Source organism: Mastigoproctus giganteus, chromosome 1 (genome assembly GCF_048544385.1).
Source record: "Mastigoproctus giganteus isolate SK-2022 chromosome 1, ASM4854438v1, whole genome shotgun sequence".
Lineage (NCBI taxonomy): Eukaryota > Metazoa > Arthropoda > Arachnida > Uropygi > Thelyphonidae > Mastigoproctus > Mastigoproctus giganteus.
In genome coordinates, this window is record NC_143575.1 from 112,250,133 (window position 1) to 112,322,221 (window position 72,089).

Sequence of the window (72,089 nt, forward strand, 5' to 3'; positions counted from 1 at the left end):
AATCCTAAATCATTTGGTTACAATAATATAAACTGACTTTATGGAAGTATTTAAGAGTTCTTAGCATTTATTGATGTTTTGGAAATTAATGGGTTCTTCACATAGGTGTTCTTCGTGTGGATACTTCATCTCAGGCAAGGACTAGCATATGACATAGTGGTTGTACAAACATGATGGGGTCAATACTAAAAATTCTGCATAAGATGTGTTTTAACTTATTGTACACTATTTTATCTATCGTTAATTGCGATAGACGACAATATAAATGGTGCGCTATTTAAGATAGCAGCATTAGGATATTCTATACTTAACAATACCATCATAATAAATCATACTGGTTACATTCAGTGTCAAAAGAAGTAATGGGAGTTATTACTAAAATGTCGCGCTATTTAGGATAGCACACATAAAATAGGTTTTACCCTGTGACACATCATGTTACCAATAGTAAATTATGATAGACTGAAATACTATGTAGTAAGCTATTTAAGATAGCAGCAATTAGGGTATTCTACAATTTATCAATGCTAACATAATTAATTATATTATTGAGGAGTAAGGTTTATGTATAGCTGTGGGATGACTTACCTAAATACGGATGACTCATTCTACGGGGGCGGAACTCGGTGAGGGGATTCCGTGCTTTCGCAGCCTTCCTTCGGGTTCTGCTATCTTCGCTCGCTCATTCTATATCTTCTTGCGCTGTTCTTCAAGCTTCTCTCTGTACAGTCATTCTGTAACGTAATTCCCGTTTCCAAAAACTTACTGTATTTTTCACTCTCTCTCATACAGACTAACTAACCGACTGCTTCTACCAAAAGCCACCACAAAACAACAACCTTTCGCTCATCGTCCACCAGGGTATATGCTCCTTATCGCATGAACTTTCGCCTCACACCGAGCTTGAACTAGGGTGGGACACTTTTCTCACGCGGTCAACATCAGACACACTGACCAGTATTTGTCAGGGAGAGCGAAGCTCGTATTTTCGTGGACTTGTGAACTTACTTCTACGTAGCGACTGTTATCTTCAGTTAGGAAAATAATGGCAAAGGGAATTTATAACTGAGAAAGCAACTAAGTCGAATTTAACCATTCTATATTTGACAAGAAACTGATAGCGGTTACTCATGTACGATTGGCATTTATATTTTCTGCTGAAACGGTCAAAACAACTCTTTAGCAAGAAGGGGCACAGCAAAGGGGGGGGGGGAAATGCATGGGAAATATCTGTAAATTAATATGAAAAATGTGGGCATTTTACACTCCTCGCCACTACCGCTGAGGATTTCAGTCGGGGTACACAACTAAGACTGAAATTCTCAACGTCCCTACTGGGGCTTTGACTTTTGTCAGGGGGGGACAACATAAACATTTCTCCTCTTACAGTATGTAAAAGAAACTTAATTACTAACATATTATATGGATATAATCAAATAAAATACAAGACAAACAAAACAAAGCGTATAGCACTTAGTTCACTGTGTGGACTTAATGTATTCACACTTCTCAATGCTGTTCGCTCTCCACATGGAGGCCATTGTCTGCACTTATCTGTTGGGAAATCGTTTTTTTTTTTTTTTTTTTTTTTTTTTTTTCACCACTAAAGTCCGTGCTTCAGTTAACGGTTTCCCTGGTTTAAATAAGTGAGCATTTTGAAGCACAACAGAAAAACAGATCTGGACTTCCAAGCTGAGGTTGTCAGGTGGTCAAGGAAAAGTTCTTCCGTAGTCCATGATTCGGTGAGGTTATTCTTCAGCAGGCTGGAGACACACAAAAGGAGCTTATCCCTCCAAGGAATGTTCTGGGCACTGCTTTTGTTCATAGTCCTTACTTGGCTCACAGGAACGACATAAAACATAAACAATCACACAATTAGTAACTGTCCTTAGGTCATGGACACAAAGCATCTGAAGTTAATTAAGCAAGTACATTATAATTGTATACATGTAACTAAACATCACAATAACATAGACATGAACTAATAACTAAAATGGAACACTGCAACATACATAAAAGAAATATCATATATGTAAAGCTGATAAAAATATTAAAGTTAGGTCTATAAAATATATATATGTATATATATGATTTTTCTTTTGAATATTGTAGACCTTAGCAATCTCCTTACACAGAAATGAATGGAATTACAATCTCTTCTGTCTCCACGTTTGGCCTTGTCTTTCTTGGCTGTTAACACATGGCCTTGTGGTAAACCACTTTCACTATTCAGTTCTCAGGAAGAGCTTTTCTTGCCTTCACTAGACCGATGAATTCCAGCCACTGGGTGCAAAGGTTCACTGTGCGGACTGCACAGTGGTCCGCCGGGTGGTTCCAGGGAAAATGAAAGGGATTGTTTCTTGCATCAGGCAAGAATTCTGGATCGGGACAGGAGAAGACTTTAACATCCACCACAGTCCGGGAGGGAAGGGTCTTTTCCCGGCTTCGTGCCTTTCTTTCTTCTATAGCTATCACTGTTTAGTATGGCTTTGTAAGGATGCTTAACCATGATCTGAAATGCCGAGACGCAAATGCTCCTGCCTTTGGGGTTGATGCAATATACTGATGGTCCCAACTTACTAGGGCAATCTCCTCTACTTTGAGTGCACTTTCTTGGTTACTGGCAAATAGAAAATCAATGACGATCCACTTCGAGAAAGGAGGAAGTGATCCAAGGGGGTGTGTCGTTGGTGACCGGGGAAGGGCAGGTGTGCACCAGATTGGGCGGACAAAGCGATTCACCATCCCAAGTCTATGTTTTGAAACCTGCACCTCACCTTTCCAATTTAGGAAACTTCTCGTGCCATGGTTCTCATAGTGGCAGGGAAAACGCATTTCCAGGGCTGCCTTAAGTTTCCTCCTCATGGGTTGAGACCGCCTTACTTCCTTTTGTTTCCGCTCTTGCTGGGAAAGCTGCTGCGGGGTTAGAATCAGCTCAGCTCCAGAAGACTCCTGACAAGGACTTATGGATTGATTAGGCGCTGGGATTTCCCTTTCTGTGGTGGTCACCCTCTGTATCCAACGTAAAGGTGCTAGGAGGAAGGTCAGCATTCTAGCGATGAGGCATCGTACAGACCTGTGAAACTCCACCATCGCGACTAAACAAGGACGGATAAACACGACTAGTTAGTGAAGAAAATACTTCTGTTTATGCATTCCATCCATCCTCTCTTCCATACTAAAGATTTGCCCCACTTACACATCTTTTCCTCCTTATACTTTCGAATCCCGGGTGAGGGAGTATTTGGTACCATACATACTCCACATTTACCTTTCATTCATTCTTCCTGCTCTCACTCACAACCTCAAATGTCACTTTCTTGATTTCCTTGCATACCTCTCCGAAGACGAATTACTCAATTCATTTGCGAAATCAAACATGCCATGCATGGAAAAAAAAATAATATCCCCATCAGAAAACAAAAACTTTAGAAATCATTCTCTTATTTTAAAATAGCCCTTGATTCTCCTAATTAGCACAATGTTTTGTTTATCAGCAGTCTGGATTTTTGAAGGCACGAACATGAGTACACTACTTCAGCAATCTTGTTTCTGTTTTTTTTCCTTTTTTTTTTTTTTTTTTATAGTCAATATTACCTATATGTTTTGTTCTATATTGATCTTCTTACATTAATGCACTATCACTTACTCCCTACTGTCATACATGATGAAGTTCTCATTAGTAGGTAAACTTTATTCAAAAAGAAATTATTGACGGAATTAGAATTCTGATTAATATTGTTTTGAGGATTTCTTTCCACAGTAAAGTTTTTTTTTTTTTTTTTTTAATATATATTATTTATATATATGTAGTACAAGAAGATGGATCCCAAGTCTAGATCTTGAAGTTCAGAAGTTACCTCCTATTCACTTAAATTTTTTTTCTCTGGAAAGTGATAAAAACAACTAGTGACTGGGAGGAACCAGCCGTCCCCAGGCCAATTGCCCTATCCTCTCTCCAAAAGAAACCAAATATTATCTCCCTCTTGTTCTCCCTTTTTTTTTTTTTTTTAGGATCCTCTCTCTTGACTTTTGGATTTCGATGTGCAATGAGAGAGAGGGAAAACAAAAAGTGACTAGGGGATTTCCGGACATTCCCTCAGCCACCTGTATCCTTCCTCTCTCCATTTTTATACCGCATAATTTCATAAAGTCTAGATATATTTGGTGGAGAAAGGTGTTTGCTTTAATAGTATTAGCTCAATGGTCATATTTGAATAGAATTCGGATACAAAATCTCTGGTTTTTTTTTTCAAGGTTCATTGGAGTGGTTCGTGCTTCTGCGTGAGATTTATAAAGATAAATTAATTCTATTTTCCTACTTGTGCCATGTCATTCAATTTGCCATCCATTTATCTGGCTGCTGATAAAACACACTGCCAGAATCCAACAAAACTGATCAATTTCTTCACCTCTGTGGTCAGTTATGTACTTTGATCCTTTTCTTATCATAACTTCGCTTATCCCCTCTCTCTTTCTCTTGAAATAACACAAGTGTTTTTTTTTTTTCACATTAGTACAGGAAGATGATCTACTTATCTAAAATCTTGATCTCCTGATGTCATAAATTTTTTTTTGTACTGGTAAAGTGATATGTAAATTAAAAAGAAACCTTTTCTCAATGGTCCTACCACAGTTTAAGCAGAAATGCAAATTAAATTCCCAATCATTCCTCATTCTCTCCTCAAAAAAAAAGACTTGTGCTTGCTCTTCACATCTGCTCCTATAGTTCTCAGTATTCTCTGTCCCTTTCATCTCATGCATTATTATGCAGGGGATGTGTATACAGGTGTATATCCCTTCCCCCTTTCTTTTTGTATCTTCTCTCTTCTGTGTTTTCACCTGTGCCATTTATACTTCTCAATCCTTTTTCCCGCTTCCACTTTCTGTCACCAATCTTATTATTATTATTATTTTTTAAATTTTACTGGTGCTGGTTCTGAAACTGGTCGTTCGGTGTACACAACTGTCTTGCCAAAGCATTCACTTTGCTAGTAACTGTAATTATGGCTTGTTTCTCCTTGAAATCGATACACATCACTATCCTCACTTTAGTCTCTCCAGGCATCTCTCAGAATACCTGCCAGATCAGAACTACTGCCATCGCTTGGTCGAAGGTATCTCTCAGCAAGATGTGGACCCAATATCCACTGAACTGCTCTTTCTATCCTATCTGGTGGCTCGCTTTGGCTTGTGTTTGCTTGAGTGTTGTTACTCTGATCTGGGGTGACACCTCTTTCTGCTTCAGCGACATTGCTGGGAGTGTCAACCACTGTATCTGCTCTTTCCACTGAAGCTGTCTCTGGTACTAATTCCTCAGTTTGTGACTGGGACACCACAATTTCCTTTGGTGGGGCATGAGTTACTCGGTCGCGACTACGTAAATTATATCCGTGGGTCTGAGTAGGTGCTTGCACAGCTCCTTCTGGTCTTACTAACTGATCTGTCCTTGGTTGGCCCTCCTGATTTCTTGGTGGGAGGGATGACAACGGGATTGATACGGGTAAGCTGGTCGGCCTGGACATAGTTGGACGGGGAATTATAGGTGGGATAAGATCACAATCCTCCACTAAAGGTTCATCAAAGATCCATGTCTCTTTGGGCACTGATGTAGTGCTTGTTTGGTCTGGTGAATTGCTATCCTCTGATTCCTCTGATTCCTCTACTCTCAATTCGGGAAACACTTTCCTGTCAATAACCTTTGTCAATCTGTCCACGTGCACAGTTTGTTTATCTTTAAGGTTATACAGGTGCTGTATTTCATAATTCACTAATGATGGCTGACTGATCACACGGTAGGGACCTGTGCTCAATCGAGCCAATTTCTTTGTAGTGCCCACTTTTATTTTAGGGGTAAAAAGATAAACAAGGCTTCCTACACGGATGTTTTTGTCTACTGCAACAGATGCTCTACGATCCTCTTGCCTCTGCACTGCCTCTTCCAGGTGCTGAGAGACGATTTCATAGGATCTGCGAAGGCGTGCACACAATAGTTCTGCATAGTTTTCCAAAGACGCATATGAATGTCTCTCTTTGGAATGCCATAAGTCGGAAGGCAACACCAAATCTCTGCCATACATTAAAAAGTTTGGCGATTCCTGTGTGGAACTATGAGTTGCCGCGTGGTACGCAGCGATTGCTAGTGGGGCCATGACATCCCAGTCCGTTTGAGACTCGTTCACTACATGAGACAGGATGTTTGCCAAGGTGCGGTTTAGACGTTCGACCTTTGCATTGGCTTGGGGGTGGAAGGAACTCGTATGAAGCTGATGAATGTCTAGCTTTTTACACACCTGTCGTAACAGTGATGACATGAAGTTAGTGCCCTGATCTGTTAGGATGTATTTAGGAATCCCATGTCTCGAGATCACATTGTTTATGAAAGCTGTGGCCACTTCCTCAGCCTTCTGGGTATAAAGCGGGCTTACTTCTGCGTAACGGGTAAAATTGTCTATTGCCATCAGTAAATATTTGTGCCCTTTCAAAGTCATTGGAAGGGGTCCCAAAATGTCCAAGGACACTCGGACCCAAGGTGAGTTCTCATTAGGAACTCTCATCAGGGCTGCTTTTGCCTTAGGGTTATACCCTCTACGCTCCAAACACGATGGACAAGTCTCCACATAATTCTTGACGTCGCCAAAAAGGCCTAGCCAGAAAAAGTGTTTTCTAACCTTCTCTAACGTCTTGTGTAGGGCCAGGTGGCCCCCGCTGAGAAAACCGTCGTGACAGGACTTCAACACTTCTGCTTTCAAGCTGGTTGGAACTACTAACTGTTCACAGGGCTCTGAGCGAGTAGCTCCATGGTCAGGTAAAGTGTAGTGATACAGTATCCTGTCCTCACTCAGATAGAAGGAATCTGGGACTTTGCTTGTTGCCTGTAGTGTTCCTTCTAATTGCTCAATTAACTCCTGCAAATTAGGGTCCTCTCTTTGGAGATTCCTAATCAAAGTTCTGGTTTGTTGTTGCGGCATGATCAGTGACTCTATGGTGGGATTTGCTGCTATAGGAGCAACTAATTCAGCAGTTTTGGATTTCTTAAGCCCCTTTTGTCTTTCCTCTTCCTCTAACACTGGCCTTGAAAGGAAATCGGCATTTGAGTGAAGTCGACCCGGCCTGTATATGATTTTGAAATTGTATTCTTGTAGAAGCATACTCCAGCGAGCTAATCTGGGGGATGGATTCTTTAAGTGAAGAAGATAGCTTAATGGTTGGTGGTCTGTTATTAGTGTGAAACTGGAGGCTATTAAGAATGGTCTGAACTGTGATACCGCAAAGACTATTGCCAAAGCTTCCTTTTCTGTGGTACTATACATAGTCTCTGCTTTCTTTAGTAGTCTGGAGGCATAAGCGATTGGCTGTCTTTGATTTTCGTCAACTGGTTGCTCTAGCACAGCCGAGATTGCATAATTAGATGCGTCAGAGGACACAAAAAATGGTTTAGAAAAGTCAGGGTAAATCAATAGGGGTGGTGTGGTCAAAGCGACCTTCAGCTTGTCGAATGCCTCTTGGGCGGCACTGTTCCATAAAAAGGGGGTGTTCTTTTTTGTAAGTTGGGTTAGCGGCCTGACTATCTCTGCGTACTCTGGGACAAACTTTCTGTAAAATCCTGTCATCCCAAGAAACGATCGCACTTGCTTCATTGTTCTTGGCTCTCGACACTCTCGAACGGCCTTCACGTTCGCTGGATCGGGACGGACACCGTCCTTATCAATGAGATGACCTAAGTATTTTATTTGCTCTTTTAGGAACTCACACTTCTTTGGTTTCAGCTTCAGATCGTACTTTCTCAGGCGCTGGAAAACTTTCTCAAGCTTCGAAAGGTGTGAGGACCAAGATTTCGACACTATGATTATGTCATCTAAGTAAGCGAAAATGGAATCTTGTTGTAAATTATCCAAGACAAGCCCCATTGCTCTCACAAAACTAGATGGCGCGTTTTTTAACCCAAAAGGCATGCGCCGGTATTGTAGCAGCGATTCCCCTGTAGTAAAAGCTGTCTTGTGGCGGTCCGCGGGGTGCACTTCAATCTGGTGGAATCCGGCTTCGAGGTCCAAAGAGCTGAAGTAGCGCGCGCCTCCCAGAAGTTCAAGTATCTCACTCATGGAAGGGATCGGGTATGCATCGGAGATCGTCTTGGCGTTAAGTTTCCTAAAATCAATACATAACCTGTATCCCCCACCTCGCTTCTTCACCAGAACAATGGGCGCGGCATACGGAGAACAGCTGGGTTCAATGATGTTTGAATCTAGGAGTTCTTGGACCTGGTTGCGAATCTCATCCTTTAGTAAAAAGGGGGTTCTGTAAGCATTCTGTCTAACAGGAATGTTGTCTGTCAATTTAATTCTGTGTTGGATAACTTTTGAGTTGCCTAGTTGGGCTGGTGATTTGGCAAACACATCCCAGTATTTGCGTAACAGGTCTGATAATTGGTGTCTTTGATCGGCAGTCAGGTGATCAAGCTTAAAGTCCTCTATGGTTACTGGAGAAACTTCCCTTTTGCCTCTTTCCTGGCTCTTAGGGTTAATTGATTGAGGATTCAGGTTCTCCAGACACGCAATACCCATGCCTTTTGGAAGATGCAGCGGTTCCGCTGTTAAATTGGCGACGAGCACAGATATTTTCCCACTTTCGTCCACCTGGTCTACCGAATATTTCACTGCTAAATCATCCCGGCTTAAGTTTGAATTTGGCCCTGCTAATACTAGTTGTTTGGGAGGAGCAGCAAGCTGGTCACAAGATACTGTTACCACCTGTTCTGTGCTTGCTGGGAGCACATGTTTACATGTAAGCTTAGCAACTGTGGGTGTGGAATCCACCAATTGTTGCCGAATATCCTCTTCCCTCAGGCAAATCCCTAATGGAACTGATCGTATGATCCCTTTACCTAAGTCTAGGCTGAATGAAAACTTCCTTAATATGTTCAAGCCGAGGATGATATCATATTTGCCACTAAAATTTTTTGAAGTAACCAGAATTTTCTCCCTAAAAGTTGCCTTATCTAATTTAATATTAGCAGTTACTGTAGTGTGTATTGGCACAATATTTCCCGAAACTCCGGTTACAGTTAATTCTGGAGGTCTGAAATCTAACGATGTATCATTTTTAATTTTATTAAATAAATCTGCACTCATTAAAGAAACGCCAGCACCTGTGTCTAAAAGAAATCTAGTTTTAATGTTTTGTACAGAACCCAATACCACAGGTAGTTTAGTATTATCCTCCAGAATGTAAATGCCATGTTGTGTTCTGATGTCTCTGACTTCTGGCTTACTAACTTTACTAAAGTTAGGGGTTGGCAAAAGGGTTTTATTACATCGCGAATCCTTCCTATTAAGTTTAGAACCCCTTTTTAGTCATAAATTTCTATCTCTATCTCGCCTGTAGCTTCCAGTATTTGTATAATTATTTTGTCTGCCCTGAAATGTTTTTGGCCGAATTTGCCCCTGAATATGCTCATTCCTATATGTTCCTCTCCTTATCCTAGAATAAGAGTCTATATTACTCCTATTATGATCAGCATAATACATTCTATTGGCAGCTTGATCTCGATTTTCATTAAAATTACAATATCGATTGTTAGCATAGGACGTCCTAACTTTTGGGGATGCAGTGTACACATCCGTTTCGTAATTCGTGCACGGGCGGCTGCGGAACAGTTGGGTGGGTTGATGGAAGCTGGGACGGCCGTCAAAAATGCGTCTTTCCCTTCGTTCGCGATTGTTTACCATATTTCTGGCTGCCTGCTGCCGGCCGTGGTATGGCAAGATTATGCGTCTTTCCGGGCGGTCAACGACCTCTGATCTGAAGGTCACGTTAGCGTCGGTTAGCGGATCTACTGCGCTGTCCGAGTGGAGGTAGGTAGCGCCTACTGCTGCCTGACCGTGGGGAGGGGAAAATTTGCCCACCTTCATGGTTTGCATCTGCTGACTCAGGGCGGCTATCTGTGTCTCTAAATTGTTGATTGTTGCGTGATTTACTGATAATGAACTTAACGATTGTTGTAAGTCGCGTATTTGATCTTGAATGGGTTCAAGAATGTGTTTGGGATTATTTTCCTGTCGCTCCCGTTCACTCTCGGCCCTTACAGGACTATTAATAACATGTACAGGGACAGTTTTTGTGTGAGTAAGTTGGTCATTAATTTCCTCTCTTTTCGAAATCTCAATTGCCTGTGAAAAAGTTAAAGGATTGTGTGTGAGCACCATTTTTCTAATTTTTCCTGATATGCCCCTAAGGAATTGGGCCAGCATTGCCTGGTCTAAAATGTTTAATACTTCAGGTGTCTCTCCCTGAATTTTGAAAGCTGCCCTTGCCAAATTCCTCACGCGCACGCTATAACTCGCAATGGTTTCCGAAGGTTCTTGCACAGCACTGGCGAACTGCTGAAGGGAAGTGATAATTGGTTCCGTTTTTTCGAACTGAGCTAAAAAAGCATTCTTAAATATGTTGTAATTCTTTTCCCCGCGTAATTCAAAGGATTGGGCTAAAAAGTCTGCTGCCGAAGAGCGAAGTTTAGATTTCGAGACTGCCAACAGTTCTCTGTGTCCCCAGAGTGCTAATTCTCCAACACTCTCCAAAGTTTCGAAAAACAATTGGACTGAAGGGCCTTCATCATTTTTGCCAAAGAATAATGGCACAAGACTTAAAAATCCTGCGATATTCGCTGAATGCGGTCTGTCTGGTTCTGGGGTGGGTGGTGGCTGTTGTGTTTGAGGTAGGGGGGATGATATTCCTGTTGTTTGAGGAATTTGATCCTCCATTTTTTTTTTTTTAATTTACTAGGAATTGGGAAATTTAATTGCTAATTTTGGGCCCCTGTCTTCCAAAATAATGTGACTTACCTGTTGCTGAAACAAAATTATGATGTTAGTAATCACTTATTTAAAACAAGAGTGTGTTATAGCATGTAGTCATTTGTTTATTAAATCTAATTATAAAAATAGCAATAATTTATTAATTAGTGTAGATGTCCTGTGTTGTTGCAAAGGAGTAATGCCTCCTACCTATTCTCTTAGTGCACGAAATCAACAATCTTACTACTTATCAGTAATCCCTTTAGATTCTTTCTCTTTGTGACTTCTTCTTCTGTGTAGACAGTTTTTCATCCCGCAAAATATTTAATCCTGGACACAATTGGCACAAGTGTTATACTGGGGGGGGGGTTTATATAATTCTTACTATTTATTATTATTATTTTCGTTCGGACTTCTCTGGACAACACATCTGTATGGCGGGACACTTTCCTTCCTTAATCATTTGTTCAATGATAACCCCAGTATACTCATGTGATTGTCTAGTGGTTTTTCATATTAGGACAATGATCTCGGCCCTCGGTAAACTATTCAAGGGAATAGGAACTGCAGCTTCGATCAGGCGTTGTGAAAATACTCAAACTCTGTCCAGTTATAGGTAGAAATTCGAGTACCCGCGGTATCAGTTCTATTATATAATTCTTTGCTTACTCATTCGTGTGAATAGAGGATAGGCCTGAGGCATATGTTTAAAACAAAATATAGTTTAATATACTCCACTATAGAATTGATACATGTATGAAAACTACTGCCCTAGCGGCAGTGACAAGCAAATCCTAAATCATTTGGTTACAATAATATAAACTGACTTTATGGAAGTATTTAAGAGTTCTTAGCATTTATTGATGTTTTGGAAATTAATGGGTTCTTCACATAGGTGTTCTTCGTGTGGATACTTCATCTCAGGCAAGGACTAGCATATGACATAGTGGTTGTACAAACATGATGGGGTCAATACTAAAAATTCTGCATAAGATGTGTTTTAACTTATTGTACACTATTTTATCTATCGTTAATTGCGATAGACGACAATATAAATGGTGCGCTATTTAAGATAGCAGCATTAGGATATTCTATACTTAACAATACCATCATAATAAATCATACTGGTTACATTCAGTGTCAAAAGAAGTAATGGGAGTTATTACTAAAATGTCGCGCTATTTAGGATAGCACACATAAAATAGGTTTTACCCTGTGACACATCATGTTACCAATAGTAAATTATGATAGACTGAAATACTATGTAGTAAGCTATTTAAGATAGCAGCAATTAGGGTATTCTACAATTTATCAATGCTAACATAATTAATTATATTATTGAGGAGTAAGGTTTATGTATAGCTGTGGGATGACTTACCTAAATACGGATGACTCATTCTACGGGGGCGGAACTCGGTGAGGGGATTCCGTGCTTTCGCAGCCTTCCTTCGGGTTCTGCTATCTTCGCTCGCTCATTCTATATCTTCTTGCGCTGTTCTTCAAGCTTCTCTCTGTACAGTCATTCTGTAACGTAATTCCCGTTTCCAAAAACTTACTGTATTTTTCACTCTCTCTCATACAGACTAACTAACCGACTGCTTCTACCAAAAGCCACCACAAAACAACAACCTTTCGCTCATCGTCCACCAGGGTATATGCTCCTTATCGCATGAACTTTCGCCTCACACCGAGCTTGAACTAGGGTGGGACACTTTTCTCACGCGGTCAACATCAGACACACTGACCAGTATTTGTCAGGGAGAGCGAAGCTCGTATTTTCGTGGACTTGTGAACTTACTTCTACGTAGCGACTGTTATCTTCAGTTAGGAAAATAATGGCAAAGGGAATTTATAACTGAGAAAGCAACTAAGTCGAATTTAACCATTCTATATTTGACAAGAAACTGATAGCGGTTACTCATGTACGATTGGCATTTATATTTTCTGCTGAAACGGTCAAAACAACTCTTTAGCAAGAAGGGGCACAGCAAAGGGGGGGGGGAATGCATGGGAAATATCTGTAAATTAATATGAAAAATGTGGGCATTTTACAGTAATTAAAACTTGAATCTTTATCGTGTAACAGAAGGCACTAATCACGGGGAAAGTTAGCAAACCTACACATTGTTTCAGGGTAATAAATAAATAAATAAATATTCATTTATTGCAAATACAACAAGCAATCTGTTGCAGAGGCTTTGTTTTTAAGTTTTTATAAAGCTGTTCCCTGGATATTGCATGGGGAAAACGAAGTTTACTGTTCAGCCATCTAAGAACCCAATACTCTAAGGCAAGGAACGTCTTGACGATAACTTGAGGAGCACCAGACCAGATTTCGGAGGCATAAGACAGAATGGGAAAAATGCATCTCTGAACATGTTTTGTGACTGTTTTTCTATCTTGAATCGCTGCTGTTTCTTGCTTGTTCAGACATTTTGCTTTTTGAATTTTTTTAGCAACATATACATAGTGAGAATTAAAGGAAAGATTTTTGTCAAAAACAACTCCTAGGTCTTTGTGAACATATACTTTTGGAATTGAAACATTTGCAATTTTAATTTCTATGTGGTTTGGTTGTTTCTGTAAGGAATAAGTTAATTGAGCAGATTTGTTTGAATTTATAGTCAGATTGAGATACTTCAGATACTTGATGATTCCGCACATCTGTAAATTCGCATCATGGCTAACCTTGGAAATGTCATCACAGGATTTGGAAATAATAAATAACTTTAAATCATCGAAATAAGCCAGCAGATTTGGGGTTTCTTGTAGAAGTGGTTGTAGAGATGCTGAAAATATAGTACCGGAGAGAACACCTCCTTGAGGAATGCCTGTTGTGGTTGTGATGAGAATATAATCGGTATTAGTGGGGAAGATGAGATTTCTGTGATTTAGGCTGTACTGTAGCTAGGATATAACCATTGTGTCAATGAGGAAATGATTTTTTAGTATTTCAATGGCTCTGTTGTGATCAATGTTGTGGAAAGCACCTTTGATGTCTAAGTAAAAGATATCGCATTGTACTTTATCCTGAAATGCAGTTTGGATGCGCACAATGGTGTCAGCTAGGCTTGTTGTTGTTGTGGAGAGCCCTCTAGGACCAAAATGCATGTTATCAGGTGCATTAGCAAAGATCTCATCATGAAGATATAGCAGAATGATCTTATCAATAATTTTAGCTATTATTGACGATACATACAGCAATTGGACGATGGCTTATATGGTTATTACTACTAGCCTGTTTTGGAATCAGGGTAATTCTAAAGGTCTTCCATAGTTTTGGAAGGAATGGCTGGGAAATGCACCTGGAAATAATATGAACTAAAGAATCAATGATGAATGCACCGGACATTTTAATAATAAAACTAGGGATGCCGTCAGGGCCTTCACTACTATCAATTCGTAATTGGTTAATAATTTTCTGAACTGCATTCTTGTTTACTAGTTGGTTGATTAGCAGGGCTTGACTAGGAAGCATTTCATGCTGCACGCTGTTTGTGTGTTTATAAGAATTGAATTCTTTAAATGTTTTGCATATCTTCAGTGCAGATGTCAAAATTGCATGTTTCCATATTGAATTTTATCCATTCCAAAACTGATCATCCTGCAAGGTAGCTCTTGTTTTTGAAGAAAGTGCTCTCTTATTATGCTTGAGCCTGAATATTAAATAATTTTTGTACGCCTGAATTTTTTTTGAGCTGAAGCAATGCTCTGCTCTTTTTATACTTTATGTATGCTGATGAAGTGCCGTATTTCTTCCACTGCTTGTGGCATTTTGTTTCCTTTTAAAGTATGGTTTTAGATGAGATTTGAACCACGGTTTAGATTGAAAAGAAAGTCTTACGATTTTGGATGCCAACTCTGTTTTTAACTGATCCAACCATTTTATTAGTAGAAACGTGGCATCCTGAATAGGTATATTTTTGAGAGAATCCCATGAGTAATATTTAAAGAGCTGTAAAACCTTTTTTTTATGAAGGAATTTAATTGATGATATTCTTCTGGTGATTTACAGAGGAGGAGGGCGGCGAGGATTCCCACAGCAAATTTCTGCTTGCAGTTGTATAATTTTTTGGTCAGATCTAAATGTAATGTTGCTGCTACGTTTTTCTTGAAGTTGGAGATTAGAGTAAACAAGATCAAGCGCTTGATTAACTCTTATAACAAGGACGCTGAATAACCTGGATCACAGTGGTAATCCAAGTTATTACTTCATTAATAATATCGTCAGTAGGTCCAGGCGGAATATAAATATTATATATTTGAAGCAGTGAATCTTTAACTTAGATCAGAAGAGAAATTCCTTCAAAGTTGTAGGAACAAGAGTTGTAGGTGTTAATAACTTTAACGTTGGATTTTAAATTAATTGCTGACCCTCCACCTCCCTCTTCGATTAATCCTAGATGTCATGTATGGCGTGTAGTTGAGATTTTTCGGTAGTAGAAAAACATCCTGAAGAACTTCCTGCATCCGTGTTTCAACTAAACAAATTATGCCATGAGTTTCTTCAACAAAAAGTGCTATAAGTGTAGATAGTTTTTTTCTTTTTACACTTCTTACATTCTGAAGAATAATACTGAGATGAACATAGGTGTTAGAAGGATGTTTGCAAGTATTAGGAGGAAGGATAAATAATGAACTATGATGCGAACCCAGGGTGGTATTCTCTAGCTACCTAGACAGTTCAACAGATTGAGAGTTAGACGTTAACTTCTCACTAGAGTTCTTGACAGAACCCAGAACAGTTCCATAAAATGACATGACGAGTAGACCATTCGGCCAGATATCAGGATTTAGATACTTTTGAAGGTCACAATCCTTTATCTCAATTCTGAAGGATGTTTGGTTTTTATCTTGAAAGCACTACCCGGAATTTCCAGCTACAATAGTAGCTTATCCATCTGCTGGGAGGTAGTATTGGGACCTAGTCTGCTAACAAAAATATTATTACTTCTAAACATCGGACGATTTCTATTTCTAATTTTAATACAAGACTGCATATTTCTTGTTCCTATCATGCTACCATATCTGTTTTTTTCCGCGGAGAACCTTGAAATTTGGGGAGTCTGAAAGCAAGCTATTACGAGTAGGCACTTCAGGATTAGGATCAGATGGATAATTTTGACAGTGCACGTATATACTGCCAGGTTTATGTTGATTGCTAATTGTGGCAAGTATCAGTTGTATGCCTGTGTCAACAATACATTGCGAGGATACACGATTCTGCTCTCGGAGAGAATGAGCGATAGAACTAGATTTTATAGATGGCGCTGATGTTGTTTCTGGAACAAATTCTTCAGCATCTGGACTGAGGATTGGATCTGCAGCAACCTGATGAACATATATTTTTCTCTATACTGCTGTGAAATGTCTGTTAGAAACGGATGATCAGCTGTGTTGTCATTGTGGTTTAAAAAAAGAAAACAGGACAATGCAAAAATCGCGTGGTGCACATATATATGGGTTCGTGTGTATTAAGTTTCAAAGAAAACATGGCTATGAGGCATCAGTATATTTTGTCTGTAATTGTGTATATTCTTCAGTCGGTTTTGCTGGACGAAAATTCGAGTTTTCTTGAGAAAAAACCGCTCAACTACCGCCAGAGACCGACTAACTCAGTCTTGATGTGAAAATTCCCATAAAATTGCTCGCGTCATTGACGAGATTTGAACTCAGACCTTTTCCATTCGATGTTTCTCTTGTGGACAGCACAGTTAATGGGTTCACCGTCCTCCCACACGGGGTGGAAAAGACCTGAGTCTGAAGCCCATCGATGACAGGATGAATTTTTATGGGCCTCTTTTTCGCAACGTGGCTGAGTTAGTCGGTTTCAGGTGAGGGCAGCCTGGCTTTTCTCATGGAAACTAGGATTTTTCGTCCAGCAAACAAAAACTCGAATTTAGAGCACAAACAATTCACAGACAGTATACATGGAGCAATATGGCCTTAGTCGCTGATGCTCCAAAAACCCTATTACAACAACAGCAACCTTCGATGTGGAAGGACAGTGATTATAATCACTGTACTACCAACGAGAGCTACATACTTTATTACGTTTGTTGACAAAGAACCGGTGTATATTTATTACAACTGATGTTTCAGCAATTTTTTTTTGAAATTGTTCAAGCTCTGCTCGTAACTAGAACAATTTCGCTAATTCAGTTTAACTTAAAGTTATGTATGTTTACTATTTACAAATGAAACCATGCTAACGAAGAAGAAAGCAAACTGCGTTATTAGAAAGAAGAGAAAAATATCGGAATCAGAAACAGATCAGAAATATCGGAATTAGCCAATTTGGTGGCGGGTATTGGCATTTTCGAAAATGATCTGAATACAAACGCTTATTGATCATAATAAGATCACAGTCCTTGTTTATTATTCAAAGAGATTCTACCTATTTATGGTGATCTCGAAATCATTAGTTTATTTCGCATGAACAGTATTACATAAGCCGCGTCCCTTGTGTTGCTTTATGGAAAATTAATTCCTGTCTGCGCTGTATTTGTATGCAGATTAGTTGAATGTAGTCTGCACTCCAAGAAACCAGCGGGTCACACTGCTTTACGATTATGATAAGAATTATTGTTCTGTTCAAGATAATGAAATGTTCAGCGTCCTTGGTATGTTGCATTCCTTGCACGAAATTACTTTTCAGTTTATGTGGACTCTAAGTGCCGGAACAGTGTTTTCCCTAATGAGAAAGGAAAGATGTTCCACGACGATACTCGGAAGTCACCTGATGCTGGGATGATGAAGCACAATAATTAAAATAAAGTGGTAATTATTACTGTTTACTATGCATCTGGCGAGTGTAATAAATAATCGTTAGAACTGGCTAACCTACAATGAACCGTTATTTATTAAATGGACATTTGGACTGCAGATGTTGCTAGCATCGAGAGCAGTGAACTCTCTACAGTACACTGTCTGAAACTATCAGACTGCGTATTTTAAGAACTGAACTATCTTTGAATGATGATATCCTGTCCTCTTTGCATTTTACTCTCCATTAAAAGTTTTAATCTTTTAAAACCTTAAATCTTTTGATGGAGGAATTATGAACTCATCCATCAATGGATTTCTTATTTATTTGTCCGCAGTAGACAAACAATTTTAATGTCATTGCAGGCTTGGGTGGGTCTGGTAACTTTACTTATCTCCTTAATTAAGAGCGCTGCATGTCGACTCTTACAAATCCTCTGCTAGTAGAATGAACAGAATTGGTAGTTTTAACCATACTACTAATTATTAACTCGTTGGACCACGGAGTGCTATATATTTTTAATAATTGTTTTTCACAAATCAATCGTAATGAACTTACACCAGTGGGTCTTTCTCAGTGAAAGTCTTCAAGGATAATGTACTTTTCTATGGAAGCCTCCTCAACAATTCATTGTGAGGAAAATGGACCATAACCTTGCCACCCTGGTCCAGTACGGGTTGGCAGATCGACCGTATTTAGCAGTCAGGGGCTTGAACCCCGGTCTATTCAAAGAGCGTGTGCTATTGCACTCCCGCTCCTGACCACTCGGCTACGGAGGCCAATGAGTAACACATTTCCAAAGATTAGTGCCACAAAAGTGAAAGAAGGAAATATTTATGGTACCTTAAATCAAAGAATTTTTGAAGGGTGAAAGTTTTGAAAAATACTTCCATATATTACAACTAAAAGCATATAGGTTTTCTAATGGACTTTGGAAACTTTGGGCAACAACAAGCTTCCTGTACAAAGATGTAATTACCTCCTAATGACCTCATTATGGAAACTTCTGTATCCATATAAGGAAATAAGATGTCGTAGGTTGATGAAACTTCATTTCTCATTTTTAGTATTTTTTCCCAAAAAAATTGGCACAGTAAGCGACGAGCAGTGTGAATAACACCAGGAAGACATTAAGTCAATGAAAAATTTATGCCAAAGTTTCTGGAATGAACGTATGTTTGGCAGAATACTGCTGGATGTTATCAGAATACTGCTGGATGTTATCAGAATACTGCTAAACGAGAACATGCTTGAAATTCGTACCTGTGTAGGAGAGACTTCTTTAACTGGTGTAAAGGATGAAATATTGTGAGAAAACTATATGCACAAATGGAGATGAAAAAATGACTAGATAGGTGTATTCTTGATTCCGCTTTATAAATAGATTTAATGCGTGATTTCGGTGCATTGCTTCATACATCGGGAAACTTTGAAATTAGAATAAAAATAATTACATAACTGGAATTTTTCAACCTTTATGCTTGGTGGTGGAAGTGGACAGTTCTTCATATGAAACTGCGTACAGAAATTAGATGGCTATCGAGAGGAAAAGTAAACTGAGGGAGGAAATGCCAACGGTTTTACTCTGAAAATTGGAATTTTCAGAAGAACTACGCAGTGATGAAAAGTGGTACAAAAATAACTTAGCTGAAGAAAAGAAAATATACAGCAGTGGTTCAGTAATTTGTAGTTGATATATAAGCTTGGGTGGTGGGATTGAAGGAATGTACTGAAGATTAAAATAATGAGAATGTGGCAGTTTCTTTTCTTGGCTATTAGATTGTGATTTTATTTCGGCATTGTGATTATAATCTGCATTTAACGATCTCTATCACATCTGCATAACATTCTTCTAAACGTTATTATTTTGTCTTTGTACCTCCATTTATGGCATTCCCTTATAGTAGCGCGCTTCCTTCTCAGCTAATAAGCTACAACTTTTGAATAACTGGCTGGTAGTTTCTTGCATACGTTAAGAGATATGCTTCTAATTACTGAAGTCATTGACCGCTACACGAGGACAGCTAATATTATCTGATTCTTCTTTCACGATATCTACGAATGCGTATTTCGGGTATCTAATTACTGCATTGCTCATAGCCCCTCCTAATGACCTCATTATTTTGGAAACATTCTCGTAAGTAATAATAATAGCCCCGGGAGTGCTGTTATTGTCTCAATAAACACGCAACATGAACTAGAGATTTATAAATATTGTCTCAAAGGTTACAATTAGCGGATGTATTAGTGGTGGTTATGACTAGCGATGTTTATTCAACGAGAAAAACGAATATATCGAGAATTATCTTTATTTTTAAGAGTAGCGGAAGCTATTTCTTTTTTAGTGAAGTCCATATAATATATGAGCATTGTGATCCGCCCCCAAACTTTCCCTCTTAGTCTTAGAATGCAGATACCATAATTAAACTGGTCGTTAATATAATCATTATGTAAATATCCCAAGGTTTCCAGTACTGTATTTTAAATAAAATGAAACTTTCGTGCAATGAACACAAATAAATTTTGATGCAACAGAATGTCGAAAGGAGCTGTAGTTTTTTAAGGATCTTCTACGGTTGCCCACGATTTTACACGTATTGATGCTATTCTCGAGACCTGATCAGAGAATTTCCTTTCCCCGTCCAGTAGCTCACGTCTCCTTAAACTTCTTCAACCATCCTTAAATGTTTTTTTTTTCTTTTTGTATATTGATGTTTATTTACTCTACTAAATAACAAATAATCATATCTCGACTAGTCGGACAAAAACATTATTTCTGCAGGATAGTCGCCATTTTGTACTGAACGCCAACACCACCAATGACCTCCACCAAGCTGTGCACAATGCTATAAAAAATCTTCATACAGCAGCAAACTGCATGACAATTTCTTCGGTGGTGTTTATTTAAAAAAAGGGCCAGAAAAGGCTCATACAAAAAATCATATGAAATTGAAGTGACATCATCTAGAATTTTAATACACTGAGTGATCACTGAATTATGACCACCCCTATGAAAAACGAATGCAACTCGTTAACCACGTGAGGTTTTCCCAAACGGCTGAATTGGTAGGGTGTTCGAGAGCCGCCATAGTTAAAGTGTACCAGGACTGGAGTCAAAATGGTCAAACAACGACCCGACGGTAAAACTGTAAAGGTCAGCGAAAGGTTGATGTTAGAGGTGAGCGCCGGGTCTTACAACTCGTACAGGCGAACAGGCGCAGCACTGTTGAAGAGTTGACTACCCAATACAACATGGGCCAACCTGGAACAATGAATCTGGCATGACCATGCTTCGCATGCTCGCACGTATGGGCTATACCAGCAGACGATTCCTACGGCATCATCTCCTAACCAAGGTTCATCGGCGTGAAAGACTCGCCTGGTGCAAAGGGCATGCAAGTTGGACGTTAGAAGACTGTGCTGGTCGGATGAGTCACGTTATTTACTCCACACCGTGGATGGTCGTGTACGGATTTGGTATCAACAACATGAGGCTCTTGATTCGTCATGCATGGTATCCAAAGTGTAGGCCGGTGGAGGCGGTTGTATGGTGGGGCATGTTTCACTGGCAGGAACTTGGACTCCTGGTATATGTGGACCAACGTATCAGTGGTCTCCGCTATCGTCAACTGCTTTCTGACCGTGTACACCCCGCTATGTTACACTTTTTCCCGAATGGCGATGGTGTCTTCCAAGATGACAATTGTTGTGTAGGAATGGCTTGAGGAATACAGTTGTGACTTCTAGCATATCGATTAGCCTCCGAACTACCCTATATCAATCCCATAGAGCACTTGTGGGGCACTATGGAAAGGCGTATCAGGCATCCGGATATACCAATCACTCCATTGCTGACCGCATTACACACAGATTGGTTGGCCATACCTCCCGCACGCTTCCGACATCTTGTTGAATCAATGCCACGTCGGATAGCTGCTTTACTGAGGGTAAAAGGAGGACCTACAAAGTATTAGGTAGGTGGTCATAATTCAGTGATCACTTAGTGTATATTTGTTGCACTTCTTAATATTTCGAGAATAAACTCCAAGCAATCGGTGATTCAAGCGCTTCGAAATTAACAAAAGAAAGTAATATTATAAACTGCATACAGTAATGGCATATTTCAACATTATAATTTAGTAATTAAACAAAAACGGACATAGAACTTACTTGTTTTAAAATTTTGTGAACTGTCCATTCTCCTTCCTTAACTTTTACTGGCTACCTAATTGCACAGAGTGTAACTTCGACGGCAATCTGTAAACTCATTCAATTGAAAGCATTACAAAAATATCAGAAAAACTCTACCAATGTTTCAGCAGTTAAAAATAAGATGCAAAATTAATATGAAGTCTTCGGCTGGATTGATTTAGTTTAAGCACAAAGCGTATCACGTTAGTGGTATTCGGTTCATCGTGTTTGTAAATTGTGTGTGTTCTAATATCGTTTTATCAAGATCCAAATGTCTGTGACCTCCTCGCCATCGCGATTGCCATAATGGTTACAATCGCCGTTCTTCCTAACTGTGTGAAAAAGACCTTGGCTCGAGTTCCGTTTAGAAGGGGTGGATTTTTTTATCGGCTTCCGTGATCATAACTAATGTTCTACTTTCAGCGTTTGAGGTTACATTTTATTGCACTATATCTCGGGCTATGTAGCTCCGGATGTCTCCTTGAAATCCTAAAATGGGGATGTTGCTTTTCCTCAAAAAGCCAGTTAAGTGTGAATGTTGTATGAATTTTTGCGTGCTGTATTTTTCATGTTGTGTGACTTCTCTCTTAGTTTCCAGTGAGCAGTGATCATTTGGAAAGCAGCTGTCTGGAACGTGGAGTAGGGTCTCTTCTTTTGAGAGCTATCATTCAGTCTGACCTAAGCAAGCTGGTAGGCTGGCTCGTGAGAGGCCGCCGTAGCCTAGTGGTCAGGCGCGCGGGTGCATAAGTACACGTGCCTTGAGTGACCGGGGTTCAAGCCCGTGACTGCTGAATACGGTGCTGTTTCTTGTATTCTGTCTATTTGTGAACTCCTCTGACCGTTTGGTCGTCCCGGAGTATAAACAGAAAATTTATTTATTTATTTATTTATTTATTAGAGATGAACGGGAGGAACAGAGATAGCAAAGACGGAAAAGGAAGTATAAGGCATCTCCAGGGAAAGGGTGAAGTATGTAGAGCAGAACAGTGGAAATGAATGAATTATGGAGAGCAGAAAAGAGGAAAGGAGTAAGCGAGTGAGGAGACGATCATGTATCCAATAGATTACTAGACTTGATCTCACACTGATAGTAACATGGCACGACCAGTAATGCATTCTCACTTTAAAAAAATTCTTTCATCAACCAGGAATAATCATGCATGCGCAATAAAATCTTTCTACCCAACTAGTATAACTTGAGTGATGGAGGTACCGTTTCCCAATAAAGTTATTTGCTTGATATTCTGGTCACTCCTGTTAAATAAGATTTACTTCGAGCGAAACATCAACTTGCGAGATCACCTGTTGGCTCATAGACTATACAATAAGTGAGCGAAAACGACTTTAAAGTAATTATTAATACCAAGACACATGCGATGAACCGATATGATCTAATTAACTACATAAAAATTCGGTTTATATTAGAATTTCACATTGCACGCAATTGGCTTTTCAGACCACGTATGCTAAAGGCGAAATTCTACTCTGAAAATGCAAAATAGGGAAATTTTATTCCATAATCGCTGTCATTTCGTTTCTTAAGTTATAAAAATTGACGTGTTGTGAATGGATAATTTTCTGAACTGCTATCACCCATTTATAGCGCCATTTACGTAGAATCATGCATGCCTACAAGCAACCTTCACTGTCACATACATTATCACGTCATTACTAACCTTATCTCGTGATTCCCAATCATTATTTCATCACGCATGCACCGAGTCTCATTTAGAAAATTGCTTAATTGATGTAACGCCATGTTAAAAGTGAAATTATCTAATTAATTCTCTACGCTCCCTTATCTTCCACTGGCTCCAGTCGTAGTGTATTTACAGAACATTTTTCAAACTTGTCGAACGACACTTAATCCAAATTAGTCTGTTGCCTCCCGTAATCAAGATTGTCCTTATCTGCCCCCCCCCCACTAACTTCTTTTTTGTTAAAGTTGTTTGCTTATTTCGTGTTTTATTCTAGGAGAGGATAAATTATCTGAAAATCGGACTGGAAACTTACAGTTCAGGAATTTTCTCTTTCTTTTGACACATTTTCGCATCAATCAAGAAAAGTGCATTATTTGATGTAGAGGGTGGTTGTTTTCGCTACTCTTACCGTTCTAAATCGTAGCTGTAAGTTCCACTCGGTCATCCAGAATGTAATTTATCCACGGTGCAATATCTTAAGGCCCCTTCTCTTTCGGGCGATTATTAGAAATTTAGCTGGATGCGTGGGAAAATAGTATTGATTTCTTTCTAATGATGGCACATGTGGCATTTCTTCCACCTTTACAAAGGTGAAGCGTTGATACATCATTGACCGAGTATTTGGCTGGATGTCACGGTAGTTAATGCACAGCGCAGAAGAAAAATATTTCTTACGCTACTTTGAAATAAATTGTTATTCAGAATTCTGCATAAAAACTGAAAAATCCATTCTTATTTTAAGATAATCAACAAAAATCTTTGGGTGTTCGATTTAAATTTTAGTAGTTGAAGACTTGCTTTCTTTTTAATTATTTGATTACGTATATTTACGTAAATTATGTATATTTTGTACCAAAATTCACTAGTCATTGTAAGAAGTATTTTAAAAGATAAACTCGCATAGGATGGTAGTAACTCATTTTATTTCGTTGAATTTCATCCATCAGATCATCTCCGTGCGTGTTTTAAGTTACAGGAATAGTCAGACTGTTTAACACTCTGTTCAGAAGGAGAGGTCCTTAAAACCAATACTCCACTTCACTCCATTTTGAATATTTCAGAACTCATTGGTGAGCATTGGGCAGCTTCACGAATAGACACGGTATTTTTCTTTCTACTTTATGTGGATCAAAGCGTGGGATTGAATCCCTGCAGGATGGGAGAAAATTTTATTGGCTTTTTTTCATACCATGATCGGATTTGTCTGTCTCGAGCGAGGGTTACGTCGCTTTCCTTTGGAAATTCAGTATTTTTGCAAACAGACATAACTGGAAATTTACAGATACAATGTACTGATGTCTCCTAGCCTTAGTTAGTTTAGCGAAAAAGAAAAGTACTTCGTGATGTGATCGAAAACTTTAGATTTTATATATATTCTACATATTTACTACTGCTTATGAATTAAAGATGTCCCTTGAATAATGCTTATATCGTGAATGCTGCTTGTAATCATGTAACATTATTCGTTCACACAAAATAATTTAATATAAAGAAACAAATGCAAATAGTAATCTGAAAAAAAAAAAAGTTCTAAGTCAGACCATTCAGTACGCATTAACTGCTTCACTGTGAGATGCCTGTTGGGTTCGAAACATAATATGATGATGTGATCTAGATTTGTACCATTTTGGATCCGAAATTCGCGCTTCAAAAATAAATAAATAAATAAATAAATATTCATTTATTGCATATTAGAGCAAGCCCTTCATGATGTTGCTATATTTGGTGAGTCGCTTGCAGAAGTTTTCAACTTTGCAAGAAGTATGACTCCATACTTGTTGATCCGATGCAGAGGCTTTGTGCTTAAGTTGCTGTAAAGTTGTTGCCTGGATATTGTATTGGTAGAACCAAGTTTTCTGTAGAGCCATTTTAAATCTCAGTACTCTGCGGCAAGGATCTTTTTGACGGTTATTTTAGGGGCTCCAAACCAGTTTTCGGAAGCATATGACAGGTATGGGAAAGATGCATCTTTGAATATATTATTTATGACCTTTTTTTTTATTCCTAGGTCTTTGTGGGCACGGACATTTGCAATTGAGATATCTTAATGTCTCATTCACCGAGTTTGTATTGCCAAAAAGCGCCCCAGTTCTTAAGAGGTAAGAGGAGCAGAAAGAAAGCCACATGGAGAGAAATTTGCCTCTTTCCCCACTTCAATTCTGCAGAGATAAGAGGAAGAGGTGGCCTTCTCCTCTGAATGCAATAAGCGCGATGGGGATATCCAGCTGAATAAAAGTTCCATATAGGGGACAATATTCCTTAGATTTCATGGATGCCTTTTACTTGTACGTAAGACATAAGAGTAGTCACTGGTATCTAGCTTTTCAAAGGGATGTTTAAGAACTTCAAGAAGGAAGGAAGTATTGCCCCGAGTTATACATATGCCATAAGTCATACCGTAAGTTGAGTCATTTGTCGATGAGATCACACGGACTACATTTGAACATATAAATTTTAAGACTAGATTAGCAGCCTGGTTCAGCTTCAAATTTCGCTCTCATGTAGAGAAGAAAGCTAAAATGGCATCAAACTATCCATGTTAATAAAGGAGCTGACTTTTCCGATATCATTCTGCATTCCTTTTCCAAGTTTGCGAAACATGCGAAGGTTCAAAAGGGAGATCATAAAAATGAAAAACACAAAACGAAAGTCTTTCTTACTATATTCAGATAAGCCACCTGCAGGCGAAAGACAAAAAGTGTTGCTTACTGTATTCAGACGGGCGACGTTCAAGCTAAAATACATTATTCAGACTTGGCCAGTCTGATTATAGAAACACTTTCGTTTTGCCTTTGCTATTCACAGAATATCGAAATCACTACCATTCATTTCTGTTAACATAGACAATATCAATAATGTAGCAGAAATAAAAATCAGATCTGTTAATTAGCTAGCATAAAATCGCTATTCGGCCAACGCATCGGATTTTCTGGCCATCGAAATACTTTTTAGTTCCACAAAACATGGCCATGGTGTGGATTCTTGAAATTGATGGTATGTGCAATGGTTTATGTTTATTTTACTTTATTCTATTTCAGTTTATTTCGACTAAAAATATCATCGGAGTGTTGTGTGTTCCATATTTGTTTTATTTTATTATTCTGCAGTTTGCAGGCTAAACCCATTCACACAATGCAAACCTCAAACCTATTTACGTTGATGTCTTACATACAAATTTAGAGTTGAGTTATTTACTGTTTATAAAATCTTCAGAATCATGGAGTAGTTAGATTCCTTAAACTCGCAAAGATAAATTCTTTTACAAAAATATCTTTGATAATTAAAAACATAATTTAACAATAGTGTAAAATGTATATAAATATGGATATATCAATAATCCAGAATGTACAAGAATAAATTTCACAATTCACGTTTTATTTAACAAACGTTTTTATTTCCGATAAGTAGCTAGGAAATGTTAATAGAAGCAGTTTGTATTGGTCTGTTAGATGTAACAGAGAGTGGAGTGGAGAGGAGAGGACCCTTATTTCCATAATTTGTTCTGTAGGCAATTTTGAACATTAGTGGATTTCTCATGATTCTTGATGGGACATTTATTTTTATGTCCGGCAATAATGAAGCGTTTAAGCACTGACTGTTTATAACGTCATAAATTAACTTTAATCTTTGGGTGTGCTCTCTGATGCACAGAAGTTTCACGTTGTGTTTAAGTAAATAGGAATAGTATCTATTTCTATCACAGTTTGGAATGCCATCGTGAGGTAAAAGGCATGTAATTATCTGTATCTTTTCATGTTAATTAATAAAATAACGTGAGTATAGGAACCAGATGGGACAAGCGAATTCCAAATGGGATAACACTAACGTGGTAAATAATTTTCTGATAAGATTGAACTTAATTTAGTGAAGAAGCAAACCGAACATGTTTAAAACAAGTTCGATGTCTGTTTTTGTTTAATTACTAAATTGTAATGTTGGAATATGCCATTAATGTATGTTGTTTATAATATTATTTTCTTTGGTTAATTTTTGAAGAGCTGGAATCATTTTACGTTTCACCGATTGTTTGGTGTTTATTCTCGAAATATTAAGAAATGCAACTAATATATTAAAATTCTAAATGATGTCACTTCAATTTTATATTGATTTTTTGTATGAAAAATGACGACGTGTTTACACTCAGTGGACAGAAATCATGGGATACCTACCTAGTAACGGTAGGCCTACCTTTCGCCCGGATAAGGGCAGTCACACGGCGAGGCATTGAGTCCACTAGTTCACGAAAGCGTTTCCCAGGTATTTCCATCCACGCTTGCTGCATGGCTGTTCACAATTCTGTCGCATTCCTGGGTGGAGGATACAAAGCTCGAACGAACCTTTCTAGAGCATCCCACAGATGTTTCACAGGGTTCATGTTCGGTGAACAGGGAGGTGGTAAAATCTGCGGAATGCTCTTTGCGAACCATGTTCTAGTCACTATAGCTCTGTGAGGAGCCGCATTGTCCTGCTGGAAGAGTCTATATTGCCCTGTTGGTGCACGATGACCATGAAGGGATGCAGATGGTCTGCAAAGATGGACAAGTAACCTGGACCGACCTTTCAGAGATGCGTCTAGACGTACCAGAGGTCCCAGCGTGGGTCATATATAATTTTCCAGACCATTACCGGCCGTCCACCTGCCTGAACAGTTCCTTGTTGACACGACGGGTGCATAGCTTCGTGCGGTTTCCGCCAGATACACACCCTCCCGTCCGCTGGAAATAGCTGGATACGGGACTCATCGGACCAGAACACTTGTCCCCAATCATCCAAGGTCCAGTGCCGATGTTCTTTCGCCCAATTCAGGCGTACAGTCCTGTTTCGGGTGCTAGCAATGGGACTCTGGTGTGTCGGCGGCTCCCATGCCCATGACCTATTGCGGGTGGAAACGTTTCTGGCACCTCCCTCTTTGAAGTTGGCGGTGATTTGTGCGACTGTCGCCGTCCGGTTGCCTGAAACAATGCGAGATAGACATTGATGGCCACGTTCATCCACCACCTTTCTCCGGCACAGTGCTGTCCACGTTAATTCCCGATACACTATTGATACTGTCAATCGGGGATAGTGCAATTTCTGTACCATCTCCGCGATAAAGTGACCCATGTGTCGGGCACCCACTATCATCCCTCTTTCAAAGTCGGTTAACTCATGACATTTATCCATACTGACATTTAATTACCGTCTACGTGAATGCCGTCATTCGGTGAACCTATACACTTGCCAAGCGGTGGGTTCGTCCACTAGCTAGAGGGGTGACGGCGTCGCGTTGTCCAGGAACCAGATATCCCACGAATTCTGTCCTTTCAGTGTAAGGTAATATGTGCAAAAAATCTGTAAAGGAAGATGGGAACCACTTCCTAAGAATTGGTTGGAAATTTTGATTAGTGTGAGACCAATAAGATAAATGAGAAAAGGAAAGATGGGATATGTTAACCAATGAAAATTATATATGAAGAAATAATTTGAGAATGGTTGATGCGTAAGTGAGGTGATGAAAATTCTTGTATCATAGATATTATATAACAATTCAAATTTGGAATCTCTATATACACTATTTAAAAAAAAAATAATGAGCCTCATTAAAATTTGTTTTTTATATGTAAAATTGTGTCTTCGTCATGCTCTGCTAACTTATCGCTTTACTCACCATAGAATTTGGAATTTTTTGAAAATTGCAGTAAGGGTTACCTTTTGTGTCCGCCCTGGACTTCAGCAGAGTGGAATTGATTTATTTTTAAGAAAAAATAATAAGTAAATATACTTAGCTAAATGCCCACAACTGTCGAGCCAGCCAGGGATGGTACAATAATTGGTGTATAGCAAAAATAAATAAATATAATGAGTAAACGAGCGAGCACAATGGAAATCAGTGCACTGTAAAGTTGTTATAAGCGGACTGTCGGACATGGTGAAGAAAATAGGCGGTTTGTGCATGTGTGAACGTGCCTAAAATGAGTGTTTGTCAGCAGTTAAGATCAAGACAAGAAAATGCGTGTTGGGACTTGAAGTTTAACATGCAAATGTATTTGCTGAGCGTAAATTGTACACGATTTCAGGCGTGTGTGACTGAATGGCACACTTAATTAATTCAGTCATTTAAGTTCAAACAGCATGGCAACGCTATCCTATTAAGGGGGAGAATTAGAAGGTGATGCTTATGCACGTGTAGTGAAGTGTGACAACTCTTCCTCTGAGAATATAAATTCTAGCGGTGCAGTAAATACGAAAAGCAACTGCGTAATATCAATTTTCTCAGGAGATGCCATTTTGCTTCTGTTGAATTAAGACGGCAAGCAAGATTTCAAGCGGAATTTAAAGTCAGGAATACTGTTCTATATCCTATGTTTATAATCTATGGTAACAGTTTATACAGATGAAAAGAATGTTTCTGAAAAGGATAAAGGACAATGCCTGGAAAGGACGTAATATTGTTGCTCATAGTGAATTAATTAAATGTGAAAAACTCTAATGAAATCCTGTGTTTTGCTTAAGTGAATTATTGTATAAAAAGTATTACACGAAGTAAGTAAGAATCTAACACAACAGAACTACTTAATAATTAGCAACGTTTCTGGGTTCATTATTGAAACCGGTCACCTGGCGGTTATATTTGTTGTAGGGTTTTAGGCGCATTATAGCAACTTAGGCTATATACATTGTCTGTAAATTGCGTGTGTTCGGTGGTCGGTTTGCTGGAGAGAAAACCATGCTACCCGAGACCGACTAACTCAGCCACGTTGTAAAAATGGTCCATAAAAATTCCTCGCGTTATTGACTGGATTCGAACACAGGACTTTACCACAGGACTCTACCTCGCGGGTAGCACAGTTGGTATAATCACTGTGCTATATGCGAGGTAGCGAAGGCTCATTAGGTGGCTGTTCCTAACTAACCTTACGATTCTCCTATCCTGTAATTGCAATTTACTACCCTGTAAAGTCAGGACATTTCTTCAGAGTCAGATTGCGATAAGGAATCCAGAAACACATCGCTAACACTGGTCAACACGTAAAATGATAAGACCTAATCTTGACTAATTTTATTCTGCTGAACTGAACGCCAAAATCACATTAAAATTTGTCGATTGGGATCCTTATTTTCCAATTACAATTGGGGTTTCATATTAGCGAGGTACTCTAGATTATCAATTACGGCTCTCGGCAAAACGCATGGCAACACCGCAGTTTCTGTACCACAACGCACTTATCACATGATCGGCAACTGTCGCATCGCTCTCCATCAAGTGATAAGTTGTTGTCGCCTGAAATGCATCTTCAACGCTGTTACAGTAATCCTCGAACTGGGTGATTTGTTTTCAGTTAACTGTTGTTCTCTGTGAGATTCTTGCGTTTTGCGCAGTTTTGTGACGTGTAAATCGAAAGGGACGTTTTATGCCTTTTGCAATGCCCATGATATGGAGGGAGCCGAGCCAACAAATCAAGTCACAGATCGTTACTTCTGTATGGTGCCTCCTATCAGAAAATAGATGACAATGAAGAAAATGTGGACAGTGACGTACCGAAATATACCATCTGCAATTCGTCCAGTGCCTCACGGTGAAGAACTACCTATTCGTGAACCACTCCACCATTTTTCTGTACACTCTGATGAAGATACTGATGATCATCACCTTGATATACACGAAGTACAGCAGCTGTCTGCATCAAGGGAACCACCATTTTGTCCAAACTTTTATCCTTCTAAACCACATAAGATCACAGAAAGTGAACTTAATAACATCATCAGGGATCTCTGCAGAAGAATAAGGCAGAGCTTTTGGCCTCGAGGCTACAACAGTGGAATCTTCTAGATAATTCTGTGAAAGTGACAACATTTTGTACTCGAAATAAAGACTATGATAAATTCTATCAAACAGAAGGTGAACTCACTGTTTGTTAAGGATGTTGATGATGCAATAGCAGCAATGAACACGAGGCATGTTTCTAAGGATGACGACTATTTATAGATGCTTCTAAGGTTAGCTTTAATAACCCTGCCTATGTACCAACAAATATGAGACCTAAATAAAACTGACAAATGAACTAACCGAAGATAGGGAACCAAAGACAAAGACATTCAACCTGGACGGGACACTGTCCCATGAGAAACTCTACTACCGCACATGATCTTATATTGACTACACTGTGACTGCTGCAGCCTCACTACCATGTAGTCAAATGGCGATCTGTACCAGCTCCCTTGCCTGGTACCTTTTTTCCTCTCCCCAGCAGGGGGAGGAGGAGATGGTCTACCTGTCTTCTCCCTCCCCTGCCACCCCATATACTCCGCCTGGTGAGGTATGGGCATGCCTTACTGACCCCCTGGGGTTGCCTTCCCTATCGACCCCATACTTCTGTCTTTCCCCCCAGTCTTCAGTCTCTCCCCCTACTCTGATTAATATGCCAGCGTATCAAAATTAACGATTTCTAAATTGAAACTTTTAACCTCCCTGACTTTTTCTAAACTTAAGTGTCCCCCGGTTGTTTTTTGGTCCTAGCCACCGAAATCTCAGGAAATTAAGTGGCAGGACCTGCCAGAATATATATAAGCTACTGGGTTTCTGGTCTGCCTCCGCGGGACGTAAGTGGGGCAACGTTGGGCCCCAACAGGGGTCCAGCGGCTAAACGATCAGAAGAACAACGGTACCTGACACTAAACGATCCAAGACCTACGCACTTTTAAATCTCTGGCATTTACAGCGTACTGTAACACACCACAATGTAAACTACGCGGAGATGGGGGAAACCCCTGGTGCTGCTTGACCTTAAACACACTGACACTTACTTCTCACGAAAAACTGGGGTGCAACATGTCATTGACGAAGCATTTCTTGCACTGACACCTGGATTTCTTCCTGCCAAAGTGTGGTGCCGTCAGTGAAAAACATGGTGAGCGCTTCCGTTAAGACATTGCAGCGTTGGAACAAAGGTACAGAAGCGAATGGTGTGACACCATGTTAGCCGATTATTGTTCGATGGTGAAAAGGGATGCTCCCCAAACTGAATACAAGCGAAAAGCGAAAAGGTCCCGTGTTTGTTACAGGTATGTTCGTAGCTACATCTTACTGCCATATAAGTAAAAAAATACCTTATATAAATATAGAAAACTACTTTTTTTCGAAAACAAGAGCTAATCTGCCATTTAAGCAGTATTTCCGTGTTTAGCACTACAAAATCTATAAAGTAAACTTACTTTCATGACCGTAAGAAGATATGACCCAAAATTTGTTGTTCAGTGTAATTATTAAGTAGTTTTATTGTATGTGTTATTTTCTGCAATACTTTTTACAGTATAAAATTCACTTAAACAAAACAATATCGTTTAATTGTTGTTATTCACGGTTATGTGATTTTCGCTCTTTTATTTATAAATGAGGAATTATGAATAACAATTTACGGATTTTAGGCGATAGTCTTTTATAAACATTAAAAATCTCACACTCTAATTATTTGATGGACAATAATTACGTACCATCATTCATTAATTATAAGAACAAATTAATTAATTTTAAAATTAAAATGAAAAAATTAAATTAAAATGAAATGAAATTAAAATGAATAAATTAATATTATTTTAATATTATTTTAGCATTATTTTAATTAATAAGAAGTTTAATTTAAATTGATATTAATATTAAAAAAATCATTATACCAACTAAAACATGATATCTTTCAAAGTTATGGTATAATGGAATTTGACGTAGTACATCTTGATAGCTTGTGGTCGATAATCAATGTTTTCATCCAATAACCATAATATGTGTTTATTTATCGGTGTCCTTCTGAATATGTGTAGACAGCCACTATCCAACTTCCATTAGAACCTTGTATACAGAAAGAGAAAAAATGTGCTGAATCTGGTGAAGACATCCGGTGAAGACTCTGCCATAATATTCTCCAACGCCGCATTACAAAAGCATGGTTTATATGCCTCAAATCTCTGATGCTTTTGTGTCACCCCTGGAGGAGATACCGTTTCCAAGTTCACTTACAGACTTAGAGAAAAGGCATTTCAAATGCATGAAATGATAAAGATAGCTTTTATAGATCAAACGGTAGAATGTAAACTTCTGAGGGTTTTGAGAAATTTAAAAATGAGCTGATCGCTGTCGAAGATGTAGACCATTCAGGGAGTCTATCTACGGCCAAATCAGATGAAACCGTTGCACGAATTAGCGAGAGAATTCACTAAAATAGATGCCTTACCATCCACTGTCTCGCGAAACAACGAGACTCTTCTATGAAAGTTTCCCAACATCTTTAATAAGAACAGTGGACGTGGCGAAGATATCTGTGCCTCATGTGCTGACTAAACCAAAAGCGCGAGTTGTGATCTTGAAAAGCATTTTCAGGATAAACAGGCTTTCCTTACCATTTAATTTTGAAATCATTTCCCCATATCAGGTCTCCTAAACTTGCACTGCCCTCTCGACGCGGACTTACACGTTTGGGAAAATCACTCTTCCAGTTTAAGATTTCAGATAACATTTTGCGAATCCTCCACCCTTATATTTTATTCTTAAGTCACAATAAATATTATTATTATGATGCCACGAAGTCATAGAGTTGACTTTTAACTTACGCAAAAATTCCAGCATAAGAGAGGGAAAAGGTGAAGTGTAGTCTTACATTTTCTGTGTTCCTAGAAATAAGTCAAGGCAGTAAACAGAATTTCTGGCTAAGTTAATTTATTTCAGGCATGTTTTTTTAGAAACAAAAGGGCTTTTTGGAATTCATTGTGCGGATCTTAATTTTTAAGAAAATTTTAAGCCATAAATAATGATCGGTCTATTAAATTTGATAAAATATATCGTAGGAAAGAAAGCAACTTTGAGCAGCGCACAATATTGGGGGCCGCGTATTAATTTGTAACTTGCGAAACTTGTCTTCTCACCGTCCATAAATTGCTTCTTCTCTGCGCGGCTACATTTCCTTGTTGTTTGGAAAATATTGGAAAACTTTATTGGACTTTTTTTTATATATGAAAGGATTTTTATGATATTCCCTTGATTAACTCCGCCGCTAACAAATTGTGCTCCAAACTTAAGAAAATCCAAGGCCGACATTTAATTTTGTGGTCGCCTAATGACTTGCGACACGCAAATCCATTTCTTCTCGTGCACTGCCAGTAAAACTAGACATTAAGTCGAGGATCGATAGTATCTAAAACGTTAAACGCCATTTGAAAACGCTACGGCAGTTTACAACTTTTTAATTGAAGGTATCGATTTGATAAAAGTTTCCTGCCATTAGTAAAAGCGAAGAATAATTTTGAAGAAAGCGAGATCAAAACTTGGTAGAGTTTCTTTCTGTCTTGAAATTGGTATAATTAGGAAATAAAGAAACGCATCTGAGGTTGTAGGACTTGTCTGAATTCCAAGGGTTTAAAAGGGTATCTTCAACACGAAAGAACTGTATGCTGTCTTGAAGAGCAGTTATTAAAGGAATGACGTCTTTTGGATGCCTTTAATAGAAACTCAGCAACTACGAGATCTCCATGCCAGACAATCGGACATGGGCGAGGAACAACTTGGGAGAGGAAGAGTCTTCTCTAAAAGTGAGTTTTTGCTCCCACAAAACATGTAAAATTCCACTGCTGACATAGTTTTTGGTTGCTGCTGTAACTGTAACTGGTCAAGCGCAAGGGTGCAGAAAAGAACTCGTTTGAATGACCGTGGGGCTACTAAATACGACATTGTTCTTGTATTATATCTATCTTGTATATGCCTTTCACCTCATGTGGTCGTCCAGGAGAATAACAGAAAATTTATTATTTATAATAAATACAGTTTACGTATACTGTTGCCTCATGATCTTAGCTGCATTTACGAAAATTTTAAAGGAAACCATGGGCCATAACACTTTTGCCTTTTTAGCTATCAAGGAGCCGATGATAACATAAAGGGTGACAGCATACAGGATGAAAACATACAGCGTGAATTAAAACAAAAGGATACCTTCCCTCTGTTTCCATTTCAAAGTCGAACCAAAAATGAGTCACTTAAAACGTGTGACGCAGAAATTGACGTAGTGAATCGCTTTTGCCATAATTCTCTCAGAAAGTAAAAAAAATGACTATGGAACTTCACTATATCATGTAGTCTATTGTCGATTTTTGCATTTTCTTTCTTTCTTTCTTTTATTTTTTATGAAAACCCCAAACATGAGAGGTATTAGGACCTATAGTACTTAGTACCGTGCTTGGGTTGGAGGTTGAGAAGACGAAAGTAGATATTTGTTGACATTGGACTTGAACTTCTGTAGACTGTAATTTTCAGGAAATACGTATGAAGGAAGGTTGTTCCAGAAAACGGCAGTTGAATGAATAAACGAGGAAGATGAAAAGTTGGTTCTGTGGGTTTGAAATCTCATTATGCAAAAATCAAGTAGTTCCCAACAGGATAACATCCTATCAACAGAGATCTCAGCAATAGTTAATCAAGCATCACTCGAACACAGTCCACTCTTCGTCTCGCTCCTCACAAATATCGAGACAACTCTATGTAAGAAGCTATCCCCAATTAATAATATCCTCGCAGACATACTGCTTGAAAACAAGCGACTACGAGAACAAAATGAATGCATGCACAAAACATTGGAGGTGTTGGGAAAAAACTTTGATGACCTGAAGCACTCTGTTTGTGATCTTGCTGTTCAAACTAACCATCATGAGCAGCATCCTCCAGACGGACACGTTCATGCGAAACCGAGAGCTCCTACCCAAACCACCCCATCTTTATTATCACATGACTCCCCTCCATCCCCCATTCTTACAAGATGTGAGTCTGAAGTTGTGTGCCCTGAAATCACAGCAGATGCCAGCGAATACTCTGGAAATACTGCCTCCCAGAAGATCCATAGAAGTCATCAAGAGCAAAACCTGCCAAATTGCACCTTTTCGCGATCACAAAACTTACATATGGGGTCCTCGCACTCGAGACCGGATAATGCTCTGGCTGCGGAAGTGCATCGCAATTGTGGCTCCACCTCAAACAACGTGAGGGGTAACCATTATACAGGGACTACGATTGTATCTAATGTAAAGACCCATAGAGACACTACAACGTATGCAATGATTGCAAGCCAACGAACAAAAGAACAATCACTGACCCGTAATCCAACTCTTAAGGAACTGAGCCCCAATCTTAAAGTTATTGGAACCAATTTGCACTTCAGCAAGATGCAAATTGCGAACACTAGAATGAGGGACAAGCGGATGCGTAATGTCTTCATTAGTAGGCTCTCCCCTGCTACCTCAGCTGATGATGTGGAAAACCTTCTTGCTGCATTCAAAATGAATGGTAGAGTCACTAAGCTGTCCACGAAATATCCCACCTACGCCTCCTTTAAGATCGATGTAGCTGATGCAGATTTTGAAGCACTCTTCAATCCTGAAATCTGGCCTGCTGGAGTTCTTGTTATGCCATATCTCGGGCAGCGATATAGAAGTAATGGAAAGGACTCCCACCAATGGTACCCTGATTCATAGCAATCCCAGATCTTGTTACCGCAACCAGAATCACAGAACACCAATATGCCGATCCCTGTGCTCATCAATCCTAGACACACCCTGCTGAATCGAGTAGTGCCATGTCAGAGACCACCCGTCCGTATCAAAGTACCCAGAGTACCTGCCTGCACCATCTTTTATCAGAATGTGCGTAGTCTTAGGAACCTCAGATGTCTGAGTAGAAAGACCAAATTGACTAGTGACAACATCAAGAATGCTGATGGGACCTTCGTGCGATCACCATCCGAACGCCTGCAACGGTGGAGTGAATTCTTCAAAGCTTTGTATAATCACGACCCACCTCAGGGACCGCCAGCAACAGCACTCTCGATCGACCCCCCCCTGAGGTCTCCATGGTCGATGTTGAGCCTACAGTAGAAGAAGTGAAAGCAGCCATACAATCCCTGAAGAATGGCAGGGCACCAGGAGTGGACCAAGTCACCACAGAAGCGATCAAAGCCGGGGGAGATGTACTGCTTCGCCGACTACACTCACTCCTCAAAACCATCTGGTGCACTGAACAAATTCCGCTAACATGGAGGAAAGCCATTATCGTACCGATCCACAAGAAAGGTGATAACCGGGACTGCAAGAACTACCGTGGCATCAGCCTCCTTTCCATCATCGGAAAGGTCTTTATGAAGATCATCCAGTCAAGACTGCAAAAACATCGCGAGCAAACCAGTCGAGAAGAACAGGCAGGATTTAGACCCGGGCGAGGATGCTGTGATCAAATCTTTGCCATTCGTCAGCTGATGGAGGAGAGGATCCGGTGTGGACAGCGAACCGTCATTGTTTTCATTGACTTTAAGTCTGCTTTCGACTGTGTCCACCGGCCTGCCTTATGGAAACTACTAGAGGTTGAACAAGTCCCTCGAAAAGTCATCACACTCTTCCAAACTGCATACAACGGTTTAACCAGCCAGGTGCGCATCCAGAACGATTTATCTGAGGAATTTACCATCCAAACTGGAGTCCGCCAAGGGGATGTAGCCTCCCCGTTGCTTTTCAACATCGTGGTCGACGCCATTATGAGGCAAGCATTCAGAAACAGACAGGGCATACAATATGACGAGGATCACTATGTGACTGACCTGATGTTTGCTGATGATAGTGCTATCCTTGCCGGTAACGACGCTGAAGCCACGGACATCCTCTATGACATTGTCCGCATTGCCCGGCCATACGGTTTGAAGATCAATGCTGGTAAGACAAAGGCCCTGACAACAGATGGGTCGCAAGCCACCATCTATCTCGAAGGCGTCCAGATCGAGCAAGTGCAGGACTTTAAATACCTTGGGTCGCTGGTCCAGGAGAAGAAAGTTGCATCCACCATGGAAATCCACAGCAGAATTGGACAGGCAGCCACTGCGTTCGCCTCGCTCAAATGGTGTCTGTGGAAGAGGACCAACATTTCCACAAAGACTAAAATCCGACTCTTCCGGACTTTGATCCTGCCCATTCTTCTTTACGGATCGGAAACATGGATTTGTCTCAAGTTAGATTTGAACAAACTTGAGGTATTCCAAATGCGATGCCTGCGGCAGATCTTGGGCATCTCTCTTCGCGACCGCATCACTAATGATACCATCCGCGCCAGATGCCAACAGCAACCAACCATTGTCGACCAAATCCAGAAGCGAAGGCTCAGATGGTTTGGCCACGTATGTAGAATGGGCACGAACAGAATACCATCCACACTCCTTTGGAGACAACGACCCACCCAATGGAGCATCCAACGGACCGCGCCTAGGAAAACGTGGGCCAAGCAAGTGGAAAATGACTTGAAGAACCGACGTCTCGACCTTAACCAGGCCAGGACTGACGCCATGGATCGTAAGGTATGGAAGAACATCACAGAGCAAGTCCGAAACCCTGCGGCACCTACAGCAGCATACTGGTTGCGTGGCCAACCGCCTCCCCCAGCTGCCAGCTAAGGACCAAAGAAGAAGAAGAAGAAGAAGTCTTAGGAACAAGCTTGATACTATGGAGCAAATTCTGCTCCCTGGACATTTTGACCTGCTCGCCATCACCGAAACCTGGCTGAATGATGACGAAGAATTCCTAGCGGCAGCTGCCCCAGCTGATTATGGGGTCGTATTCACATCTCGGATTGCACGCAAGGGTGGAGGCGTCGCAATATTCTACAAGAAATCCGCTTTCAAGCTATTGGATAATAAATCCAGTAACTCTCCTAACTATGAAGCAATCCTCGTTACGTTAGGGTACAACTTCGTGACGTTTGACGTCTGTGTGCTGTATATACCCCCAAAGCCGTCCCAGCAAATCATCCTTGAAGTTTCCAACTGGTTAATCAATCAGCTGCATCCCACAGCTCCTCACTTAGTTTGTGGTGATTTCAATTTACCTCCTCAACTATCTAATCTGAAAAAGGATCTTCTGGCACACTTGAGATGTGCTGACCTACAACTTATTAATGAAGCTCCAACCAGGAGGAATAACCTCTTAGACCTAGTTCTAGCCTCTTTCCCCTGCACCCTTGATTACATTACAGAAACGTCATTTGACTCTGATCATGTCCCGATACATATGACCGCATATCTGCCAGCCCCCAAATTAGAAGCCAGAAGGACAACAAAGGTTGACATCACTAGCCCCAACTTACTTGACGTAGATAAGTGCATCAGAGCCGCCTCTCTCATTCCCTGGGTGGCCTTAGAGACTTGTGACCCAGAACTAGCTGTGAACATTCTCACAAACTGGATCAACACGGTTGCCAAATATGCTGCCTCTAAAAAGATCACAATCAGTCCATATACAAGACTTTGGTGGAATTCTGAACTCAAAATGAGTTTCCAGCTGAAGCAACAGCTCCATCGCACATGGAAACAGTCTCAAAATGTCAATGATCGTATAGTTTATTCAAGGGCACGGGCTCAATTTAATCGCCTGAAATCTGAGGCAATCAAATTATACGTTAACCGTGAGCTGGCTAAAGGAAAAATTCCATACAAGAAAGTGAACCCTCACTTTCCTTTACAACTTGATCCTGAATTGTGGCTCGATTTCGTCACAAGATTTAACCGTAATCCTATGCCAAACTCAGATCTAGCTCTACTAACAGAGCCCATCCAGCAAGAAGTGTTGAACAACATTCAGATTACAAAACAACAGCTGATCGTAGCCATCAATTCTCTACCTGCCACGTCAACCACCGGTGATGATGGAGTTCCCCAATTCATGCTCAAATGCCTAAGTCCGTACATTATTCAGCCACTTTTAATTATCTTCAACCAGTTACTCTCGAACAAAATTTTCCCACAGCAGTGGAAAAACTATCTCATCAAACCTTTAGCCAAAGTTCAGTCGCCATCGAAACCTAAACACTTCCGACCCATCTCCAACTCCTCCAGCCTACTGAAGCTCCTGGAGAAGGCCTTACTCCCTATCGTTACTAAGCAGATCTTGCCCAGTAATCCAGACCAAATTCACTACTCCCTTCCAAACAGATCAACGATCACCAATCTGCTAGCCACCACAAATACTATCTTGTCAGCATTGGAGAATAGGCAGGAACTAGCTGTGACTTACTTAGACATTGAAGCTGCATTTCATGCCGTCCAAGTAAACCAACTTCTCACTCTCCTGGAATGCCACTTCCAGATCACAGGGAACATATTATGCTTTCTCTCCTCTCTTCTGAATAACAGAGTTATAAAGCTTCATACAGGAGATCGCACCCTTACTAGATCTGTCACCGCAGGAGTCCCACAAGGAGGGGTCCTTTCGGGCCTTCTGTTTTCATCCATTATCTTCCCACTGGCTGCACATTCTCGATGTCTACTGAGCTATGCGGACGATATCAAAATACTCACTCCTATCATCCCCGGTCAAGACCTAGATCTGGTAAAAGTAGAAATTAACAACACTCTCACCACAGTCACATCTTACCTCTGCCAGTTTGGGCTCAAGATCAATCCTGCTAAGTCCGAATTCATGGTGTATTCATTGAAGCAAACTCCTTCTTCTCTCCAGCCTTCGGTCGGCAACACCCTCATCCCAATTGTGTCCAGCCATCGTGATCTGGGCGTTGTATTCGACCCAAAACTTCGATTCAACGCCCACATGGATATGCTCCTCACACGTGCTTCAAGACTCCGGTGGATAGCAAAACAACATCTCCTTCATATCACAGATAAAAAGATAACCGTGAGGTACATAAGAACAGTTATCTTTCCACCTTTACTCTATGCTGCTGAAATTTGGGCGTCAGCGGCACCGTCAATAAAGAAACCACTCTTTGCCACAGAATTCTGGCTCCTAAAGTGGGCCAACAGGAAGCACAACCTTCCAGCTCTGATTCGGACCACACAGCTTGCCAACTCTCTCGGAATTCCACGGCTTCCCACCTTAGTCGACGACCAACGCCTCCTAGCAACAGTCAAGATGATAACAGGCATAATGGCAACACCTTCATTCTGGGATACCTGTGGCTGGAGGATCCCCCCCTGCTGCCCTTAGGGCCAATCCCGAGCTCCACTCGCATTCAGCACGACTCCATCTCTCGGACAGGTTCCTTCCTCAGCAGATGCTCAAGCAAACCCAGGCACTGGACGCCGACCTGAACAAATTCGCTGCTGACCGGACTTACCGGAAAAAAATTATGACGAGTAGGACTAATCATCAATGACTGATGTATACCTTGCATCTGTTCCTGTCTGATTGAGCTGGTGCTCTTATCTCGATGTTAAGCCAGCTCAATCAGATTTAACTCTCGTACGGAGTTCTCCTTTGTATTATAATATGTTTTCTTTGTAAAATTACCTTTTTGTAAATAATTGTTCAATTTTCCCGGAAGTTTGGGAAACTGTAAGCCCCTGGCTTTATGGCCGTGAAGGGTAATAAAGATTATCTCTCTCTCTCTCTCTCTCTCTCTCTCTCTGAAGTTGGACAGTAAATGGATGTTGCCTGGTGGTGGCATGTGTTCGGACTGTTTTGAAAGAGAGAGCAGGAATTATACAAGCTAATTCAGAAGAACAGTGCCCATGGAAGTATCTGTAGAAAAGGTATGCAGAAGAAACAGTACGTCTATGAGACAGCGCGTGAAGAGACTCTGTTAGAGAGGAGTCATTAATTAACCTAACTGCCCTCTTCTGAATGGAATCTAGAAGTCTGAAAGAGGTTTTGGGGGTACAGCCTGAGATGTGGGAACAATGTTCGATGGTAGGGCAGATTTGCGATTTGTACAGAGTGAACAGCTGTTTGGAAGAAAAGTAACGCCGGGAGCGAAAGAGAAAACTAAGTTTTTTAGATGCAGAGGAAGCAATATTTGTAATGTGCTTGTGCCAAGAGAGAATAGAAGTCAGGGTAACCCCCGAAAGAGAGATATCATCTTGCCTAGAAATCGGAGCGTCACCAAAGATAAGCATAGGAGCAGAAGAATCCTTTTTGCGAGATATAAGACAAGACTGAGTTTTAGAAGGGTTGAAATCAACTAAGTTGTCTTTGCCCCACTGGACAATTACCTGCAGATCCGCATTTAAGGAATTGGTAGCGGATATTCGAGAAGTTGAAGCTGATTGAGCAGAGCAAGGTTTCTCAAACTGTACAGTGGAATGCAATGTGCTATCATCGGTAAACTATGGATAGGATTTTCAGTCAATTGGAAGGTCATTAATAGACAAGAGGAAAACGGTGGGAGAAGGAACTGAACCGTGGGGGACACCAGCATTAGTGGAGAAGATAGAAGATAAAGCGCCATCTACCATCACCCTCAATAAGCGGCCAGAGAGAAAAACTGGATAACCAATTATAAAACACAGTTTGCAAACCATAAGATGGAAGCTTGATTAGAAGACCTTTATGCCAAACACGATCGAAAGCCTTTGAGATGTCAAGAGCAACTACTTGTGTTTCACCGAACTTTTCCATTGAATTAGTCCGTAAATGGGTAACGTAAGCCAGAATATCATTAGTGGATCGACACTGACGGAGTCCGTACTGGCGATCGTAGATCAGACGGAAGGATTCTAAGTAGTTTAAAATTTAAGAGTTGGCGATTAATTGATTTCTCCATTACTTTAGAAAGAGTAGAAGTAATTGCAATGGGACGATAATTGGATGGCAAGGATTTGTCACCCTTTTTAGAAACTGGCTCGATATGAGCAACTTTCTAAGCAGAAGGAAAAACACCTTTGGAATAAAAAAGTGAAAAAAGGCAGCAAAGAACAAGAGTAAGTTCAGGAGCACACATTTTGAGAACAAAGTGAGAAATACCATCAGAACCTGGAGCTTTCTTAGCATTAAGCTTCGTCAAAATCCTTCTGACATCCTTTTGACGGAAGACCACAAGAGGCATTGAATGGAGCGTGTTAGGAATGGTGGGAGGTGTTTTATCAAGATCATTAATACATGGGTTGGATGAAAAATGAGATGCTAGCAATTTAGCTTTATCTTTGGCTGAAGTGCCAATAGAACCATCTGGTTTTTACAGAGGTGGGAACAGAGATGGACAAAAGTTGCGGCCAATAGCTTTGGCAAGAGACAAGAATGCTCGGGTACCATTAGGGCAAGAAGCAAGTTTTCTACTCTTAGCCTGCTCAAACTCTAGTTTGGACTGATTAACTACTGATTTACAATTGTTGCGAGGTTTGGTGTAGGCAGAAAATGAAACTGAAGGATTGGAAAAAAGCCAATCACGATATGCAATATTCTTCTCTTGAACAGCCTTAGCACATTTATTGGAAAACTAAAGTTTAGATAAAGGACGAGATTTTAAAGTGGAGTGTGGGATATAGGATTCCATTCCTACAAGAATAATTTCACTGACTCGATCTGAGCAAATGTTGACTTCAGAAGTTTTGAAACAGTAATCCTACCAAGAAAAGAAGAAAAGAAATCTCGCAGGTCATCCGATTTTACATTCTTGTAATGCCAAACAACACGAGGTTGGGAATAGCCATGAGATAAAGGCTCCATTGGAGAAGAGAGAATCACCAAGTTGTGATCTGAGGTGCCTAAAGGACCACTCATTTTTACCGTGTACTTAGAATGGTTGTTTGTGAGAAAAAGATCAAGCGTGTTGGCTGTATGGTTAGAATTGGCCGGTATTCTGGTAGGTAAATGAACAATCTGTGCAAGGTCATTAGTAATTGCAAAAGCCTCAGCACCTCGATCAGCTGGGTCTGTGTGACTAGAGAACGGAAGCCAGCTGGAGTTGTAAACATTAAAATCACCAAGGAAAATTACCTCACTTTTCGGAAAGTTGGACTGGAGAAAGTGAAGTTGCAAACAAAGGAAGTCAAAGAGCTCCAAGTGATTAGTGGAGTTAGGAGAACGGTAGAGACAACAGATGAATTTGATAGAATGATGTAGCGAGATTTTAAGTCAGAGAAGATCGAAAAGATTCCAAATTACCAAGTCCCTGACAGGGAATATCGGAACGGACATATGCACAAGTATCATCTTTGAGGCTAAAAGAATCATACAGCGAATAATTTGGGCAACTGAGATGAGCAGTAGTTGAATCAACCGATAACTGAGATTCTGTCAGAAAAAGTACATGGGGTTTGGCAGACTGCAAGTGGAAATGGAGATCGTCGAGATTAGACCTGAGACCACTTATATTTATGAAATGAACTAGGAAGTGTTTGGGAGGTTTAGATCTTTTCGCAGATAAGCTTGCTCTATTAGTTTGACTATTCCATAATGGAAAGAAGCCTCACCCTAACTTCCAAAATGACCTTGGAATAATCTCGGAATGAAACATCTGGGAACTTTGCAGCTGGAGAATCCTGCAACCCGGACTGAGGTCAGTTTGCACACTTATAGCCAACATTAATAGACTACCCCTTAGCGACCGTTTTCTCCCCATGCAGATGCTCATCACAAGTCCAAGCAATCGATGGCGACCTCTGCAAATATGCGAATGATCGCAAATACCGGGGACAGATCCTCGATGGCCTAAACTCAACCAGTTGAACTGCCCGGTAATGTTGACAGTATAATAAAGTTAAAATGTATGTTTGTATAATATTGTATATAATGTCAAAAATACTGTATAATATCCTTATGAATATATTGTGAATAATTTAACTAAAATTTATTATATTGTTGGCCCTGGAGGATGAACCCGAATCTCGATGTGGCCCCCGTCTTCAAGGTTTTTGTCCACCAGCCAATGCGAAGCCCCTGGCATTCCTACTGTGAAGGTTACATTGTATACATCCTTTTGTATACAACAAAGATTATATATATATGCATGGTGTATTTAGTAATAAGAAAAATTGGGGGAGCATGCTGTATGAAGTAATGAAATTTTTAGATATGCGTACACATGGTAAGAATATACCCAAATCCTCGACAAAACGTGGGCCCGCCAATGCTCCCGCACTACTCGGACTCCGTTTAGTCGCTATCTGGCAGAGTAGAGGTAGCAAGATTATACACTAGCTGATCCGGAAGCCTCCTAGAGAGTTACCAATAGGTTCTCTCCGGTGTACTGACTAGCGGCTGGCCTGTGAACACCGTTTTAGAGCTGCACCCTCGAAATGTAAGGAAGTTTGGATGTCGCCATAATGTCCATCATAACCTCAAAAGACATGAGTCATACTGCATGCTGGAAGAGATGGAGAAGGGTAGATCGGAACTTAGCTCTGGAGATTAAACATGGGTTCTACCACTTCAAACCTTCAATGAGCAAAGTGGGCACCGGTTTATGAGAGTCATCTACTACCTTGTACTGCCTGGTAACACAGAGGGGCGCCACACCTCGACCCCTGCTTACGTTGGTTCACACCTGGGGGGGTCACCCACAATGTGGATTATACCCAGGATTACTAACAGTCCCGCCATCGTGAAGATGCAAGCAGAGGATTTAGCTGTCACAGACCGTCCGGACTTCGCCGAAATTGGATCCACTTGACTTGAGTGTCACCCGAATATCAGTTTAATCAGCGTTTTAGATTTACAAGTAGCAAGTCCAGCTTGTCTAGCATATCTAGAGGCCCTTCTGGCCTTCAACTATCTGGGGCTGGCTCTTCATTAGAAGAAATAAACACGAAACTACAATAATAATAATGAAATTGCCGAATTAAAAAAGTTTCTGAACCATGTGCTTCAATTGCTAGTCGCTTGAACCCCATTAGTACCAAATATGAAGCTTGTTCAGGCTCTAATATTTATGGAATTGTTGAACTCAGTGGGTGTAGAATATTTTCCGCATTTAATGGATGAACAGCGCAGTTTTCTGGTTTGTGAAATAGATATTATGATTATGTAATTGCAATAAAATCTTCTTGCGAGCATGTTTTTGTGTGACAATAGTTTTCCGCTACTTCTCAAGTTCGCAACGATGAAACTGCACGTAGGAAACGATTTTCCATGAATATCCTATTACATGAACGAACTTTCCGTCATCAAAACCATAAAATTTACATAAATAGAATCTTAGCTTTGTGTATTATGTCTTGGTTCGGTGAACTTGCACAACGATTGCATTAGCCTGGAAAAATGGTCAAAAAAGCCCCATCAAGTGTGGCGTTTCCGGGATTTGCATCCACACAATTTTTATCTTAAGTTCATCTTGCCTGCTAATGTGCTATCTCATTATATCTAAGTTTTCTTTAAGCAAAAAAAAATTCCGGTTTGATATTTCACAGTCAATAATTTAATTGAGTTAACTCTTTGTTTGAAGTATTTTTATCGAATTCATCAGCAGTTTATAGATTTCGTATCTTCATCCTTAAGATCATTATAAGCGTTCGTGTTATCTTTTAGGAAGCAGCCACTTTATGCTTGGTCACACGTGATCGTGCGTGACCTCTGAGTACTACCGCAATCCACACATCTTTATTCATCCCAGCTATAACAATTCAACTAATTCCTTCTTTTCTAGATAAATGTGAGCCATCGTTTGCAAAAGAATTACTTTATTTCTTAGAAAATATAAATCTTGCGTCTCAATAATACGGACGCTTCCTCCATTCCTTTTGTGTGTCTGGCATGCGCATTTCTGTTACGCAAGAGCAGCTTTCTTTCGCTCGACTGGCTGTTTCAACACGACTATCGCCTTTCGCTGTTCTCTTACGGGGTTATGAGCAGCGGGAAGATAAAACTCGTATTAAAGCGCTTCTACGTTTTTATTTTTTGTTTTATCCTGTTGTTGGTAGTTTGGGTTTTTGTACATATGCGCATGTGCTTAATTAGAGCACTGCTTAGACTGCTGTTTTGTGTCCACCACCTATTAAAAGGCTAATTGAGTCCCGACTTGATTAAAAACGGACTTCAAAGTTTCTCACTGAAGAGTCTTCACGTTATTCTAAAGATTTACCGGTACTCTCTGTGCGCTACCATTTCTCGCTATTCACAGAGATACCGTGTTTATATACCAGTTATTTGGCTATATATCTTCGAAGTAATAACGAAGTGCGTTTTTCGTTTTTATCACACTAGCGTAATTTTACGACAGTATGGAATAAGTGTTTTGAAATTATTATATGCTTTAAAAAGGAGTTCCTTAAAGCAGTTAAATTTATTTTATCGGAACAATGTGTATAAGGCTTAAAAATAAGGTCTTCTGCTGTACTGATATTAAAAATTGGCATTGCAACTTGCAATAAAAACAGTGTCCTGAGAAACTTTAGATACAAACCCTATCTAACAAGCTATCCAGCTTAATAGACCTGGTCGCTACGATAAAAAAAAAATACATCCAGCCAATTTTCTTTGCGTATCATACTTTGCTGAAATCTGGTTGTGTTCTGCAATTACCACAATGAATTCTGCCTGTATCCAGAACAGCAATGATCTCTAAAATCAGTAATCCTTCAAACATCGTTCCTCAAAGAGAACTACTCAAGAGATAGAACATTTCAAATGAACCAAACTGCTGTCTTCATCCAGGAAAAATGTCTGGCAATCACCATTAATATGGAAATCTGACATTTGGGAAAAAGTAACTGGAGGATCCCACAGGCAGCGCCCTGTGGGATCCTCCTTGAGTAGCACAGTTGTAGGATTGCCGTCATCCCTACACCGGGGTGGAAAAGACCTGAGTTCGAGTCCCGTCGATGACTTGAGGAATTTTATGGGCATTTTTCACAACGTGGCTGAGTTAGTCGGTCTCAGGCGAGGGTAGCATAGTTTTTAATCCCGGAAACTTGGGTTTTTCGTCCAGCAAACAGAAATTCGATCTCAAAACACACGCAATTTACAGACAATATACACGGAGTAATATGGCTTTAGTCGCTGATGCTCCTAAAATCCAATAAAGGCCCACAGGCAGCAGTTATCCCCACTTAAACGTCCGCTCTCTGCTCCTCTTAGAAGAGGCTACCAAGTCTGATGACTTTTCCCCCCTGCCAAATGGTTTCTAATTCTCACTGAATTGATGCAGAGCTTAACGGGTTAGTCAGCTGTTCAGGTCTGCGATTAAAACGATTGAAGAACGTTGGGCCCTGCTTCTTCTTATTTTAATTATTAATAATTCTGCTATTACAAGTTACATATCAAAATCTGCTGATGATATTTATTGTCATTTTTATACCTAAACCGTCTGATAGATAGGGTTGTTAACGACGGGAACCGGGGTACAAAGTTTTGCGTCTGGGTTGCAGTTATAAAATGATGATTTCTTGGGGGGGGGGGGAGTGGCCTGCTCAAAACTGTTGAAAGGGACGTTGGAGGCAGTACGGTCCGATATGACACCCTCTCAGCAGTGTGCTAAGGCCACTAGACCAGCATATGGTATTTTTTCAATGATATAAAGATAGTTGTAAACTGGATTTAAAAAATTTTGTCTTTAGCCGAAGAGCATTCAAGTATATTAATAGACTGACCCTACAAAACTGTGTAGTAACCTAGCTTTGTAAGGTCAAACATCATACGCAGATTTAAAGAGTGATTACATAAACATTTTGAATTATTTGTAGTTCATAGTTTTTATAAGGTTTTCATTAGGCAATTGTGGTGATTGACTTACCCGATCAAATGCTAATTATTCACGAGTGCTACAATTTCATTCAATTGTAATATTAATGAAATTACAATTGAATGACTGTACTAAGTCACTTCGTCAAGTCAGTGAGCTGTTTCTCCATATATTTTCTGCACTTTTTTTGTCGTTAAGATATCTTTGGTTAGCTATATCCAGGTCTTATTTAAACATGACACTTTTCCACATGAAAACATTCTAATTCTTTGGAACAATAAAGTAAATAAAACTTTACAGATTTACTGACCCTATACTGTACTCAAATAAAATAGTATGGCGACGTTTCTAAATTCATCTCTGAAATTGTCTTTGGTTCCGGAAAGGGGTTTCCTTGCTAACTGAAAGTGCCCTGCTTGCGATATAGTGCCCTTTAATTAGTGAACAACCCAAACAAGAATTCCATAGATTAATTCAGAAACATCACCATACTTGTTTATCTGGGTATTCTTAAGAAATTTGATTTTTTTTTTTTTTTTTTTTACTTTACTGTTCCAATGAATTATAATGTTGTCGTTTCAAGGCAAAAAATGAAGTTATTAAGCATGTTCAAAGATTCAGATTTCCCATTCTGTCCTATTCTTCCGAAATCTGGTCTGGTGATCCACAAGAAACCTTCAAGAAATTCCTTGCCCTAGAGTATTGGGTTCTTAGATGGCCCAATAGTAAGCTTCGTTTTCCCCATACAATATCCGGAAAACAGCTTTATGAAAACTTAAAAGCAAAGCCTCTGCAACAGATGATCAACGAGTCTGGAGTCATGCTTCTTGCAAAGTTAATTACTTCTGCACTTAATTTGATCGGATATCTGACTCCTGTAGGCTTTTGAGTTGAGTAACTTGTTGCAATCAATGTTGTCCATCCCTTCACCTCATAAATCATCACAACATTGATTGCAACAAGTTACTCAACTCAGAAGCCTACAGGAGTCAGATATCCGATCAAATTAAGAAAAATAAGAACAGCAGCCTGCCTCCAACCCAATAACTTCAGCTGAAAGCCAAATGTCCTGACCTGCAAATTATTTTTTAATTCATAAGTATAATTCCTAGTCATTCGATTATTTTCCATGTATTCCATTATTTTATTTTATTTTCTATGCATCGTATTATCTGTTCCTGGCCATGTGCTGTGATGGGCTTGCTGCATTTTCAATAAACGAATATTTATTTATTTATATTATTCTTTCAATCAGCTTTAGTAAAAAAAAAATTGCATTCATGATGAGAAAAACAAAATAACTCAGATTCTTACATCATATCACAATAATCTATTTTTAGTACAAATATTTTGAATATACTTTCCTTTTTTCTTCAAATGCGCTTAAATATCGAAATGTAGATGAGTGCTAATTTTTGGTGGAATATTTCGCGGAACAGCAGGTGAAAAGCATTGGCCTGCGTAATTAAAGATTATATTATTTCTGAGAGTCTCCACTTCGTATTATCGATTTGTTTCCTTTCTCATGCTGTTTCTGTAATTTATTTATGCAAATAACACTGAAAGATATGTCAGGAATCAGTGGTTTATCTGTAAGAGGTAATGGGAAACAACCCGTGCCTATTCTTGCGTTTGCTTCGTGTTCGCAAACATTCATTCAGAGCGAATTATTTTGAAGAAAGTAAAGTAACAGAAAAAAATGAACTTTTAGACATGTGTTGCATCTTATGTATGACATTTTCCTGAAGACTACGACGGCGGAGTTTCTGGACTTTGCTACTGAAAAAACCAAACTATTATATTAGGGTTACTTTCTTACATTACTGTAATTTCTTACATATACCCGTTTATGTATTATGTCTGTAAATTGCGTGTGTTATCTGGTCGATTTGCCTGTTTTGCTGGAAGGACAAAATCCAGTTTCTGGGGGAGAAAATCTACGCCTGTGACCGACTAACTCAGTCACGGAGTGAAAATATCCCATTAAAGTTCCTCGCGTCATCGATGGGATTTGAATCCGGGAGTTTTCCACTCGAGTGTGGAGGACGGTAACGATATCGTCACTATATGTAGTTGTGGCCCACCTCGTGGAGTGGGCCACAACTACATATAGCGCATACTGTCTTACAGAAGGGGTAAATTGTAAAGCGTTGAGGGTCTAGTGGCACCAGGGGGTTCTCCCATCTCCGCGTTTATGTCACTGTTTGTGTATCACAGGCTCTATGAAGGCCAGAGGTTTTTAAAAGTGTAATATGTGTGTTTGCGTGGTGTAGCGTCGTGAGGTGTTGTGTTGTTCATTCTCTGGCCTTTTAGCCGTTAGGCCCTAACGGACTCCCCGTTGCCCACCCAGTGCCACGAGGAGGCAGGCCAGGCAGTAGAGAGGGATCGGCGTACTCTGGCAGGGTGAAGATTTCAGTGCCAGGTCCAAAAAAAAAAAAAAAATAAAAATAAATAAATAAACAAAAACAAAAAAAAAAAATAAGGTAAGGAGTGGTTCGAGAATTGAGATTGAAGAAGGAGGGGAAAGTAGAAGAATAGGAACACGATGAAGCTCATCCATCAGGGTGCTATGGCCCAGTCCGGTGAAAGGTCAAGGCCGGTAACTGTCATTCTTGGAACAAGATATCCTGTCCACTGGAGATAATTAAAATCAAGGTGGTTGTCCAAGTAGGTGCATACAGATTTTCTGGAATGAAACAGTTTGATGCCAATGTGTGTTCCAGGTTTGGACCCTAGGTCTTTATTGATAGCGATAATTCTGTTGAAGTTGTGGATAAGTCCTCCTTGTGGCATTAGCTGTCTGGTTGTTATCTTGGTGGCAGTGCCGGTTTCGTAACTTTTACGTCAGTTCAATGCTAGATGGTTTGGCGGTGGGTTGGGCATGTCAGTCAGAGTAAGGTTATTTCAGATTGTTAGTCCCCTGTTCTGTTCAGGGAGTGTCTGCCTGTCACACTGGGGCCGTAGTCGAACGGAAAAGTTCTTCGTCTTTCAAAAAGGGCTTGGGAAATTTTCTTGAAGGCACAATAGTCTCTTTCGTTGCTGAGGATATGTTGTTTCCTGGTCCAGCAGCAGATATTGTAGTCTAGTCATCACTTGGCATCTTAAGATCGTCATATAGTTGGCATCTAAGATCGTCATATAGTTCACATCTATACATTACATGATCCCAGCTTTCAAGGAGTCAGCAATGCAATAGTGGGTCGTTTGTAATGCAGTAAGTGATGGTAAGTTTTTCTCAGATAGGTCTATGTCCCTTTAAAAAAGATGGTTTGCAGGCCTGCAGAATACTGATGTGGTGGTTTTGGGTAAGTTCTTTCAACTGCAGGTATGGATTTCCTAGTAATGCAGTAACGCATTGTTTCCCCACCCCTGGAAAAAGTGTAATACATCGGTATTACACTTTTTCCAGGGGTGGGGAAACACTTTTTCCAGGGGTGGGGATGGATGTAAAGTAATCCCCTGCCACTGGAAGTCCAAATCAGCGCTACCACTAAATAATAATAATACTAATAAAACGTTAAGACTGTGGTCTCATATTAGATCTCTGTTACGGAGATATTGTCAGCATTCGGAGTTATTAGGGTGAAGGCCTGTCGTACGAAATTTTGTAACCCAGTAATATGACTTAATTGGCAATAGGATATTATGCATGACTGGAGTCATTAAACTGAAATTGGCGTCATTAATGGATCCATGACCCATAAGAAAGTATTAGGGGGTACAGAATCGAATAAAACTACTGCTAGATTGCTTTGGTAGTATTAAAATTTATATGTCATACAAAGAATCTTGTAGTTACTCATTTTGAAGTATTATAGCATCTGTCGTGCCATTGATCATTAAGTTCAGTGACCAACATTTAGATTTTTCTCTCTTGGAATTTGAGGATGGGTTTTAAGTAATGCCAGAAAAACAAGGGGATAGCCCTTCATGATAAGGTATGATATGAAAATCTTTTATACATTAAAAGCAGGTCAAGGGGCAGGAGAGCAAAAGAATCTGAAGAGAACAGGTGGAGAGTTTCATGTCCTTAATAGGGCAAAAAGTATGTTGCACAATGTCAACTTTAGCTTGAAGGGAAAGAAGTTTTGCTCTATGGAACCACATATCGAAAGCGTAGTGGCTATGAGCACGAAAACGTTTAGTAGAGAAGTCGAAGGGTACGGTACTTTAGGTCGAAGTCTTGACGTGAAATCCTGAATAACATCGCCGTAAAGTGTTTCACCTTCTTTTGAAGAATTTCAATGCGTGACGGGAAGGGCAGTTTATCATTAGTGGTGATCTCTAGATGCATTATGGGTAGCAGAAAACGGTATGGATTTGTCTTCACATTTAATTACTGGTAGTCTATTCTAGTTTATTCCAATATGTCAGCTAGAGAACCCGTGATGGAAAATAATCACCATGGGGTAGCTGAAATTTCTGTAGCTGAAATTTTGATTTGTTTTCAGCTGTCAATTCAGAAAGCCTGGTGTTCTAAAGCCTTTCTAGAATTGCCAAACTTGACAAATCCTCGGCGTACGCTACGATTTGTATGTTTGGTGTCGGAGTTGAAAAGTAGCCATTCATCAAGACATACCAGGGATCCAAGAAGAGACCCCTGGGGTAATATCTAGAAACCCTCCTTGAGATGCTTGGACAGTTTCAGAACTATCAATATATATTGAACTGTGTAGTTTGTAGAACTGTTGGTGTTTTCTTTTGCTGTTACAATGAATAAAAATATTCGCTTTCTCTCTCTTTTTTTGTGCGAACACATTCACTTAAATTTTCTCCTAATTCCTACTTAATGTAGTAATAGTATTCGCCATATAGCGCGAAAAATCCACAGGCTTTTACTGCAACGGCAAAAAAAAAAAGCACCAAGTAGATAAGAAAATACAAATTATATACTACCCTCCTCACATAGATAACTACCCAGTTGACCTTTGAATTTATTTAAACTGTCAGCCTCAACTACCTGCGCTGGAAACTTGGTCTAGTAATCAACGCTGTAATTTGAAATTATATCCTCTAGTTCTGGAATTCTTTATAACAGTGAGGATTCCACCTTCATTCATTTTATTAATCTCTCTCACAAACCTCAATCAGGTAAATTCTGAAGTGCCTGGCTGCCAAGATCTGTAGCTCACATACTCAAGAGTATTTCCTCGAACGTCGTCCTTTAAAAGATCTATAAAAATTGCATTTAAGTCTATACTGTATATGCAGGCAGCACGAGTTGTTCTGATTACCCAAGGAGTTCGAATACTTACCAACACTATATAAATAAGTAGTAAAGCAAATAATAAAGGAAGAAAAACGGAACAAGAAAGAAAACCTGCAAAGCAAACATCGTGGCCGCAAAGCATTGCCTACCACAATTCTGGAAACAATTAAAATATAAAAAGAGAATATGTCAGTCATATGGCAGGCCAAGCAAGTGGCGAACAGAAAGTAAACCAGTACATAGCTACAGCAGCAAACGAAGAAAACGAGCGGAGAACATAATTTGAGATAAAGTGTGTTGCAGAAGGAATGCGCTAAAATAATCTATAAAGAATGCCAGTTAATAAGAATACCAAAAAATATAAAAATGCCAATTAATTTAAATTTAGAAGGGTTTGCTTGACGGCACCAGGTCCAAATTGCTTTAAAGATCACTCTAAATGGAAACTGAAACCAACCACAACAACATGGCGGATAATGTGAAACGATAATAAATAAAACGGATCGATCATTATGCACCATCTCCTCTAAGGCCACAAGGCTAAGAATGGCCGAGGAGTCTGCATTTAGAACATTGAATAAATCAATGCATCGTCAAATTGACAGATACTAACCCGCCAATGCAATAGACTTGAACAGTGGTCTCCCTTATATACGAGTATATATTTGTGTGCGTCTAATGTATATGTATATAAACAGATTTCCTCATATGCATTACATGATTTTAACTCTTTATTTAACAAAAGGTAAATTGCTCTTCCCTTTCTATGACATCTTTTTTTGTCATGAAAGAATTTCGCTATCCATAGTACATGTACCAATAAAAATACACATTGTTTTGTAGTGGTACAAGGGGAAAATATAATAAAAAACATAATTTATTATACTGCGTTAAAAATTGGTGGTACATTAAAATTCTATTTTTGTTGATAATTTCAAAAAGGTTCTATTTTTTGCTACTGATACTCAAAGAAGTTGAAACTCTTGTAATAATGGAAATTATTACAAGCATAAGAAACTGATACTGTAATTTAATAGAATATTGGTGCGGTGGATAGTTTATTATCCATGTTAGGTTACAGTGCTGAACTCGAACTGTCTCTTTATTATGGAAACAAAGAAAACAAGAACTAGTCAGGTCTACATCTCTAACTCAACCTGTCTATTTGTCTAACAACAAATGGACAGGTTGAGTTAGAGGCTGCTCCCCCAACTCTGCACATCGGTTAATTAATCAATACAGAATTGATTGTCACAAGTTTGTCGCTAGCAAATCCTACAGAATCGAAATAGCCAACCTGATCCAAAAGGCATGAAGGTTTCATCGCTCCAAGTCTGGCCAGAGAAGTGTCACCTTAATCCAGTTGCTAGTACCAAAAAACCACAGGTGTTCATCTAATCAAGAACTTTCATTCGTTAATAGACATGTGAAAAATCATTGAACTATACTGAATGTTACCAAATTATGCAAATAAATATTGTGTATAAAATATTGTCTTCAAATACATCTAAATTCTAGGTGTCAACGAATTATTTCTTTCCCATAGCCAGAAGGTTGTGAAGGCTTTGCTTGTATTTTTGTGCAATATATGATTATTTATTTATTTTCTTCAAAAAAGTCAAATTAAATATTGCGAACCAACCAATACATCGTATTATTTTGACCATGCGATTACAGAGGAAGAGGGGAGTTTCTAATCTGAAAATTATATATATATATATATATATATATATATATATATATATATATATTTAAATGTGTATGTGTATACCGTACTCATTTTAGTAAATAATATCATAAACTGCTTATGTAATTGAAGTATGTACTCGGTACTTCTGAATGCTGTAGTTTTTTGAAATATTCTTCTCTCTCTCTGTCTCTATCTCTCTTTCATTCAGCTGATGAAACGGCGAACACATTACATATTATGCGAGCTGTGAGAAAGAAAAAAATTGAGCTCATTTCCCTTACCTATTCATCTGTTTGCATTGGCCAAGAGTATCTACTGGGTGAAATTATCTAAACGACCCAAGTTATCCTGTACTTCTGAAGAAACGCGATTTTCACACACGCTTCTATCCCCAAACCTTTTCCTTCAACTTGAGATTATTAAGAAAAAGTCAGGTTGTTTGTAGAATCTGACCTGCGTGATTGCCTGAGACTCTGTCTGAGTGATTTATTGTGGTGGAAACACAGCGCCACGTTTCACAATTGCTTAAAGAAAAAGCCACTTAAAAGAAAACTGTCTTAGGTCTCTGAACACAATGTTCAATGTCTTGTCCAGCTGTTGTAATATTAATGTCGTACTTGTGTGCCTTCAGTAATGACAGTACTGGGAGCGGTAGACGTACACGGAAGAGGAGTGGTTTAATGCACCCCAAAAAATGCAGACTAAGGGAGCCTATACATTTTACATTTTGAGAGTGAATTCCAGATGGGCTGATTTGCGAGGACAGCATTTCCATACCGGTAGGTCTCTTGGGACTTCACTTACTTCCTTATATGCGTTTGCCTTTGTGTTGAAAACTGCAGATGCCACATGCCGCGTTGATAAACATTTTTAAAAACACTAAAGCTTAAGTTAAAATGTACTCTGTTAGCCTTTTGACTTACGTTCTTAAGTCAAAAGGCTAACAGAGTACATTTTATGCTGGTAACAGTTATAATTTTAATTTTTAATTGGTATATTAAGATATATCTGTGATATATCTTATATTATATCTGTGATATATGTTTCACACTGTATGGTTAAACTGCGGGAGAAACGGGTTAATTCTATTGAAGAGCTGACCGTTGCATGTGCCATATGCATTACTTTTAATTTTTTGCCATTACTTTTCAGTGTTTTTCCCAGATATTTAAATTAACTTACGTCAAACAACTAATTTAAAAGATTACTTTGTTAAAAGTTATCTTTTAAATTAGTCAGAAAGCATAAAGTCATACGATTTCATGGAAAAAGTAGCAAATTATGAACTCAAGGCCCGGTTGCTATGTGTACACTATGTTATTAACAGTATTCAACACTACAGTATGATCACACAGTTTGAACCCATAGAAACTGGAGGAATTCATAAAAGGTCTCTTAATTATGACTGTAATTAGCCAATTTCAGGTGGAGGGAGTAGAGCTTTTTCTATGGATTTTTCCGGATTTTTAATCTATGTAGCATTAAATTCGGCTAGTGAACATGCGCTGAACAGAGATAATAAAAGACCAACAGTATCAGCCGGCGCATCAAGAACTGGTATTCCACATTCAGAGCAGTCGATGACGCAAAAAAATTCCGAGAACAAGAATCTTTTTTGTATATATATAATCTTTATTGTATACAAATGTGGTATATACAATAGACCCTTCACAGCAGCAATGCCAGGGATCTGTTCGATGAATCGGAAACGTGTGTGAGAAATCGACCATCGAGGCCAACTCTTTATGTTGTGGTGATAGATTTCTTGCATAAGGAATGCGTAATGTTCCATTGCAGCTTGCCAAAAATTGATGGAAATTTTGCTATGTAGGCCCTCTGCTGTATTCCAAGAACAAAGGTGGTTAATATCACATTAAAAATTGATTTTAGTCACTTTTGACTTGTACACATTTCTTCGCATCGTTTTGGAGTTTTTCGAATACCTGTGATGCAAAAATATTGTAATAAACTTGGAAAGGATCCAGTATCAAAAGACCATAATAGAAGTATTGATGAAATCGTTATATTGAGCGTTTGTAGATGTAGACATTAAATTACTAACATAATTTCTAATACTTCTTCACCAAGTAATTTGGATTTTCTTCTAACCAGCAATTAGCATGGATTATTCAAAATTTATAGATGCTATCCACTCAAATTGCATATGGTAGTACTTCTTGTCAGTTAATGCTACTCTGTGTTCCCGTGTACTTTGATCTTGTAAGAAAATGCAATTTATTCAAAAATGATGCTTGGTTTGCAGAGCCCTGCTCTTTGAACGACCTACTTAGAGCACCACTTTTAATCCCTAATAAATATTATTGTATACAAGTTATTATATATAGTTTTAAAATCAACAGTGTATTGTACATAGTTGATGAGCTTTGTCTCTTTTAATTTAGCGGGAAAATCAGTTAATTACACTCTCCAGAGAAGTTGCACGTAGTTCAATGTACTGATTTTGTCGCATGGCGATATCATTTGTAGCCAAGTTTGCATTTTTCCTTCCAGCCTGGCAATCCTTCTTCAGTTAAAAAATGAATTTTTATAATTAGCAAAACAAATAGCAGCACTGTTTGTCATCAAAGAATAACCAGTTTGAGTGCAGGCATGCTCAACCATTTCCAGCGGTGGATGACACTCCTTGACACTCCACTCCTCTTTATACAATTAATTTTGATTTAGTTCGCTGTAGGGGGAACAGTCCTTCCTCCGAGGATATGACAGTTACTATTAAAAATGTTTTTTATGTGTTTTTATTGCATCCCAGTATTTCTATCTGAATAGCAATACCGGGATGCATAAAAAACGTTACTTCCGTCGTCATGTTATATACATACATAAATGAAATGTAGTATACGTTTAAAAGTAAATAATCTATTTTAGATATGTGTATATATATATATATATATATATATATATATTAATAGCTTGTAAAAACTTAAAACTGCTGATATATGGTCGTTGTCTGGTAAAATCTGATTGAGAGTAATCTTCGAAACAGCTGTCCTTGTAGTGTTCCAGATTTTTAAATGCATAACGGATTCACCTATTCTTGTGATGCTAAGCAATTTAACCCTGCAGTCCTATAGAGTGAATTTTTTGTTATAAACACAAGAGAATGTCTTACCATACGAAAATATAAGGCTGAAGAGAACAAGTATACATAATGGACTTCGAAGAGTTTTATGCTTTAAAGGGAAACGTAAAATATATTATTATTTGTTTATTTGTGGGAGCTTAAATTCTGCCACGAAAGAATTCGTGTCTGTTGTTTAAGTGTAAAATTAATCATTTTTATAAGCTTTTGTAGTAGGTTTGACCCATGTTCCATACTAGTACTTCTAAGTAACAGTTGCTATAATCGAAAAAAAGCAGGTAATGTGCACTGCGCATGAAATAAAATTGAGCAAAACGTTATAGCGTTCATATATGCAGGTTTCTTTTATACTTATATAATGATTTGTGTTGATAGTTTGGTTTTATCCTTTCTCTGAGATTTGTTTTACCTGCTTTTGCACCATCTGCCATCTGCAGCAGTTCTCGAAGAAAGGTGAAAGCGTGTTAGCGGCATCACCAGTAGATGTGTTTGTAGGGATAAAAATTGAATAAAAACGGCTTTATTTTTCATGACCTATATGCGTGGGCGTTACAGATGATTTCTGTTGATTCGATAAGCCAACTTTAATCGTACTACTTAAAGCCGGCTTATCCAATTTTGTTCTGAATCCGCTTAACATTCACCTACGCAGTTGCCCAAGTATGCATTTCCATAACCAATCGCAACGGCTTGGAATTCGGGGGGGGGGGGGGGGGATTCTCGCAGAGAGAAAGACTCTTGACTCTTTTCCTCCACATACAACTAGAAATGCATTTGCTATAACGGCCATTGGACTTAGCAATAGTCTTTAAAATCATTATTCATAGGCAGGTTGGCGTAATGTTTTGAATTTCTCGAAATCTAAAGGAATCAGTGAAATCATTTTATTGGAATTTCAGTTCGTTCCTTTTCCCTGTTTTGCGATTATGTTTCATACAACTTAAAATTCAAGTCAAATCAACGGCAGAATAATTTTTTCGAAGTTACGCCTACTTAATTTTTAACTTTTGTTAACGTGTCCTCCACTTTTAATTATACGAAATATAATTACTAAATTATTCTTAAGAGTTGCATAACGTATACATACGTTAAATATATACCTTATAGATACTTTAAATGAAAGTTTTACATTTAACGTATAAAACAGTATAACTGCAGTCAAAAACTATAAATGGATTACTTAAAAATATATGAAGCCTTTATGAAATTGAAATACTTATAAATTTATTAAATAATGCGAATGTCAAGAGCAGTTTCCATTTTGCTTAATACCAAAGCAGTAGCATCGAGTAGAATTCCACTTGTACTGATTTACAAAATATTCACAAATGTCAGCGGTATAAGAAATTCTAAAACTAAGGCACTATCGTTTTTTACTGTATTAAAATTCAACAGAATCTTTATATTTCTGCAGCACCTGATATGTTTTATCGTACTGCTGGAAGTTTTCCCAAACAGCAGACACTTTTCATGAGCGATGACGATATTTGACATAAAGGTCATGGAAAGCCCATTAAATGATTTTTGTATATTGTAAGATTCTTTTATGTATCTGTATTTGAAATAACACAAGAGAAAGAGGAAGCGATCGTCCATAATGCATAAAGTCGTTTGCGATTGCTTCGCACACCAAGTATGGAAAAATGAAAGCTCAGATACTTACAGAGAATGATCAAAGAGTTTATATTTTGGAATGGGTATTGTTCGTGTTTTTTTCTATGGTTTTCGACGTATATATATAAATTACAAAAACTCTCAGAGTCGCCTTTAGACTAACTACACGTAGTTCTAATTGGATGAGAACTTAGAATTCCAATAACCTAGAATTCCTGAAAAAAAAATATCTTGTTCATTCATATAGATACGTCCCCTTGGCGGTTATCCCCTTGTCATGTAAATTCTGATTTTTGTAAATTTTGTAAACAAAAAGAAGTCTAAAATCAGGCTGGGGTTCTAATACTTGGAATTCTACGCTTATGCTCAACTCTTTGTTGTCGAATGAAGTTCTTGGCTAATAACTTATCGACGACTTAAATTTTTTTTAAATTTTTAAGTCAAGCTTTTAATTAAGTTTTTAGTAGGTTACAAGCCAAAGTTTTAAATAAAATTCAAAAATTTTTCAAATCCAGCATGCAAAAAATAAACAGTAGAAATAATTAATCAAGCTACGAGAAAAAATACGGAGCTTAGAGAACTATTTAGACCCCACTGAACTGTATCTGAACCAAACAAAAATTAGCGCAAATGAAGATTTTTAATAAGAAAATTAAGAATAACATTTCAATCACGTTAGGATTCATTATGATCTCTTGAAATCTTTTTCTGCGTTTTCAGGCATTCAGGCAATACGATTATGTGTATGCTTTACAGTGGATAATAGTTAAAAACGTATATTTCGAACTTTTAAGAATAATAATATATGGATATATCTTGAACAAAGAGTAAATATATTAATATAGCTAAAGGGATATAGTGTAATTTGGGCTACCTTTCTAAATATTTCATTGCCTGGATGCACTTTAGATTTAGATTTGATTCTTATTTAAAGCAGATGTTACTCTTTGGAATGGTATGCAGCGCAATATACATGGTGTCTCCTCAAAAATATTAAACTTTTAGGGGAGGTAGGTAACATCTAAAGGAATGTGAATCGCATAGGAACGCATAACCGGAAACGTCACCGTAAGTCGGTACACGGCGCTGTTCATCAGTTCGCGAGAGGGAAAATTTCTGGTTTACTCATTCAAGCAGTAGTCGCCGCACGAAGAGCATGCATCGATATACGAACTGTGAGCTGGCAGACATGCACCTAGTGTATGGATTAGCAGAGGGCAATGGACGAGCCGCTCAACGAATTTATGGAGAACGCTTCCCAGACAGACATGTACCGGACCACCATTTGTTTGCGCGTGTGCATCAAAATTTGTGAGATTATGGGTCATTTAGAGGTAACAGGAGTAGTGCGGGCAGACCACGTTCGATGCGAACTCCCGCCATGGAAGAAAGTGTGTTGAATGCCGTCCAGAATAATCCTACTACCAGCACACGTGCCGTTGCCTCTGCCTCAGGAGTGTCTCGTTGCAGTGTACATCGTGTCTGGCACGACGATTCCTTACACCCCTTTCATCTCCAAAGGGTTCAGTTACTGCTCCCCCAAGATCATCCTGCACGTGTGGCTTTTGCGTAGTGGTTTCTCCAAGAAAGTGTTCAAGACTTGAATTTTCCTATGTTTTGGTCACGGATGAGGCTTATTTTACTCGGGAAGGCTTATTCAATCAGCACAATGCTCATCTGTGGGCTCACGAAAACCCACACGGTATGCGCCCCCAGGCGACACAACATCGCTTCGCAATAAATGTGTGAGCAGGTATGGTCGGTGACTGCTTAGTCGGCCCATACCTGTTACCATCCCGCATGAACTCCTCTAAATATCAGATCTTTCTTGAACAAGTTCTACGAGGGTTACTTGACGATGTTCCAGCAAATGTGAGACGCAACATTTGGTTTCAACATGACGGGGCGCCTGCCCATTATGGAAGATGTGTTCGTGAACAGGCGTTTTGGGCGTCGATGGATTGGCCGTGGTGGACCCGTTGCCTGGCCCCCACTCTCACCTGATTTATCGAGCCTTGATTTCTTTCTGTGGGGGGCCCTTAAATCTATCATGTATGAATCGCCTGTGGAGACGGAAATAGATCTCGTGGCGAGACTCGTGTGCGGTGCTGCTACTGTCAAAGAAACTCCAGGTGTGTTTGACCGTGTCCGCCAATCCATGCTGCGTCGGTGCACGCATGCATCGCGTCTCATGGTGGAACCTTCGAGCATCTGTTGTAACATCATGAAATGCATCCATCTCGTACTCCATTGTTAATATTATGTCAAATAAATGTTTGCCACTAATTACTGTCTTGTGTCATTTCTGCTTCTTGTGCCTCTGCTACTACTTTCCCGTGACGTTTCCGGTTATGGGTTCACATTCCTTTAGATGTTACCTACCTCCCCTAAACGTTTGTACCAATATTTTTGAGACACCCTGTATACAGCTGTAATAAGACTCGTAAATTAAATGTATTCAGGTAGAACCTATAATCATTGACATATAGGTTAACAACTCGCATATTGTTTTGTTATTAATACCAGTTGTGTCTGGAATGTGGATAATGACGGATTAGTAAACATATAATTATAATACAGAGTGTTTCCTTCAGCATCCTAGAATCCCTTGACTTGTCAGCGGAAACGAGAAGTATTTCAAAGATTTTTTTCTCTCTATTTTGTATCGGGCTAAACGTTGTGAACTTAGTTTCATTTGGGATAATAAAAGAGAGAGAGAGAGAGAGAGAGAGAGAGAGAGAGAGAGAGAGAGAGAGAGAGAGAGAGAGAGAGAGAGAGAAATATCCAAATTAGACGACCCACACCTTTAGGAATTGTTCAGTCTATATGAACAATTCCCAAAGGTGTTGTTCAACTCTGTTTTCATTTGTGACCAGACTCAGTAATCCATCTGATCATCTAACGATTGTCATTGAGAAATTTATCATGCTACCTACATTTTGCTCAAAACAAACAGAAAAAACTAGATGTTGTCTGGCAATTGAACACTCAACAATTTTTCATTAATCCATATCAAGTTCGAAATTCAGTGAGCGATTTAATAGTTATATATATATATATATTGGAGCCCATATCCACGTCATGCCGCCATAAAATTTCAGTGTGATCACGCCAAAAAAATGCAGGTAATTAATGATAGCACGCATTTGAATCCAAGTCGACATCTAGAAAGTAAAATTTGAAAGCAGTACTTCTACGTCACAATGAAAATATTATTTTTACCGTCCATCCTAATCCATAAAGCCATGGTCCGTGGTGAAAATTTACACAGTAGCACTACCACTCGCATATTCAGCTGCAGTAGATTATCCAAATTTCACTGTACTCCCATTTATGCGTATTCTTCTGTAGTACGTAATCCCCTGGCTGCCTTAAATAAGAGGAGATTGGTCCTATTTAATACTTTAGATCAACTTAAGTTCTTTGTCATTCATGGCCAAGTTCGAAAGTACATGGGAAACTCGTATTAAATAAAAATTCATTACGCTAAATCTGTCAGATGGGAGTTGGGACTTTGCTTCTTTTCTGTCTTACTGCCCTTTGGGGAGTGATCAGATCTCTAATAAAACGTAAGCTTAAACATCCTAATCATCTGCGCAACATTTCCACCACGACCCGAAACACAAAGGTATATTAAATACCTTTAGGAAGGTTTATAGGATAAAACGTAGCCATCATTTTAATTTCATTGGTTTAATGAACCTCCCTTCCTACTAGAAATCCGGAAATAAACATACGCTTACTATCCAAGGCTAACGATATTTGCAACATTACAGGATGAAGAAACATTAAACTAATGGCTCTGTTAGATGTATTATTCCACTGTGCTTTCTTTCTTTCTCTTTTGGTGCTTATCTTTATTTTATATTCCAATCTAACGGTAATGTGCGTCGTGTGTTAACTCGTATTACTTCTTCAAATGTCACAAGACATTAATGACCTTGGATTTCACGCCCAAATTGCAGTTTTATCTTCTCACTTATATCGCCTTGTGAAATATAGGCAATAATTCTAAGAAATCTTTTATGCCAATTTTTAATATCCTGCCTGAGATAGGGTAAACTCATTTATATCCTCGTTATTATTATAATTATAACTTCAGGTATCAGTGTTCATTGGACATTCCAAGTCCATTTAATGGGCTTGGACATCCCCATTAAACTTCACAAGCAGATATAAGGTTCATATGATTTTGTGCGTTTACATTTGTGCCTTTTTGGACTGTATATGTCTTATTAATCTTTTTTGTAAACTCTGTAATCAATATCGACTATTTTTTTATGAAATTAAGGCAAATAAGAATGAAAAATTCAAAATTCTATAACAGTAAGAGAAAGTTTTATGTAATACTGCCCTTCCTCACCCTTTGTAATAAGGCTGGGTTTGAGTAATGTTATGGTAGGGGAGCATTCATGAGATAGCTGTGGTTGAATCTGGCTGGGGCAAGGATTGAGTTCCCCCCGGAAATTGGGGGTTTTATCCGTAAACAAGTCAGGGAATGCATGTAATTTACTACAGACATGATGTACTCTTTCTGGTCTAAGTTACTTGGGCATATATTCTAATCGATCTAAACTTCAACCCTTATATATTATTTTTACCGTTATATAATATTTGTAAACTTAATTTAAAGGCTAAAGCTTGTCTTACCGATTATTGTAGGAGTTTAATATGAACAGTATCCTTTAGATTATATGATTCTTTGAGGAAAATTAAAAGTATATATAAAAATTAGTGGCACTTATGATAACTGACGCCATAATGATGCTTATTTGTACGCCTCGAGTTCTCCTCGTGATTAAAGTAAAATATAATGCTGGTTTGCATGGTATGTGTACATCAAATTTCTAGGATTTGTGTGTCATTATAAAGAGAAACTGTCTTAAAGTGGTGGTCTACCAAGCGAATTGAGATTCGTGCGGTATCCTAATATGTTACTTCTTCAAACTTCTTGAAATGTGGTGGCATGATTCAGTTTTTGAATTTACACTGAAGGACCAAATTGCAAAAAAGTATTCCACATTTGGTATTAATAAACTTGTTTGGTACTAATACTAATGTGTGATATTAGTCGCCAACCGGTAATTTTTCCCAAAATATACATAAAAAGCAAACAATATTCGAATACCGGATAATGAGGTGGTATAATAAAGTCAGTGGTAACCCCCCCCCCCCATCCCTCCGATCATAACCAAATCTATCCTTCAATCAGACTTGGATGACTCAACTTCTCACTGAGAGAAAGTCAATTAAATGGATGGACTGTACATTTAACAAATCATCGGACAACCTAGTTTTGCAAGAAATAGAGAACCAAATGAATATACCCAAAGCTCCATAACCAATTTTTGCTCAATGAGTAATGGAAGAATAAAATAACCAATAAAATTATCTTTACGCTCAAATCTCTGTAGAAGATCAATATATTGTTACCCTCCAATTTTTATTTGTATATATTTATCTTTATAACTTATATGTATTTTATATTTGTATTTGTATTTAGAAACTAATGTTGAGTACATTGTAACTCAAAATTTACCCTCCAACTGGATTTCTACAGTTTTGTTTTGTTTGTTTTATTTCATTTAACCAACGCAAATTATCGCCTACTTTCCAATGTTTGTGATTGCATTGGGGCCTGTTTGACTCTCAAAATTCGAAACTGGTAGCTTCAATATTTATGAATAGTTTTGATTTTTTATTATATTTTTTAAGTTTTCATTTTGTTTAAAAGCAACGAATTCAAAATTTATTTTACGATGTCATTTCAGTAATGATGTTCATCATCTTCCTCATCAAGAAATCATATAACCAGGGGCAACACTTTCCCACTTACCGATGCAAAAATTCCTTTAATGTAAATAAGCTCTCATATCTTGTATTGGAAATCACAATAAACTTAGTACTAAAGGAAATTTCAACTAGCCGTATTTGCTGAAGAGCAGTTATATTTTTCTCTTTATTATTGAAGTGTATTTCAAGAGACAGTACCAGTTGTATCTGAAAAGCAAAAGCAGTTATTGAATTCGTTTCTAAGAATTGCTTCAAAGACATCCTTCCTCTGTCTCTTTTACGAAGTGATTTGCAACGTGATTTGCTACGATATGCAACGTAGTTGGAAGTTAACTTTCTTCTGATTAAATATACTTACTACGTATCAAAGGAAGCCCAAGTGCCTTTCAGAGTGGTAAACTAATACACACTGTACTGTATATTGGTTTAGCGCTCTAGCAGTCGTTGAGAGCTTTTAAGCTCGCAACGACTGCTGGATCCGATGGGATCGAGATAACCCATCTCATTTATTAGACTATAAAGCTGTTTACAGTTCTGAAGAAAACAGTCACTGGAAAGGGAACTTAGTTTCCTCTGTTCGTACATTGGTATAACGTTAGGGTGTACGATGAACATTCTGTAGCCTTTTTGAGTGATAGAATGGATGCTACACTTTGATAGAAACTTCCATTCCTACTTAGGAAAGTGGATTACGAAACATTTTCCGGAGATTCTTAGTTTGGGTATTGAGTTAGTTGTCTCAAGCGGTTTTCTTCTGTCCACTATGGATTTTTTTTCGTCACAAACACAGATTGTACAAACATGCACTTCCGCTATGTTTCGCTCAACAGGAGTCTTCCCTGGTGTGTAACGGGTTCAATTATTTAATAAATAAAAATTAAGTTAAGAAATAATTTCCCGTTTGTTACACCATCCAAGGGTTTCACTGTCTGCCTAGAAGCCGATTAATTTTTTAGGGATACCTATCGAAACCAACACGAGACAATTAAAACTAGTGTCATTTCAGTACATTAAACTAATGGAAAGCTTTCTAACATTTTTACAGTTCATATTAACAAATTATACTCGATAACTAACAGCATCGCAAATAGATTCTTAAGTTCACCAAGTTGTAGTCTAGGTTGACAACTTTGACGCTTCATATTTTGCTAAAATTCTTCTTAATGGTTATTAATACCATATTCCCATACTGGAAAAGGCTTCAGTTCGATTCCTGTCAATGACGCTAGGAATTTTTGTTTTTAGAACGTGGCTGAGTCAGTCGGCCTCAGGCGAGGGTTGCGTGGTTATTTTTCCTGGAAACTCGAGTTTTTCGTCCATTAAACAGCAAAAACCTACTTTACATGTTATGGATCGGGCTATATTCTGCTCAATTTCCTTCACTGAACTGCTATTAAACTGATCGCAAATGCCGACTTAAATCTTATTTAGTGTGGAAATGTTTAAAACAGAAGAGCCAATTTTAACTGAAATACGTACAAAATGATGAGTAAAACTTTTAAGATTTATGCTAACAAAATACAGTAGACCACATTTAAGCAGATTATTAAAGAATATTTTTAAAAATTCCGAATTTTTCTCTTTCCTGGTGTTAGTAAAATTAAGGAAATCAAATCCACTAGAAAGGCTACCATTAAAGAGGAGCATCATGGTGTCACGGCTGTTGTAATCGTAAGCGTTGCTGTGCATCAGAAAGCTGCGTATTACCGTCCATAGCCTCGGTCCCAAACTGAACTCCCTACACATATCACATCAATTAAACATACACTGAAATTATTGATGATGAACCCCTAATCATCGATATGGAACCAGTTCCAGAAACATTTCCTATCAGAGGAAACCACGCTATAAGTAGGCACGAAGACCAGAGGAATATAAATAAATAATTTTTACTGCAGAAGCTTTTAGAGCTTCTTGCAGTAAACCCACTATGAAAATTATATCGGATCGTGATCGAGGTTAATAATCTTGAAATATCTGATTAAGTTAGAACAATTACTATAAACGTTTCGTAAAGTTTACACTTTTCTGGCTTTAAATTTAGCTGGAAGATCTGTTAAAACCCTAGCTAATTTCTAGGATAGAAATATGAGGATAACAGGTGATTTAAATAGATACCCTAAAATTAATTATTAAAATTGAATTTACAAAACAGCATAAAATAGAAGATCCCAGCTTTTCGGAACTTTTCTGGCCAGTTGGTTCTTCGATTGGAAGCATAAACATATTTCAAACTGAGTCTATTTTTTTTACAAAATTTATTCCTTATTTGTTCAAAGAAAACATGTTCTATTTTCGTGTTTCTTAATTTATTTATTTAATACGTGAACTCCGTTTATGAGGTTAGCCTTCTCGTTTATATCTTTAATATCTTCAATTGAACGTTTTGTTATCACTCACTTTTTTTATCAGAAAAAAAAACACTCATCTTTGGCAGTTTGTTTTGATCCCCATCATCGAAAACGACAGACATGCGCTGAAATCATTTAACCACTCCAAGCAAAATACTCGTTAAAATCTGCTGCCACGCCATACCCTCAAGCTCCGTACTTGTGAAAGTGTCTTAATAAACAGAATTTCTGTTTTCATTCCAGGATAGCAACCATGTATTGTGGTCAAAAAGTGTTTACAGGATAGAGAATACAATATATTGTATTTAGCGGTCAGGTGCACTCGAACTATGGTAAACTCAAACGAGTGTACTATTGTACTCATGCACTAACCACTCTATAACCTTCAATAGATCAAACCGCACTGCTTATATGTCTCGTAACTGCTTTGTTATCTTGGTTTTGTATCGAAGATTCCCCTCCCAAATCACTTGTAGATGGATAGTCTATCATACTTGGATTGTGGGAGTTTTTATACAGGTGTGTCGTATATGAAATTCATGGATCGTATTTCTGAGCTTGAAGCTGCTACAAGTTGCTAAATTTTCTCGTTGACCCGTCTCAGAACATTATTATTGGAGTGAGTAACGTAATCGCCTGAACCTCCAGAATTCTGAGGTTTTGCGTGGGCTTATAACTTTTGTAGTTCTTCCCAAGAATATTAGGTCTGGCAGCCTAAGATATGCGCAGCTGCTCAGCCATGTCAGTAGTACGTACCTGCGCAGGGAAGAGGAGTTTGCGGATATGAGGGCATAGTATACAAATGAAAAGATCGATTTTTAAGGAGAGGTAGCAACAGATATCCAGATTTCAGCTGTATAATATTGTTGGATACACCGTTGACTGAAGAATTGTTGCAGCTGTCCTTTCATTATTTATGTAGAGATGCTGTTAGTTCTTCATCTGAGGGCATTAAATCTTTTCACCATACTTTTCAGTATGGTGGTTGAATATTATCCTAGGATCAAAAGGATGCCACGATTTTTCGAGCAGGTGAAAGTTGGTATCGAAATTCAATCTGTGTTGTATGAGATTTCAATGAGAATGGTGAATTTATTCATGTTTAAATTCGAGACAAAACATTGGAAATACTGAGCACACAGGTTGAGTTAATTATTCGCTAGAAGAACATAGTGTTTAACTTATGGTGAAGAGAACATTAATGGTTGAAAAAAGCAGACTGGAAAGAAGGCACCTTTTTTCAAATTTGAATTGAGAAGTCCTGAGGCGTGGGGTGATCTAGGAAGCACCGTCAATTTTAAAGACTAGACGTAATAGATCCAAAAGGGATGCACAATCAAGACTGTCAAAGACCGCTTGAATGTCTTGTTAGAAGACCGCGAGTTCATTCTTGTTTTTGAATATTTTTTGAACCTCCGACGATATATTTGGAAGTGCATAATGTAACTACTTTAGAACTTGTGGAAAGAAATATTAATCCAGTTTTGGAAGGAGAACTTTTTAAAGGATCATCAGGAGAGAGGAAGCAATTGAAGCAATTGAGATTAGCCTGGAATCCTTTTCTATTGAAATCTTTGATCTTTAGCGGAGGAACAATTGATTATTAATTAGATTGTTCAGAAAATATTCGCTCAGACACAATAGAATTTATATATATGAAGCACTGAACCTGTAAGGAATGTGTTAAGGCATTGATTATGAAACGTGGTACGTTTTCCATACTAAAGTAAAGTGTAAAGTGTGTTAGTTGTCAGACGGCACCAGAGGATTCCCCCCATCTCCGCGTTGCTTTCATTGTCGTATGAAACAGAACACTGTTGAGGCTAGAGATTTAAAAGTGCGTGGGTAATGCATATGCGTTATCCGTACTTGCTGCGGTTGGTAGTGGAAGAGAGTTGATAGCTGTTATGAGTTGCTAGCTGGAGATAACGACGCACGAGAGCACATTTTCAGGAGCCAGTGTTTTCCCGTCTAACTCTGGTTTAACGGGATTCATTCTTGGAAAGCTCAGGTAGCTTTTGTAGCCATTCTCTTGGAGAAATATGACGTGGAAATTAGTTTGTGGTGAAGTATATAGTAGATTCCTCTTAATTAATGCCTGAGTGTAATTTTTAATTACAACTGCTTTTTGTTTGTTGAACAGCGCCATAACCAGAAATGCCAGCTCAATATCTTTTGTGAGCTATATCCTATATCTTTTGGGAGTCTTTTTCTGCCAGTTCGGGGTTACATCATGCCCATATTCTAGGAGACTGAGAGAGATTTAAATACTGTATACTGGTGACAAAATTGAGCCAAACAGTCAGCTGCCAACAGATAGGTCTGGATAACAAGTTTGTAGGACATTCCAGGGAATGCACTTTGTTGCGTTAAGGCATATTTCCAGGGTGCAGCAAAGGACTACTGTTAGCCGATGATTCATTCTCTTTGATTGAAACTTCGCTGCTCTTTCATTATCGGACCTTATTCTTGGTTATTCCCATGGATCAGTCGTTTAAACTGTTTTGGTTTTGTACAGGTTGCAAATGTTGTCTCATGCTTGGCAACTTTCCAAACGATTTTATATTACAAAATAACATTATCTAATATCTCAAAGAAGCGACAATACTGGAAAAATCACGCAATCCTGAGTTCGTTCATATAACATTTTCTAAGAAACAACTAAAATGCACTGATGGCCGATAATCACCGAGCTCAAGTTTCAGTCTACCGAGTCGCGCAGGCGTAATAACCCGATCTGCCCTACTGAGTCCTTTTATTAACATTTCTGAATTCAATGTATAAAATATAACCATTTTGCAGTCTGCACATGTGCTCTACAATTCATCCGAAAAGTTCAAAAATTTGTCTTCGTCCCCATTCTAGCGTGAACCGTATAATAAACATCGATCAGATTATGTAAATCATTTAATACCTCATCTCACTCTCCTCACTAATGGTTTTATCTTCCCTACCATGAATACCATCACACAGATCTTCTTTTTATGCCGAATGGAGATGCGCTCATGTGAAAAGCTTTTGCCGCGCATTTCGACCAATTTTAAAAAAATTTACACATGGCTAGTGATGGTGAGATTGCTAATAGTCTTATTAAGCGTTCATCAGTGGATACTTAATAGGATAATAATTTTCCCGATCATTTAGTATATTTTTCATTTCGACGGATATTTTAGATAAGTTTTATTTTTATTTTAAATCTGTTATTTCATTCTAACGAATGCTTCAATGGTTGTGATAAAAGCAGGATTCTGTCACAAAAATCGAGGATCGCCATAACATAAACTACTATGCATTGATGAGAAGAATCCTGTACAGATGGGCAATAGCCCTCGGTTTTGTTTCCAGCAATTTTTGGTTTTCTGGTCCATATTCCCTAATTTTAAATTCAGCATGTAATCCAAAAATTAGGTATATAGATCTAGAACTAGCAGTTATTCTTGATGTACCCTTTTCCTATAATCTCTTTGCACTAATATAAATTAA